The 61,124-nt window shown below is 43.3% G+C and overlaps 3 protein-coding genes across 4 annotated transcripts in view; 2 read left to right on the plus strand and 1 right to left on the minus strand.

Annotated features, from left to right (window-relative positions):
- Positions 1 to 12,549, plus strand: part of zdhhc5a (zinc finger DHHC-type palmitoyltransferase 5a) — a 26,931-nt gene extending 14,382 nt beyond the window's left edge. The window contains exons 4-12 of the mRNA XM_063475622.1: positions 938 to 1,095; positions 1,948 to 2,120; positions 2,520 to 2,622; positions 3,022 to 3,113; positions 3,517 to 3,643; positions 5,572 to 5,680; positions 6,671 to 6,780; positions 8,236 to 9,356; positions 10,435 to 12,549. Coding sequence (XP_063331692.1) covers positions 938 to 1,095; positions 1,948 to 2,120; positions 2,520 to 2,622; positions 3,022 to 3,113; positions 3,517 to 3,643; positions 5,572 to 5,680; positions 6,671 to 6,780; positions 8,236 to 9,356; positions 10,435 to 10,675 — 2,234 coding nt within the window. The 3' untranslated portion in view covers positions 10,676 to 12,549. The remainder of the gene's footprint in view (positions 1 to 937; positions 1,096 to 1,947; positions 2,121 to 2,519; positions 2,623 to 3,021; positions 3,114 to 3,516; positions 3,644 to 5,571; positions 5,681 to 6,670; positions 6,781 to 8,235; positions 9,357 to 10,434) is intronic.
- Positions 12,550 to 15,422: 2,873 nt separating this feature from the next.
- Positions 15,423 to 25,251, minus strand: tmx2b (thioredoxin-related transmembrane protein 2b). The gene is made up of 8 exons (XM_063475623.1): positions 24,942 to 25,251; positions 23,159 to 23,219; positions 21,501 to 21,614; positions 18,973 to 19,049; positions 18,762 to 18,868; positions 18,607 to 18,672; positions 18,402 to 18,531; positions 15,423 to 17,581 (listed from the first exon to the last, which is right to left on the minus strand). The coding sequence occupies exons 1-8, from the start codon at positions 25,128 to 25,130 to the stop codon at positions 17,402 to 17,404; spliced, it is 924 nt and encodes a 307-aa protein (XP_063331693.1). The 5' UTR covers positions 25,131 to 25,251; the 3' UTR covers positions 15,423 to 17,401.
- Positions 25,252 to 29,122: 3,871 nt separating this feature from the next.
- On the plus strand, positions 29,123 to 59,888 carry tesk1a (testis associated actin remodelling kinase 1a). 2 transcript variants are annotated; one of them, XM_063475624.1, is made up of 11 exons: positions 29,123 to 29,287; positions 29,653 to 30,317; positions 44,148 to 44,269; positions 46,310 to 46,358; positions 46,880 to 47,026; positions 47,214 to 47,296; positions 47,673 to 47,763; positions 51,523 to 51,606; positions 51,916 to 52,002; positions 52,116 to 52,209; positions 53,518 to 59,887. In XM_063475624.1, the coding sequence occupies exons 2-11, from the start codon at positions 30,111 to 30,113 to the stop codon at positions 54,753 to 54,755; spliced, it is 2,202 nt and encodes a 733-aa protein (XP_063331694.1). In that variant the 5' UTR covers positions 29,123 to 29,287; positions 29,653 to 30,110; the 3' UTR covers positions 54,756 to 59,887. The 2 variants fall into 2 exon arrangements, with proteins under 2 accessions (XP_063331694.1, XP_063331695.1); XM_063475625.1 differs by lacking the exons at positions 29,123 to 29,287; positions 44,148 to 44,269 and having other exon boundaries at positions 30,163 to 30,317; positions 53,518 to 59,888.
- Positions 59,889 to 61,124: the final 1,236 nt, after the last annotated feature.

A 61,124-nucleotide genomic window follows, 5' to 3' on the forward strand; every position in this document is an offset into this window, starting at 1 on the left:
TTTAGGTTTGTGATTAGTTGTTATCATTTAGATCATTTCATTATGGTAAACATTAAACAACAACAGCTAAAAGATAAAATAATGTAATTATTACGGAACATAAACATTATGAGTTTTGGATAACGTGTGTTGTTAGTTATGCTAAAATAAAATGTTTTTATACCATCTTTAAAACTGGCCTCACAGCTGGCTACAAAAACTGTTCATCTTATCCACATCTGCATCCGATCGCCTCGCCCTGTCGTCCACGCTGCTGTGTTCTGGATTTGACTCTTTATTTGGTGGGATTAGCTCTCCACACTGTGGATTCTCTGCTAGGATCCCCAACAGTTCAGAACGGCTGTCCCGCAGTTGTCCATGCGTTCAGTCACACGCTCTGCTCCGGCTCATTTCTTATTTAACTACAGTCCTCTGTGTTTTTAGCTAGCTATCTCTGGCTCATGTCAGAGCAGCCTCTTATCAAAATGTGTGTTCCTAGGCAACCCAGCATCAGTGAATTTACATCATATTTTACATTAATTTCTGTGGGGTCAAAACAACATCATAAACATGTTTTGTTTTTTATTTCTTTTGACCTGAGTCTGAGGTGAAAAGTCTGACATGAAATATGAGATGATGAGATTTCAGTTTAGTCACAGGATTGTTAAAATACCAAGGGGTCAGAGGGCCCTTTCTTTGAACGGCACTGACATGGAGAGGCGACCCGTGACCTTTTCCACACGACTGGCTTGTTTAAAACAACGTAAAAAACAGTTGCTATGAAAGAGTAAATTGTTTCTACAGACTGAAACCTTCTTTGTAGTCCATCATTTGAACATGGACGCCTACGGTCAAACTCAGGTGGACTGAGTGGACAGCTGCGAGCTTTGGCACTTTCACTGCCTCACTTTTGACCAATAGATCGTCAGTTTTAGGATTGTGTGTGTTCTTTGTGCAGCCGAGGAGGACGAGGACAAAGAAGACGATTTCCGTGCTCCGCTGTACAAGACGGTGGAGATCAGAGGGATCCAGGTCAGGATGAAGTGGTGTTCAACCTGCCGCTTCTACAGGCCGCCACGCTGCTCCCACTGTTCTGTCTGCGACAACTGTGTTGAGGTGTGTTTGACTTTTTACATTTAGTCATTTATTCTTCATATGAACAGTTTCTGAATGTTGCACGCTGAGTAAGCCTGCACTATAAAGTTCACTGGCCACACACAGCCCAGTTTGATCTGAAACAGTCTGGAAAGGTAAAATGATTGGCTAGAATCCAAAGTGTATGACATCTCAGGGGGAAAAAAAAGCACCGAAATGTGCGCTGCTTTTCAGTCTGGTTACTACCGTTTATGTCAGAACCATAATGGCACCGGATATGGGTACCCATCCCTTCTCCTTAGTGCTCTGTGCAAGTGTGTATGTGTAACCCCAGGACAGACAGTCAGTCTTTTACAGGGTTTCCATGATAGAACACTGGCAGACCGTCCCAGGCTCCGTTCTTCACTGTACATTTGTCTGATCCCTGGATGAAAGTGCTGTGTGACAAATAAGGAGGCGACATGTTTTATTTTAATGTTCCAGGTACAAAGGTAATCTACGTTGCTCATCTGCAGCAGTCCAGGTGTTGGATCCATGTCTGTATCAGCAGATGACCAAAGATCTCTGATCTCAGGACTAAACAGTTGTTGATATTGTGACCTTCCTCTAAACATGCAGCTGTAGAATATTTCAAGCCTCTTGTCTTGGGATCACATGGGAGAGTTGTAATCAGAGTATTCTGTTGAAAGTATGTCACATTCCCAACCTGCACCATGCTGCTGACTCAGACTGCAGATGACAGTTCTGTATATCTGTTGAGGACTTAATGAGGTTAGACTGGAAAGGTGGTGCATGGAAATAATGCTTCTTAATGGCTGCATTCATATTTCAGCCTCCTCTGACAGTATCTTAAATGTACCCCTGACTCTGCAGGACTTCGACCATCACTGTCCGTGGGTGAACAACTGCATCGGCAGGAGAAACTACCGCTACTTCTTTCTCTTCCTGCTGTCTCTGACAGCCCACATCATGGCTGTGTTTGGCTTTGGGCTGCTCTTCATCCTCTACCATCGGCAGAACATTGACCGCCTGCACGCCATTGTCACGTATCCTTTCATGTCCCGTGGATCTGGTACTCTAATCTGGTTTTACATTGCTGAGTTACTGTCAAGTTGTTTAAATGAGGCACTCTTCCCCCCCCCACTGTGGCGTGGGAAGATTTCACGTAGCTTTCTAAGAAAAGATGGGTCCAACCCCACCCAATCAAATCTTTGAATTGTAAGGGGTTGTTCGAGAATAAAAACACACGATATAAACGCATTCATCTGCATAAACTGGCCTAGGACAAGAGTACATTCTGGCTTTGCTCTCCCCACACACGCCACATGTTGTTTTGCACCACCTGCTGTCATGGTGTCATGTCCATCACTGCTCTCCATAGGCCTTGATCTGTTGAATGTAATGTTAAGATGCTAAGGTCCTTGACCCCCCACCCGTGCTCTCAGGCTCGCTGTAATGTGTGTCGCAGGCCTTTTCTTCATCCCTGTCGCTGGCCTCACTGGCTTCCACATAGTCCTTGTGGCTAGAGGCAGGACGACCAATGAACAAGTAAGTAGAAGTCAGTGTTCCACACATGTACACCAAGAACCCGGAGTTAGCTCATTCAGTTCAGGTCAGTGTTATTTATATAGTGCCAATTTGTAACAATGGTTGTTTAAAGACACTTTATATTAGGTAGAGATCACAGACAGAGAACCCCAAATATCAGACAACCCCACGGTGACAGTGGGAAGGACAAATGTCCTCTTTGGCCCTTCCACTGTGCACTGTGGCATAGGGAAGGATGTTTGTTTTCCTGGCAGAGAGACGGTGGTTATCCTTCAGATGGTCCTCACATCCTACTGAATGCATGAATTTGAAAGTGGATACAGGTTAACAACCATTTACACCCCCCCCCCCGCATTGTTATATTCTCCATGTAAGTTTTTGTGACGTGTCTGTCTCCAGGTAACGGGGAAGTTCAGAGGAGGTGTTAACCCTTTCACCAATGGCTGTTGGAAGAATGTCTCTCATGTCCTCTGCAGCTCACAGGCACCCAGGTCCGTTCTTTGTTTCCCCTTTTTATTTGACTCTCTTGTCGGGTGTCGTGAGCATTACATACCCTGTAACTCATCACACTTCCTGTTTTTAAAATTAATCTCTTAAAACTTGCCACTGAATAGTGTAATAACAGAAACAGCTGGTGAGAAACTAAACAATCTGTGAGTTATTGCTTTGGTGTTAGTGTTGAAAGCTAAAGTGATCAGATGAGGGATTAAGAAGAATTTGGATTTGATACTAATCATTAGCACTGTGCTGTATTTAAGAGAACGCACAAATAAATACACATACATATATATATGAATGAATGAAGTGTGCTGCTCACTTGATGTGTCACTGCATTGGAAATGGCTTGGACTATTTAATAGTGGGAGGAGTTACTGATGTGAATGCTCTCTGCAGGTATCTGGGCAGGAAAAAGTGTGCACAGAGTGTGAGTCTGCAGCCTCCTTTTCTTCGGCCACAGCTGACAGAGGCCCAGCTGGCTGCAAAGATACTGGACAATGGCATACAGGGAGATCTGCACAGGGTAAGAGGCGCAGGAAGGGTGCTCGTGAAGCTTTACTAAAGTGCCACAAACTGCGCTGTGCTGGCTGGCTGCTTCAGCCTGCCGGTAATAAACAAGTGTTATGCAAGGGTGCTGTGCTTCTCATTCAAATCTGCACTTGATAAGTTTGCATATAGGCAGGTCCAGATGGCAGCAAGAGCTTTAAAAGCTGTTTGAAATTCAACAGGCAGAAATCCTGTAAGGTCACAGCTGTAAAAACCCAACCACATCCATCAGGCTGCGTGCTGCGGAGCTAAGGATGCAAAAACGGGATCCTGTTTATTGAGTTTGGGTTTTTATTGTTTGCTACACCTTTTTCTTGGTGTCGTTTGTATTTTATCTTGTTTCTGTTTAGTTTTGTTTTTTTGTTGCTGTAAGAAACAGCTAAACACCTGCAAGTATTGTACTTGTTAGGAAATAGATGGAATAATTTGTTCTAGTCGCAGGTCGATGATTGATTTTGTAATCGTATGTAAACGTATATCAGAGCTGTGGCCATGGGTTGGACACAGAAACGCTGTCACTGCTGACAGACCTGGGAGACCAAAACGTACAGCGAGGGTGTGCTGGGGATGTCTGACAGACGCCCCAGTCAGCAAGATCTTCAACTTACACCTCAGGCAGAGGTTCACCTCAGGGAGGCTGGAGACACTGAGTCCGAGTGGACCATGCTCCACACCTCCATTGCTTAGGCTACTGAAAGGAATGGGGCCTGCACGATCCTCGGTGCTCCTCGTGGCGGCAGTCCCAGAACCAGATGGTGAATACTGGAGGTGAAGTGAGCCGTCAGGCTGAAGGAGGAATCTTATTGGGAGTCCACAGGCAGCTGACAGGTACTGGCAGGCCAAGTGGAGTGTGGCTCTGGCAGTGGCTGAAGCCATTCAACATTGTCACAGACTCTCTTCATAGTTTTTATAGAGTGTCTGGGCATAGTCAAGTGGTGGAGGGTCTCCACAATGTTGGCCGCAAGATTTTATCTTTGCTTTTTGCGGAGGATGAGGTTCTTTTGGCCGGTGGTGACCTCCAGTTTGCACTGGAGTAGTTTGTTGCTGAGTGTAAAGTGGAGGGAATGACAACAGGAACCTCCAAGTCCAAGTCCATGGTTCTCAGCCACAAAAGACTGGAATGCCCACTCCGGGTCAGGGATGAGTTACTGCCCCAAGTGGAGGAGTTCAAGTATCTCGAGTCCACGAGTGAGGGGAGAGTGCATGCAAGATTTACAGACAGATTGGGGCGGTGTCTTCAGTGATGGAGATGCTGTACAAATCTGTTGTGGTGAAGCGAGAGATGAGCATGAAAGGGAAGCTGTCAATTTACCACAGCCTCTGTTTAGTGACCGAAAGAAGGAGGTTGTGGATCAGAGTGTCAGGAATTAGTTTCCCTTCAAGAGTCGCTGCTCCTCTACCTGGAAAGGAGCCAGCTGAGGTTATTCGGACTTTTGACTAGGTTGCCTCCTAGGTGAGGTATTCCAGGCATGTCCTACTAAGAGGAGGCCTTGCTGTACAGAATATATCACTTGGCTGGCTTGGAAACATCTCAGTGTCCCCCTGGATGAGCTAGAGGAGGTGGCTGGTGAGGGAAGGCTGAGTTTCTCTGCTGCGACTGTTGCCCCGTGACCCAAACCCGGATAAGCAGCAGAGATGGATGGATAATTTGTTCTTTCACTTAGTCTTTGACCTTTGGCTCTGCCTGTGTTACAGTCAGGAACGTTTTCATTTAAGTTGCACATGGACAAACTTTATGTAAAGTTTCTTACAGCCTCACACCACCCAGCAAAAGTCCATCTGGGTCTGACCCCAGGCTTCTTTCTACTTTTCTTTTCGGATTTGGTTACAAAATGTCTATATTTCACCAACAGATGGGTAATTCTGTCACTTTCTATCTCTAATTCTCGCGTTTCTTCTTTCCAGTCAAAGTCCAGTCTGGAAATGATGGAGAGCCAGTCCTGTGACGCTGAGCCACCACCACCTCCTAAACCAGAGCTCCGCTACCCAGGAATTACCAGAGGAAACACAGAGGGTGATTTGCTCTTACTCTGTCTGCTGCAGTTTGTCTGCTTCCTGTTCAACATATAGTTGCATAGAAAGGTTTGAGAACCCATGCTCAAAGGATTTAATATTTATCCTCATCGGAAGGCTTGTGGTTAGTACTGTTGCCTCACACCACGAGGGTCCTGGGTTCGAATCCCCGTGGCTGCGTGGATACACTGTCATGCATGAGATTACTTTAATTCGTGATTTTGGATGTGGAGGTGAGTGGCTGTCTGTCTCTGACAGCTGGGATAGGCTCCAGTATTCCCAGCTCCCTGCCAGTACTGTGAACGTTTAGAGTCCCACAAGCAGCAGAGGGTTGTAAGATGGCATGTCTTACTTCATAGTATCATTAAAAACAGCAGCTGTGTTGCACTAATATGATGAAATCTCTAAATTCATTGTCAGAGGTTTGAGCTTTGAAACGAGCCCTGGTGACTGATGCAGTTAAAATGCTGAATAAGCAAAAATGCCCGACGAGTTTGATCCAAAGATCAAATCCAAAATCCATCAAACCTCATCAGGCTTTGTGTTGCACACTGATAGACGGAAGGTTCAGTTGAATCCTTGTGAACAGTGGAAGCAGACGTCACAGCATCTCTGTAAATGAACAGAAGGTTAAAAACAAGAGGAGAAGGATCCTAAACGCACCTCAAGAAGACCTCACACACCTCTGATCTAAGAATATTGGACAATGTTTGGCCAGACTTCAAAGCAGTGCATGCAGGACACCCCAAGACCTTTTGCAGAAGGATGGACTAAAGTCTCACAAAACCTGAATGACTCTTAGCTGTCAGAAGAAGCTGTGCTAGTATGAATCATGCAGGGTGTCCAAACATAAAACACTAATCTGTGAGCATGTTGGAAACATTGTATCTCTGCATTCACTCACCTACAGCTCTTCTATGCTAATGGTGCTCAGTGCACATGAAGGAGATTCTGTGCTCATTTTGTTTCTGTTTCTCTTCCCACCCTCCAGAGTGCAGTTTGCTGAATAAGGCCCCTCCCACTCCCACTATGTACAAATACAGGCCCACGTACAGCCCTGGCAAGAACCACACGGCGCTCACACATGCTTACGCCAACCAGGTAATGCACGCAGAATACAAGAGTATGTGCTACGTGTCAGGCTGGACTTCCACTCGTCCCTGCTTCTGCTTCTTTGATCATTTTTTAATCTAACATCTCCATTTCTGTTTTGGTTTTTATTTTTGTTTCTCCTTTTGATTTCCTGTCGGCCATCTTGGTTTGGTTTCTCAGTGGCTTTCTGTTGATCAGTAAGTGATTGTGCTGAAAGCAGCTTCCTCCTCTTATCTTCCTTTTAACTTGGTTTCCTGTCTCCTTCTGTTTGCACTGGACGTGGCTGAAATACTGTAATGAAACCACTGAAAACAGACTTCATGACTCAGTTTCAGCAGCGTTCTTTGAACACAGTGAGATATGAACGTGAAGCAATCAGGACTGCCATAAATACACTGGTTCTGCTCAGTATTTGTGCCCATGTCTGGTCCATATCACTCCACTCCTCAGTTTGTTTTCTTTGTTAGTTCTCCTTCCTGGTTAGATTTGTGCCTTGTAGCCCTTTTCCATTACCTGGGGTTCCAAGTGATCCGAAAATGTGATGTCAGCAGACCGCATGCCAACGATTGGCCAGTCAGGGACATCACTCGACACGTCATGAGAGAAACTCCCACCATTTTTAAAACACAGCAGTGGGGAAATGCAGAGTGTGACACAAAGCCACACATTGAGCCTTGACGTGTTCCTTTGTTGTGGTGTTCATGTCGCATACAAATGACATCACAAGATCTTTGGCTATACCGACCCCCCGCGCGTTGGGTGGCAGTCGTAATAGTTTGAGTCACATCGAGACGATCCAAGTAGGTACTAATGGAAAAGGGCTTTGAGTGACTGTGGTTGTAGCTCTGTACGATTCCTCTTTAGTGTTTAAACATCAGTGTACATACAGCGAACGCCATCATTTGACCGTCTCAGAGATGATTATGGAAGACATTCTGACTGACATGTTACTGAAACATGCAGAGTTTAAACCAAAGCACAGCACAGGAAGCTCCAAACATAGTGCACAATAGGAGGATCCAGAAAGTCTGATGAACACTGGCATCATTATAGTTAACATTATGATGATGGAGCTGTCGCCAAGTTCATCTGGAAATCAGGGTTGTACAAAGAGCAGTTTGGTAAATGGGCTGGTTCTTTTAATAACAGTGCTTTTTCACTCTATTTGAGCACTTAGAGCACTCTCCTATTAAGTGCTCTTAACCTAACATGCACACACACTCTGATGGATACACTGGGGGATACTTGTGAAAGCACAGTCCAACCACCGGCCTTCCGCTTAGATGACCCACCCCTGACTAATCACCATTAGTTAGGGGTGGCTGTTGTGTCAGGCTGTCACCACTAGAGTGCAGTATGACTTTAATCTTCCCTCATGTGCTCAGCTTCTTCTTGTTTCTTTTTCCTCCCTCTGCCTCCCTTCACCTTCCCTCTTCTCTCTCCTCTTCCCTCTGGCTCCTCCAGTTAAGTCGAGGGGAGAGCGTCGGCAGTGCCAGGGACTCTTCCTCCTCCACCTCTTCCCTCCTCCAGGCCAGCCAGCAGCCTGGTTTCCGCTCGCAGCCCAGCCTGGATCGGAGGGAAACGTCGTCTGAAAGAGTGGGAGGGGGAGGAGGAGGGGAGAGGAGGGAGGTGGGGCGAGAGGGGGGAGGAGGAGGAGGGGGCATTCCTGGCTATTCTCTGGGCGGGCGCTCCTACCCCTCCTTCTCCGACCCCACCGTCCTGTCTGGAGTGGCGTCGCGATCTTCCAGCTCCACGCACACCTCGGCGGGCACCGTCCACGTCTCAGAGGCCACCACCACCTCCGCCAGCTTCAAGAGCTTAGCCAATCAGACACCCCCGCCCCACCACCCGTCTCGCAACGGGAGCCTGTCTTACGACAGCTTGCTAGCAGGCGGCGATGAGTTTGACAAAGGAGTGGGCGTGAGCTCGGTGGCCCCCGACGTCTCCGGTGGGAGACCCTGCACGCCAGCGGCGGGTGGTGGCTACAGCTCCCCCTTCCTGTCCTCACAGCAGAGAGAGGCTGAGATGCAGTCCCAGTCCACCCAGTCACCCCACCACCACCACCGTTCTTCTCACCACCACCACCCCTTCCTCCATCACTCCTCATCCTCCACGTCTTCCTCCCCACCGCCTCCACCAGAGAGGGAGCGCCTGCTGGGCGAGCCCCACCTACCTGCAGCGCCTGCCGGTCAAACCTCCTCTGCTCCACCGCCCCCACACCACCACCACCACCATCACCATCACCACCACCATTCCCACCACCACCATCATCACTCCTCGTCCTCTTCCTCCACCTCTCGTCCTCCACGCTTTGCTGCCCCTCACGCAGGGCCCCACCACGCCTACCCCTATCGCACCCGTTCGACTGACACGCCTCTGGGCTCCTCCTCCACCACGCATCCTCCCCGCTCCCCACACCCCCCACCTCTGGGCAAGTCGCTCTCTTATTCAAGTGCAGCCGCCGCCGAAATGCAGTACCGGCTGGTCCGCAAGGCCTCGGCGTCGGCCGGAGCAAACGCAGCGGGGGTAGGAGGAGGTGGAGGAGGAGGCGGAGGGATGGGAGGAGGAGGAATCCAAGTGCCGAAGTGAGTATGAGTTTCAGCTTTTGTCGGGACGATTGGTTTGACACTGAAAAAGCGCCTGCTCGCCTGAAACCTGACTACCTGATTGACTGCTCCTCCTGCTCCTGCTCCTCCTCTTCCCTTCTCTCTTCCTCCTCCTCATCCTGCCAGACTTCCTGTGAGTTTCTCATTCTTCTCCCTTTGCTCGTCTTCCATCCATCTGTTGTGCGTTGTTTGTTGTCTTGTGCGTTATTGCCACCGTCTGTTTGGTCACCATGATTTGATGTGCAGTGATGATGATTTTAATCAAACTGAGGAGCCCAGTGTTTGTGGGAGAAGTGTGGCTCGAGCTTTTTACTGCTCCTCTCCTCGGTTTAACCACACAGGAAGTGAAAACTGAAGGAGAGGTGAAACTTTTCCTCCCACAGTCCTGAAGACTGAGCAGCAGCACAGTGTTGCTGTTAAACTGAGGCTCAGTCTGACCGTTGCATGATGACGTTTTCAGTTTGTCTGTCTCGTCTCTCATTCCTGTTCTTTTCCATCCTGCTCGCTGTGTTGTGTACACTGCCAAGGTGTTTCTGTAACTCTGTACGATTATTAAAGGAAAGTGAAAAGCATGATTCACCGTTCATAAACTACTGACCTCTGTGTACATACCAGCATACTAAAGCTAGCTTTTCTAGCAATGGTTTGGGTTGACCTGATGTGAACTGTAGCATCGACATGGCTGAGGGTAGCACCGCCCACCGCCAGTATTTCATACACAGGACCAATCAGCGTAAACACTTTTTATTGTCACCGTCGGTAACGCAACAGCCCAACTGTGTGTCCATGTTCACTGTGGAACAACGCACGCCGTAACTACGTCCACTTCCACTCTGACTTGCCAAATTCTTTCTCACCGATCAAAGCGATCCAATCATTCCTTCATCTCCAATGTTTAACATAAAATGTGCTCAAATCTAAATGTAGTAAATGGTGGCATCCATCCAAATGTAGCCGAGCTTCAGTGATAAAATTAGCAGGAGAGCTAACATGGCTAACACGCTGCAGCCCGCAGTTTTCAGTAAAATTGTTCTTTTCTGTCTTTTCCTAAAATCAGGGATGAGCTGATGCAGATGAAATCTCTGAGTCGGATTAATGGAGGTCAGCCCTTCTCCTCAACTTCCACCTCCTCCTGCTCCGCCCCTTCCTCTCCCTGTCACCCAGTCAAGACGTCCGCCCCGCCCAGAGCAGCCTGTCCCAGCCCAGCACTGATGCTGAGTCCTGCCCACAAGCCCCAAGGCAGCGGGGTGAAGAAGGTGACTGGTGTCGGGGGCACCACCTACGAGATTTCAGTCTGACTGGCAGTCAGCCTCCAGCTCCAGGACCAGTGGGACAAAGTGGACGTAGCACTACGTCTTTATGCCCGCTAAGGAACAAATTCAGATTTTACCCAACAAAACAGCTTCCTGCTGTGGACCTGGACCTTACTTCTCATTGGCTGTGTGACTGAGCAGCCCCTCCAATAGAAACCTGGACTAAAGTGAGGCAGAATCCGAGGCGCTGCACTAGAAAAGACTAGTTCTTGGTCCAAACAGACCCCACGTTGCTCTCTTCTGCTTAGGTCTGTGTGTGGCACTGTACAAGCATAGCAGCGAAAAGGCGTTAGCACTGCCAGGGATAGGGGCTGGATCCCCGCGGGGTCCACTCTGGAACAGGTCTGGACTCGAGCTGAGTTTACCTGATGTTTGTTGTCTCTCTCTTTTTTAGACCTCATCATTTTCACACTTGTATTTAGATCATGAAACTGTGGAACTCAGAGGGCTCCCCTTAGGACAGGTGATGAGTCACACCAGGGGGAGTGCAGGTAAAGCGTGCGTTTACCAGCAGCATCCACCTGATGGAGCACAGTCAGGTGGCACTGGACCACGTGTGTGTGTGTGTGTGTGTGTGTGTGTGTGTGTGTGTGTGTGTGAGAGAGAGAAATGCTGAAACCGGTCAAAGGGAGCTGTTAGCGCTCTGTACCTTTCTGCTTGGATGATGATGATGAACTCTGAGTTGATTCCTGATGGAGGAAAGAACAGTGTAAGATTTGAAGGGGAGGGGGAACGAGCAGACTTCTTTCTCTGCTTCATTTGTCGATTTATTCCTAGATGTGAATATGATTCCATGTTTGTACAGGATGATGTGATTTTTAAATGTGGTTTCCTGTTTTTTAAAAAAAATAAAAAGTGGACTGCAGCATGCACTACTCCAACACGCCCCTGTAGGCCGCCATGTTTGGCTGCAGACGCACAGGTCATTCCATCTGAAATCATCACATTTGATTGGCTTAAAAATGGTTTAAAATGGGACACGTGTACTGATTGTAAATGCAATCTGCAAATAATCATGTGGATAGTTCATTTAAAGCAAAGGCCCATCCGTTCACTTTCAGGCCCTTTCCTTTTTTTTACTCTCACTTTCAGATGTGAGTCAGTGTTTGGACGTGAATCTCTCTAAAGTGTCTAAAGAAAACAGGCTGACCATGAAACTGAATCAGGATCAGTCTTTACCTTCAGGTGACTGCTGTTGTGATTTGGTGCCGTATAAATAAAACTGGACTGAGCTGAAACACCAGGAAGCTCTCAGTGTGGGCTAGTTGGAAAAACTGCAGAAGACAAGTGACAGTTTGACAGTAATGCAAACATGTAGAATACTTTGAAGAAAAAGATCAGCAGACACGCTGATCCAAATGGACCCAGGTGCCATATGGTACTCTGATTATAACCTTTGTTTGTAATATCAGCAAGTTTCATGTCCTGAAGAGTCTCACAGCTGAAGAGAATTTTTCAAGCTACAGATAAATGTAGGAAAGGACGAGGAATGAAAACAGGATGTATACACATTAGAGAGTGTGTGTGTGTGTGTGTGTGTGTGTGTGGTGATTTCAGATGGAACGACCACATGTTGTGTTGTCTGAACAAACTAAAGTGAATCTGGAAACTGTTTTAACCTCTCGTTGTTAAGGGTGGGGCAGGATTTTGTGGAACATGAGCGAATGCCTTGAAAATGCAAGTGTTGTCCTTTTTTTATTTCACCTATTTAAATTGACATTGTTTTATATGAATTTCTATGGAAATCTAGCTATTGATAAATATTGCAGAGTTTTTAATATTGACCCAGAAGAGGTTGTGTTTGCCATTGTGTCAGTTTGAGCCTCTGGATAAAACCATTAAAGCAGCACCTCCCATTGCTTCAGGCTGATGCTTCACAAACATGTTCCAGTTCTCGCTGCAGCACGACTCTGTGAGATGACAAAGTACACACATTCTGTACTCAGGTAGAACAGTAGTACAGATACTTGCATTAAAAAATACTCCAGTAAAAGTAGAAGTACTGACTCAACGTCTTTGGTCGAGTACAAGTGAAAATGTACTCGGAGTAAGAAAGTATCTCCTTGAAGGACAATTTTGCTAACCGTTTTAATGCACAGATAAGTGGACCTGCTGCTATATTATGATAATAAAGTAATATTAGTCAAATTTAAATTCTAATTCTAATGAATGACCTCAGCTTGAATCTGTTGTTTGGGACACAAGCAGTAAATAATGAAACAGAAATATAAACATTTATATTTGTTTCTGGGTGACTTTGCGTAAACATTAACCCCTGACTGCACTCATTTTAAAGTGAGATCCAGGAGGTGCTCGGGGGGGAAATACTCATACCTCACAATAATTTAGTGGTCAAGCTGTGATCAGCTGACCTGCGGCTCGTTGTGGATTTACATAACCAGATGTGAGCAGATGTGTCCTGGCTGATGTCCATCCACTACACTGACACTATACTGTTTACAGTATACAGTTAGTATAAAGTCTTAACTCATCTTAAATGCAGGTTCACGTCTGCTACACTCGCTGTAACCTAACACTAACCAGTACACTGTGTCTCAGTCCAACACAGGGCTTTACTGGGAATTCACCAGTTTAATGCACAAAACTCCCTTAAATGTTTATAAAAGATTTGAATAACACATTAGAATACTGAGTTTTTCAGAACATTTCAGAATATAAAAACAAAATTTATCAAGACTGATCATATACAGATTAAATATGTGATTATTGCATTAAATGTAACCTCTACATCTGTTTTAGTGCAATTTGTCACTGGATGTGTTGCTAGCTAAAGCTCCAGCTGATGAATTTCCAGGGAGAGAAAAGAGTGCACGCTAACTTCATTTACAAAGATGTAAGAAAGGACAGGATTAGCACTGCTCAGTCACAGTAACTTGATAAACTGCAGTCTGTTTCTCTGTTGGTCCCGCCCACTTTACCCCTGAGCATAAAGGCTATAAAGATGCTGCTGAACCTAAAGTGATGAGCCTGTTTTAAAAACGTAAGGAGTACAAAGTGCAGATATTTGACTTAAATACAGGAACTAAGTATTTGTACTTTTGTACTTAAGATGCAGGAACCTCTGGATTTCTGGATCCACCAGCTGTGTTTTCATCATGCACACTCTGTTGTAATTAAGTACAAATACTTGAAAATACCAGTTCCCACCTCTGTGAATTATGTCCCGGTGATAATTGGTATTTTCTGCAGGTGCTTTATTGGAGCTGTTAGCTACTGTACGTAGGAAATGAGGTTAGTGAAATCTCATACCAGAATGTTAAAGTTGCAGAACAAACAGGTGAACATGGATCACTGCAAGTTCATCACTGAGACCAAGGTTCTCAGTCATCCAGCTCATTGTAGTCCAAGGAGCTGGGAAAGAAAAGCGTCTGGACTTTTTTAAGTGTCCTTGAAGACGTTTCATCCAAAAAGCTTCTTCAGCTCTAAGAGTAATTGGTGGGAGTGTCCCCAAGAGGGTCACGGACCCCCTATTGATCCTCTGCCTCATCACACGAGCCGAGATGTGAAAACAGGTGTGGGTCACAATCAGCTCAGGTTTCGAGTGAACCCAGGTTTTTAAACTACAAGCAGTGACATCCTCCTTGATCAAATCCAACAGTGTGGTCTGATAGAGGGAACGGAGGCAACCAAAGGAAGTAGCATATGAGCAGTAACTGTGTGAACATGTCTGACGTTTTTAGCTACATGGTGACTCTTCATTTGCTTTCTTGGAAGCAAAAACAAAACTGCTCTCTGCTCCTGGAAACTGGGTTTGGTGAGCCATCTGATCAAAGATGTGTTGCATTTAAGTCAGTAATGTTGAAACCGGATTTATTTTGAACACAGGAAAAGTACTATCAGATTTTGATCCATCATGCAGTCCCATATAGAAAGCATCTGACTGGTATGAGTTTGCTTTTGCAGCATGATAATGATCCCAAACACACTGCCCATGCAGCAGAAGTATATCTGGATAGAAAAACACACCATATTACAGCAAGACCTGGACATTATTGAAGCAGTGTGGGATCAGCTTGACAAAGAACAGAAGATTGCCATTCAAAGAGTTTTGAAGACCACTGAAAGAAATGACAGAGAGCTGCCTCAGAGAGTTTAGAGTTGAACAGTAAAAGTGGTAACATCATTTGAAGGCATAGCGTACATTTTCATTGCTCAATTCTAAAATCTACTCTAACCAGAATGTCAGCAGAATTCAGCTTATTGTGCAGCCCTCCAAAACAGTCCCATTTTCTCATTTTGCCCATTAGAAATTGTCCTCGCCTGATGTCGCCCACACTGTAGAGGTCACCCCACTAAAACATGATCCACTAGCTAATCGTTAGGAATGACACATTGTATATCCAAACCTTTATATCTTTGCAGGAAAATATGTATGTATACCTGCAACAAGCGTGGTTTGTGAACAGATTTTTTTAAAGCTAGGGAACTTATAAAATCAAAAAGAAGGCAACTCGGCCCAAAGTAGCTGAAAAAGTTCAATAAGAGTCTTTCTAATGGACATAGTTCATTGGTTTTTCTCATTCATCTTCATTTTCTACAAGCTTAATTGGCTATATTCATTTCACCACAGACGAAACGTCTGCAGATAATTGGGCTACACAAAGACACCCTGGCACAGAGTTGTCACATGTCACTGTGAGGGTGGTGACCAAAGTCTGAGCTAAAAGTCTGACTCGTGTTTACAGGAAAGAGGACGACAGCATCACAGCGCTTCATGTGCACGTTGTCTTTACTGCATGAACAGCAAACAGGCCAGACGTTTCTGAATGAAATGTAACACGCCACAGAGATTAGACATGGACAACATGAATAATAAACCAAACAGGTTTTGTAACAACAGGTTAAATCAGGACCAAACATCTGTGAAACTACAGTGTGCTTACTGAATGTAAAAAAGGAAAAACAAACGTGTCTAAAAATTGGTTCACTATGTAACAAATAACAGTTCTGATCATTAATATTCAAAAGGTTTGTAACAAAGACATGAATGCAGCAATGTCAGTAACCCAGATGATCCTCAGTCTGTGGAGACACGCTCATTTTATCACCATGGAGTCCAGGGGTCAGCCAATCAATGTGCAGGACACATCTGACATCACCTGGGTGAGGAGTGCAGAGGTTCTGTGTTTCCATCATGCACACTCTGTTAGTCACTGTGTGCAGTTTCTCAACCCGGGGCTCAACACCCCGGCTGGGACCCGTAGATGTGAAGTTTGTGGACAAGATGGATATAATCCACACTTTCCTCATGGATGAGACTGACCAAACAAGTGACTCTCCCTCCATGGAGCATCCCAATTATAGGATTATTATTATGAGATATACTTTTTTTAGAAAAGAAAATGTATTTGAGGGTCTCCACAGATTTATCACATGGCTCTTTATCGTTTATCAGAATGTTTAAGTCCTCAATTACATGTTAAGGCAGAAACCGAAGCCTTCTCTGTTTGAAAGTAAAATTAAATGATGGGTGGATAAAACACAGCAGGGTTTATAAACCTACATTCAATGGCAACTACACACAAATAACACAATGAAGGAGGAAGAAAGAAATGAAACTCCTGTTGAACGGAGCCCAAACTTCAGCCTGACTCACTGCTACTTAGTCTACAGCAGTGCTGAGATGGAAGCTCACTGCTCGGGTCAGTGTCAGCAGTGAGCTGTGTTCGTGTGCACCGCCCGGTGTCCTGGTGTTAGAGCAGCAAACAGTGCTGCCACACTGCTGCATGGTTCTTAGGGGGTTACTGCAGTTCACACAGGATTCTATATCAATGCCTCATTTTCATGTTTCTGCACAAACGGGAACCAAGCACAGCCGAGAAGGCTGGAACTACTTCACTGATCCCAAGTCAGCAATTATTTGATGTATTATTTAGTCTATTAGATTAAAATGTAAACTTACACATGCATTTAGTCAAGTTTAAGAAAAAAGTCCTTTGCATTTAGAGTTTTATGAAGTCAAACTAAAAACAAAGGTGGGCTCGTCAGGTAGGGAGTTACACCTGAACTACGACGTGTTTTACACCATCTGTTAAAGGCAACTGCAGAACACTGGTCATTCACAGCAGACTGGAGACCAGATGAGAAACTGGGGGGAGGATCACTGAATCACCGCTACTTTAAATCAACCTGACTACTAACTGCTTCCAGTCAGGGCCTGTAACGTGTGTCCAAAGAAAGAAACAGCTGACTGGGAGCTGCACACAGTCATGGTCAGCAGGTAAAAACACTCAAAGAAGAAAACACAACAGAAGCTGATGGAATGTGTGTGACGAAGCTGCTAAATGGTCCACATCAGTAACTAACTAACTGCATTTAAATTATTAAAGATTAAAATAAGTCATTAGTACCATAAAACTGTAACATGTACTGCTCCTGTGTTGGACGTCTCCATCATCAGCCCCCACCAGCCAAGCTCCTCCACCAAAGAGTGACCTCAGGTTCTCTTCACACAAAGGGAACTGGGGTGGTTTACTGCAGTGGCACCGCTGTGTGAGTGCAGTTTGCTTTGATACTCTGCTAAATTACATATTAGAGACATTCAGGGAAAGGGGCGGGGCCTGATTCACAAGTAAACAAACAGAACACTCTGAAGAGGAGCATGAAGACAAAGGTGGAGGAGGAGCTAGCTGACCCACAGTGGACTCACAGATTCCATTAACAAGTCCAGTGTGAGTAATACAAATGGTCCTATTTGTCCTTCTTGGATTCAGACTCCACCCCCTGGGCTTCAACTCCCTGCTGCTCTGGCTCCTCCTCCTCGGGCACTGGGGGGAACTGGGATTGGCTGACCTTGTCTCCTCTGGTCTTGCTGAGCTTCTTGGATTTCTGGTAGAGTTCGTTCAGGTTGAACTCTCGGATGATGTTCTCCTGATAGAAACAAACCAAGCATACAAAGTCTTAAATATAAAGACTCTTCTGTGGAACAAAGTATCAAGTATATGGATCATGAGGGGAACAGCTGACACTATATAACTGAACTGATGTGCACGTTTCTGGAGCTCACAGCTCTACCTAAGCTCTGCCTTTCCCCTCAGCCCCAACCAGTCAACCCTGACCCTGATTAGAATGAAGGGATCTTCCTGTTAAAGGGGAGTTTTTCCTCTCCACTGTGGCCAGGTGCTAACTCACAGAGGACTGTGTTAATATTGGGCTTCTGTCACTTATTGAAGATAATTACAACAACTCAATTTTTAATTTCAGTCTTAAGTTTTTAAAGAAACATGTTTCTTATCCCATGTCAACCCTGCAAAGAAGAAGATACAAAGTTACTTTTTCATGCACATATGTCAGATGTAAACATTTGTAATAAACAAACATAAATCTTCTGGTTAACACCACTTACCTTCAGCATTTCAGATATTTCCTTATTTTCTATAATTGGAGTAAATGTAAATAGGATTCTGAGTAACAGTCACACACTCTGATGGAACAAACGGTGACATCAGGGTCAGACGACGCACTGCGGGGCAATATGGCTTTTTCAGATAATGGATGAACTTGCTTTCTCTTTTTCAGATTACTTTGCACATCGTTCGCTCCACTGACCACGTTTTAACTGACAAACAGGATGCTACAGTGCCATGCGACCAAGTCCAGGTGTTACTGTGGTTGCCGTGGTTACTGAGAAAAAGAACATCTTTGATATTACAGGTATTCACCTTTAGCACACCAGCAGCAGTGGTCTCACCTCAGTGAAGCTCCATGACACAGCCCTGCCCTTCTTGTCCACCTGAGGGCGCCGCATAACTTCCTTCCCTCCTTGGAACAGCACCAACGATGGAAGCTGCTTGGAGAGTGGAGATGCTGACACCTTGTACCTGCAGAACAGGGAGTGCTCACATGTATGTGGGGAGCCAAACGTCACAGAGAAAACTGATTTAAAAGGGTCTTACTTTTTGGAAACCTCTCCATAGCGTCCAATGTCCACTTTGCCAAACTTTAGGCCAGCACAGTTATACCTATTCCACAGAACAGAAGGCACTGAAGTTACTCCTGAACGCAGATGAAGACACACCACAATTTCACCAGAGGATGGTCTCAGCCTTACTTGAGAGAGAGATCAGCGTACACAGAAGCGAAGGACTGGCACTCTGGAGACCAGTTGGCAAAAAACTCGACGATCCACGTTACACGGCTGTCTCTCGCCAGTTCATCCTGGACACACACGGTAAACACACAATTTAAAAAAACACAACTGGACATAACTGTGTTTCACCAACAACCAAACCTCTACCACCAACTCTTCCACTTGTACTCACATCAATAGTTTTGTCACTGAAGTATTTGATGTACTCGGGTCCCATGTACAGAGGAGGCTTACAGGTCATCAAAAACACTGAAACACACAGAAGATCATAGCAGATGGACCTCTCCCTCACACTCAGTCTGCTGGTTTTTCGGCTGACTCGAGGAAACTGTGCTGCTCTCAGCAGGATCTCACATATTAGTGAACTTACTGTGTCTTTGTATGTTAACATATTATTTCCCTTGTCTACTGAGGGAACGTCAGCCCAATAAGCATCAAATGAAACACACCTTATTTTCTTATATCTCCAGTTTTCAGCGTAACTCACTTCCAGCTTCTCGTTTCAGATTTTTATGACTGATCGTAGCACACTAAACATCAACTCATGACAACTCTAAAGGCCTTTGATCCGTTAATTCATCACAATCTTAGAATGGACAACTGGACAAGTAGATGACGTTCAAACTTCACACCAAATCCAAATCTCATTTCTTCCCCTGAGTCTGACCCCTCTGTCTCGATCCCTTGCTCTGCTGTTTTAACCAGTTTGAGCCTGTGACTCTTTCTTATTTAGAGGATGTGGTCGGCCACCTGAGGCCCTCTGGTTCCCCAAATGATCCTGTCCCACCACGATTTTTTAAGGAGATGTTTCCTAGCATAAGCCAGGCTGTTCTTGCTGTTATAAACAGCAGTTTAATATTTGGTGTAGTCCCTGCTAATTTCAAGCATGCATTAGTACAACCCCTGCTTAAGAAACCTGCTGTGGACCACACTGTATTGGCTAACTACAGGCCTATCTCCAAGTTGTCTTTAATGCCTAAAATCTTAGAGAAAATTGTACACTGCCAATTGGTGGATTTTTTAAATGAGAACGGTATCCTAGAGGTCTTCCAATCAGGTTTTAAAAACTTTCATAGCACTGAGTCAGCACTCTTAAAGGTTTTTAATGATATCCTCCTTTCCTGTGATTCTGGTAATCATGTTCTTCTTGTCCTTCTTGACCTAACAGCTGCTTTTGACACTGTAGACCACAACATTTTACTGACTCGCTTGCACCATCTTGCAGGCATTCGTGGTACTGCTTTGAAATGGTTTAGGTCTTATCTTTCTGACAGAACTTTTAGTGTTAACTTTTTAGGGTATGAGTCCTCCTCTGCCACTTTTCAGTTTGGGGTCCCGCAGGGCTCAATTTTAGGGCCTCTGCTTTTTTCATTATATTTACAGCCGCTGGGGACCATCCTCAGAAGGCATGGAATATGCTTCCACTGTTACGCTGATGACTGTCAGATTTATCTGCCTCTGAAGCAGAAAGATGCCTTCTCTATTAAACCACTTCTAGCATGTCTAGAAGACATCAAATCTTGGATGTCCCTAAACTTTCTAAGATGTAATTCAAGCAAAACTGAGGTGATTGTGTTTGGTCCCAGCGGACCTTGTGAACCCTCCGCTATTGACTTGGAACCCCTGGCAGAGTATTTTAAACCTGTCAAGTCCAGTTTCTATTATTTAAGGCGTTTGGCAAAGGTAAGACTATTTTATCTCAGCCGCATTTTGAAACAGTAATGCATGCTTTTATTTCATCTCCTTTGGATTACTGTAATGCTCTGTATTTTGGAGTTAGTCGGTATCTTCTCTCTCGTCTGCAGCTGGTCCAAAATGCTGCTGCACGACTTTTAACCAGAACTTGTAAAAGAGAGCACATAACTCCCATCCTGGCTTCACTCCATTGGCTGCCTGTATATCTTAGAGTTCATTTTAAAACTCTGTTTGTTTTCAAATGTTTAAACAGTCTTGCCCCACCTTACCTCTCTGAGCTTCTTCATCCTTACACCCCGCCCCCCCCAGGTCTCTCAGGTCAGCTGACCAGCTGCTCCTGGAGGTACCCAGGTCCAAGAGGAAGCTCAGAGGGGGCGGGGCCTTCTCTATTGCTGCTCCTAATCTGTGGAACAATCAGCCCCAGCACATTAGAGAGGCCCCTCCAATGTCCACTTTTAAAACACGTCTTAAAACCCATTTTTACTCCCTGGCATATGACAAGGAGTAAAAATGATTTTATTGTTTTAAATGTAATTCTAATTCTCATTTTATGCTATTTTACTTTTTGCTATTTGTACTAATTGTATTAATTTAAATGTCATTTTAATTATCATCTTATTTTTATCCTTATTTTTTTTTTTTAACTTATTGAATGTATCATTTCTGGCATGTCAAGTGTACAGCACTTTGTGTTCAGCTGGGGACTTGTTCTGAAAGTGCTATATAAATAAATTGCTTGCTTGCTTACTGTTGCATATATACATGTTTGCACTCTCTAAGGCCCGGGGCACTTGTACTTTTGATTATTTTGATTTTTTTTATCCTACTGCGGTAACAAACTCCCTTGCGGGATGAACAAATGATCTTTAGCCTTCTCTCTCCTGTAGTTTGTTTGGCCCTGTTCTTCCTGTTAACGTGGAGTTCTCCCCACCAACGGTCTCAGTGATCCTGTGGGACCTGACGGTTTCTGTGAGGTGCTACTGTTTAAACAATGAGCTGACAGACCTATGCAGAGCGTCAGGTAGAGCAGCCCCATCCTGATGTCCAGTCTGAAGAACAGGATCACATTGGCCACTTTGCTGAACAGGATGATGTTGCCCACATGTTGCTCCACAGTTACTGACACAAACGACACAGAGACACTTTCATGTTTTAGTCAATGCTATAAAACAGATTAGCAGCAGATAATAAACAGTCCTAATGAATGATGAACACGATGATGCAACATCTTTCAAATTCAATTTAAAAGCCTCCTCAGGGCTCGCAAAATCGCTAGCCCGACGTCCCGGGGCTAGCGATTTTTCCAGTCGGGCTACCAAAATCCATCTCCGCCCTGCCCGTCGGGCTATCATAGGAAGGAAAAATATGTGTCAATGCTTTTGCATTCTTTCGCAAATGTAGCTGGGTAATTATGTCATCGGCATGGATGAGTCACTGTCAATATGTGACATATTGAAATCGCGTTTGACTTTGTGCTTGTTTTTTGCTTTCACTTTCACTTTGCGATCGCGCGGACTGTGGATAGAGAGCGGCAGCACTGATTGGTGAGTGACAGATTAATTGCGCACCAATTCCTCCGACATCATCTTATCACTCATTAGCTTACTATTCAAACATGACAAGTGAAATCTCCCACAGCAAGCTTAAACATGTCATAGAGGTTGATTGCGCAGAGAATTGCTGACCGTTATGTAAGTACGTGTGTAAAAGCAGATGGATTTACGCCGGTATTTTAGTTCTGCAGAGCCAAATAAGACAGGTCAGGATGAAGAAGGGGCAGCCAAAGAAAAGCCTACCACAAAACGCAAAAGTTACGACAAATCAGACTATGAGGCAAAAAGAAAGCGCAGCTTTTTTGGTTTCATGGACAAAAGAATTTCTGTGGTTGGAATATGATAAGCTAAATAACATGATGTTCTGCCAGGTGTGTCGTGAGTTCCCTCGATTTCTGAGTCAACAAGCGCCTTTGTTACTGGGACCAGTCATTTTAAGAAAGACCCCATCAGAACCCATGAGAAATGCAAGAAATGCATTATTGCCCAGTCTGCAATATCTTTCCCAGAACAAACACCAATTGCAAAAAACATACTAAAAATAAACAAAGCACAACAAGAAGTCCTGAAAAATCTGTTTAGAACAGCGTGGTATGTTGCAAAGAGTGAACTACCACTGGCAAAATTTAGCAGTCTTTGCAAATTTCAAAAAGCAAATGTCCTAGATCTTGGTTCCACTTGCCTCTTACCCTTGACTTCAGTGGAAATGTCAGATTCAGGATCTGACACAGACTGATTCATGTTCTACGCAGTTCTTACAAGTTCATAGAAATTTCTGTTCAATTTGAACCAAATATTTGAGTTGATGATTGCAATTCTAGTTGTTGTAATTTGTGTTTTAACTATTTTTTGATTGGTGTTTTGTTTCCTTTACCATATTATACTTTAATGTATAATATGGTAAAGGAAACAAAACATCAATCAAAAAATTGTCCTCTTTTTTTAATTCGGGCTACTTAAATTTATTTTGGGCTACCAAAAACTGAAGAGTGCTGCCCGAAGGGCTACCAGGGATTTTGAAATTTAGCGAGCCCTGGTCCTGACAGAGAACATCACAGGGCGCTGGATAGCACACAACTCATCCACACTATGAAAAAGACATTTACTCACTCGCCCGGCGGTTCTTCATCATCACGATGGCACTGAGGAACATGAGGATCTCCACCTCTCTCTGAGAACACAAACATGGCCTTTGTTACTCTGCCGTCTCTGCTCCACTCTCACAGCCTCTACAGCTCTGACACGATTTGCTAACACTTCATTTTAACCCAGCATTTCCCATTTGACTGGTTGTTGTTTACACCTTTGTTACTCAGCTGATTTCAGAAACAAAAACAAAACTGTGAGATGAACAGAGAGAACACTAAGATGATTTTCATTTTAGCTCTGGACAGATTTTAAAGCCCTGTTCTGATACTTGCACAGGCGCTGTATCTCTTCTGTCAAAACAGCAACTGCAAATAAAGCACCACATCTGCCAAATAAGTCATTTACAGTGATGTACAACAGTCAGGTTGTGAGGAAACAAAGGCATGAACAGTTGTTTCTAATTCCAATTTGGACACATTGTTCTCATAGATGTAAAACACAGGATTGCATGAGGCTAGATCATCAGTACAAACAGTTGTGCCCAAGTACAAGTTACTCAGATATGTCACCACTTTGGCAGGATCTACAAGAAGACCAATCTGTCTCCCACAAATGAGAGGAAACAACCCCAGAAACCAGCAGGGCTCAAGCCTCATGACCTGGAAACTGCTAGAACACCAGTGTCTGTCTTTGCTGTGGAGGGGCTTCACCCTCTCCACAGCAAGCTCCACTCAATTTTGCAGCTTCCCATATGGACAAGCCGAAGGCTTCTTGAGAAAGGTTTTATGCCCGGACATGACGAAGATTGAGCTCTTTGGCTATAATAACAAGACTCATGTTTGGAGGAGTAAAGTTGAGGGAAACCTAAGAACACCGTACCAACTATCAGGCATGGCGGCAGTAGCATCATGCTCTAGGGCTGTTGCTGCCAGTGGTACTGGTACTGCACAATGTGGATGGAATAATGAAGATAGAGGAGAAGGACTACATGCAAATTCTTCAACTTCACCTCAGATCAGTGGCTAGATGGTTGAAACTTAGAAGCAATAGGATGTTCTACCAGGACGAGGATCCCAGGAACATCACAACTGGTTCTGCAGACTAATGTTAAGTTTCTGGACTGGCCCTGACCCCAATTTGTGGACTATGCCTGGGCTAAGAAACCAACCAATTTAAATGAACTCTTCCAGTTTGCAAAGAAAAGTGGTCAAATATCCAGACAAGATTGTGCCAGAAGCTTATTAATGACTACCAAGTGTCTGGTTGGGGTGCAACTTTGTAAGAGACATATATTCTTTTTCTTTCTTTTCTTTTTTTTTAAAGGTCACTACAGATTTATGCAGTACACCAAAGAACAGTTTAAAGAAACCATTAAAAGCCCAACTTTACCACAACATTCATGAGTGTATATAAACTGTAAGAGCTCTAACGGGACATTAAATTCGGTTCCATTTGGCTTTTCTTATTATTACTACTACAACCCTCATTCTCTGTGATACCCCGACTTTGCCTCCCCTCCTGCAACCTTCAGGACCAACACAGTAACACTGACACCCCGTGTTTATTCTTGTATTTTAACAGACCTTCATTTATATGCCGTAAGCAATAAAACACATTAATCAACAGCGGAAAACTACAAATGAGTCGTTTCCACTTGAGTTGCTTTTTGGTCGTTGTTTGGCCTGACAGCTAAAGTCATCTGGCCCTCGTTACCATAGCCTGTGCATTGGTCCAGCATTCACTGACCGGCTAGCTGCTAACACATTCGGGAAAACGACCAGACTTTCTGGCTTTTTCTACGGACCCAGTCGAAGTCGCAGGAGTTGCCGTCTTCTCGCTGTGTGGCCAGACGGTCACAGATGCCGGGCGTCTTGCGGACAGCTAGAAATGCTATAGACATGAAGAGAGATGCTACATAATATGGCTTCAGCAGCCACTTGTACACCTGTGGGAGATGGTACAGAAAAGCGAATAATGGCGTCAACAAAGCCATCTTGAAGCTAACTGTCGTACTACAACTAACCCGAGAAATAAACCCCGTAAAGACGGAGGTCAGCAGTGCTAAACCGTTAGCTTCGTATAAATGGCTCTGCGTTAGCAGAGCAACGTGAAGGGGTCGGAACCACAGCTTCCGACATAGACGTTAAAAATAAAGGCATTGAATTTTATATTGTGGGTCGTTACTTTTAAATTCAACCTTTTTTGTATATCTTTGAAGTCATTTAATGGGAAAAAAATAACAGTGCCATAGATATTTAAACGCACTGCCGCTGTTTCTAGGCCTAAAATGACTCATGTCGCCTTTTATTTTGAAGCTGGCAGGAGTAACGTCCTGTTTAAGTGTAAGCTGGAAGATGCTAACGTTCAGTTTTATGGAGCACGCGCAAAAATTGTGTTTCACGTTTTTGAGCGCGTGCGATTCTTTTGTTTACAGTTGTGAATTATCTAAGTTTTTTTGTTTATTTGTTTTTTTGTGTGAATTATCTAGGTTCTGTCCTCCGTCAGTAGATAGCGCTCACAGACTCAACGCATGCGCAACTCAGAAATAAATGCGCTCTGACCTGGGCACGATGATGTGTCTACACATGAAAGAAAAATAAACAAACAACCGATTTGAAATAGCATCTTCAGGCATTTTGTTACTAACAGCCTGTTGCAGCTATGTGTTAGGATTTCTTTTATTCAATCTATATTTTAAAAAAAGAAAAAGATAGTTTTTGCCCTAACAAAGGGGTTCCCAAAGTGCTGTCAGCACGCAGTGCATTGTGTCCTTAAAATATTTGAAGGAAACTGGAGAAAAAGAGAAGCGAAAGAATTGACAGGCCTCAGAAACTTCATCTACAAAAGATAAACTGTACCATGTCCAGGACCTGAAAGACCTCATCAGAAAGATTTGTATGCCACTCCATCACATGTATTGGCATGAGGTGAAAGTAAATGTTGCCCTGAGCTCCTGGTTAAAAGCCATGAATGAGACCCCACAAGGGAAACATCTAGAAAAACAAGGAACAGAAAATTTCACATAAAATTTCACAATATGTGAAGTTACAGCCCAATTTCTCCAAATGTATTAGAAAAACAGATAAGTCATAAACGCCTTGATATGCTGATGTTATGTCAGTAATTGATGCAGACATCAAATGTTAAGCCTGTACACACTTTGTCATGGATATAAGAGGACTGATAAAAAAAAAGGTGTACTAATAAATAAATCAAAAATGTTAAGCGATTCATTTGATTTATTCTAAACTGGAAAATAATTTTCTGTCCACCATTTGTGTGACTAACAGTCTCACCTCCAGGTGGCTGTTGTTGTAATTTGGTGACATATAGATAAAACTGGATTCTGCTGTACAGACACTAAGGAGTCCTGTCATGGCCAGTGTGCAATCACACAACCCTGACTGGAGAAAAGGCAGTTTAGAAATTTCAATGACATTACAATTGTTGTACATTACTGTAAAATCAGCGCTGTGAGAGTGACTTTAAGATCACAGCTTGATTTAAAACACAATCTAAACTAAAGGTTATTGCCCCTGGAAATAGCTCTAAGATATTAAGACAGTGAGATCAAAGGATGGCCAAAAATGTACTTTGAAATGAGATCTTCTTGTTTCATTGGAACAGTAAAGTACGATGACAAGAAAGAATAAGTAAGAACGAGTATCACTGCTAAGGAGTTTAATGTTTTACATGCAGACTCGGGGCTGCTTGTCTCCTCTTGGCATTTAAACGTTGGAAGCTGAAAATTTAGCTGAAAATTTCACAACACTGTGTTTCCTTTTCCCATCAAACATTTCTTTCAGTCATCTATCAGTGTGATATGTGACTAATGTTTTTTTTTAAGTAAAAACCAATAACCACAAAGTACACAAATACAAGATTAAATATTTTATTTATCAAAGATACATGATTACTCATACAAAAAAAACATTATAACATAGTCAAAAATGTTTTATGAAACTCTGACACTTTCAAAGCATAAGAACAAAGGTTCTTATGCACACGCACACACACACACACACACACGCACACACACACACACACACACACACACACACACACACACAAACATGCACAGGTGCCCTAAAAAAGTTGTCTAAAGGTAAACTTTTTGGCTTAAAATGACAAAAGCACACCATTATGAATTATTCCATAGTCATCATTCCATCCTAGTCATCATCCTAGTCCATCGCCATATTATTAGGATCATATTTTTTGGTGCTATGATTATGGATTTTTACCGAGTTATCATATATATCATCACTTTTACTTCAGTTTATGCCCTATCTTATCATAAGTCCTTCTTTACAATTCGCTACATATATTTGATTTTGTAATATAAACAATGAACAGTATTGGCTCCATTACAGACCACCCCTGGGGGACATCACAAGAAATGTCCAAGCATAATGAGGAATATTCTCTCAACTTCCTGTCATTTCCTGTCACAGTGTTTCGCTTAAATAATAATAATTTCACCCCCTCCCTCTAGAAATACTCATGCATACTGTACCTGTAATCTCATTGAGTCAGTTAATGCTGGTGATGTGTAACTGTGTGATCTGAATCTGTATTGATTGTCAGAGAGTAATTTATGTTTATCTCAGAACGTTTCAAATAACATATTTCTAGTTATGTATATCTGCAGTTTTATACAGCAGCACAACATGACTTATTTCCTATTGATGTGATGCAGATGTTGGTTAGTGGTTCTGAGATCTCTTCTATGACCTGCTCAATAATTAACAATTCTTATAGTGACATCATTACAATCAGTGGATATTTTCTATTCACACCTGTTTACAATACAGTTATTTCCATATTTATTATTATTTTTCCAAATATATCTGCTCACTCCATCATGTCATAGAAAGAGGGAAACATTGCCTCTGTTGATGAATCCAAACCCATGATGTCATCCTCGTAGCTGACATCATTTTTAACCCTTTGCTTGTTTTATTTAAAAAAATCTTTTATTATTATTTATTTTTTATTTTATTCCTATTTCACAGCCTTATAGCAAACATATGAGCTATATTTCAAGCATTGAATTTACACTGTAATGATGTGTTTGTTTGATGGTGCAGTAGCTGGTGTGCAGATAGTTCCCTCATCACTTCCGCCAACGTGAACAGGAAAAACATGTCAGTAGGACACAGAGGGAGGAGCGGGGGGGTCGTCACTCCTATGAATATGGTGGGGGTTGTTTTTTTTATGTTTAATTGAGAAATGATCCTCCAAAATAAATCATGTCATATTACAGCAGCTGCTGTGTTTCATTTTTATTTTATACTTATTTCATCTGTTCGTTTATCTTTCTTCATTGGTTTGTACATTTGTTTATTTTAATGTCAAAATGTGTGTCATTGCCACAGTGCTGCACTTCCGGCTCAACTGCTGGTTCGGGATCGGTTTCCTGCAGTAAGGCGCAAGTGTTCCCGCCACAGACTGACCTCAGATCAGCTGTTGGGGTTAGCCTCTGCCTCCCCATCCTCTCCAATCAGAGCTCCGTCCTGTCTGTGCCAAGTGTTGAACTCGACAGAGGTGGGAGGGGGTTTAAAGGAAGTTGTACTACTTGGTCTTCAAAATAAGAGTCTGGAACTGAACCCTCAGGGTAACCTTACAAAAATAGAGAAAAAATAAATACTTTACTTTAAAAGCACCAAATAAAGCATGATGATGTATCAACTCTTTCAATAATATTCTTGCTAATAAGCTGTTGTGTGATTTGTGCAACCGTTTAGGTTTATGCAGTCCTGTCCTGACTGTGAACTTGTTCCATACATGCATCACGTAGAAAGCATTTTCCCAGTAAACACTCTGTAGCGTTAGTTAGTACCTCTGTCTCTGCAAACCTTCCGTTTGTATTGTTGTAACTCAGCTCAGGCTTTGTTGCTGTATATTCAATCTAATCCATCACAAACAAACAAACAACCCTGAATAAATACTCGATTAAGAGTTTTGCTGTGAAGTTTCGAGCAGGAAGCAGTCCGAGTGCCTCTCGGGCGCTTGGTTCGGCCACTTTCGTTTGTGATATCCGTCCCAGCCTGCTCCCGGTGAAGCACGGAGACACACGGGATTAGGAGCAGCAGACGCTCCGGCCCTCGGAGCGCAGGACGTCCCCGGTCACACCGACGTGGAAAAGAGGTGAGCCGTCTATCTGTGCCTGTGGAAGCTCCCGTTATCAGCAGCGAGGGAGGCGCATTACAGGGAGGATCAGGACGCTGCATCAGCGGGACTCTTTATTCTAAAGCAGCAGGTTTAATGGGGCCTGTCAGTCTTAGTTAGTCAGGCAGTCTGGTGGAGCCAGCCCGATGTGATTGGGTGGAGGTGGTGGTCACTCTGGCTGCTGGTGCCATGGTTCCAGGCGGAGATGGGCCCGAGCTTCTGTTCTGCGGCGCAAACAGCGCAGTGATACGCAATAATGCGGATCGTGCTCTCTTGCTGTAAATCCACCTGCAGCCACAGTAAGGGGTGCTGTTCCTAATAATGTGCCTTTAATGCTTCTGCAGGGATCTGCGTGTATGGCCGGCTCCCGGTGCCGTGGAACTGCGGCATCCATCAAACTTGCGGGATGACGGAAGGAACCGAGCCTCCTCTCTCACCCACACGCTGAGGAGGCGTTCATGGGCAGCGGGAATTCCAAACACTGCGTGACTTGGAAGAGTTGAAACTTTGTCAGCCAGGAGCTGTTGGGGACTTGGCCGGGGGCAGCATGGGGGGATGATGAACAGATGAGACGTTTGACTCAGTAACGGAAGAAGGACATAAACTGAGCAGTAACCTACAGCACACATTGGGGTGATGCCTGCAACGAAGATGCGACCACAGCAGCGCCGTGGTTAAACAATACTGTCGGCTCATTGGTCTTTGTGACGCTATGATGGTGGGAGGCCCCATCACCTCGTACCCGAGGACTGCGGCGGTCTGAGAAACAGGGTTCCAGAGCATCTGGAGAACTGTCAGCACTATGGACTACCATTCCGAGTGCTGCTTCTGCGACCCTGAGGAGGGTCACGGCAGCCTAGATGAGCCAGCTCTTCATAGCATCCACGCACCCAACCGGATCCGGCCCTCCTCGTACCGAGCCTTGAGGAGTGCTGTGTCCAGCCTGGCCCGCATCGATGACTTCTTCTGTGAGAAGATCGGTTCAGGCTTCTTCTCTGAGGTCTTCAAGGTATGTGACCTCACCTTCTGAGTCAACTGCAGCGTCAGAGTAGTCCTCTGCTGGTGTGCTCCATAATCCTCCAGTGAAGAAGCCATGCTTCCTTCATCTTCCCACACATTCAGATAGACAGACAGTGGCTGGGGTCTGACACTTTATAGCAGGTGTGGGGAACTCCTCGAGGGTCAGTGTCCTGCAGGTTTTAGATGTGTTCCTGACCCAACACAGATGATCCACATGTCTAAATGACCTCCTCAACATGTCTTAAAGTTCTCCAGAGGCCTGATGATGAACTAATCATGTGATTCAGGTGATATCTAAAACCTGCAGGATGCCGGCCCTCCCTGCCCTGCTTTATAGCCTTTACAGATGATTTTCCTCTGCTGAGAAAATCAGTTTGTCCTGCTTTTGTTTTTGCTAGATTTCTGCTAGCTTTAGATGTTAGAGGTGAAAGGTGTGTGGGACAGTTGAACAGTCCCACACACCTAGTTGTGGTTAGTTGACAGTTTATTGTCAACTAATGCAGACTGACAGGAATTTGGAAAGTAGGATGGCATTTATTGTATTGTTGTAAATGTTTCTGAAGTAGAAATTTCCTGTTTTGTGGTCCTGGATGTGAATTTTTGATTCTCTGAGCACACGTTTTAATAAGATTTTGCAAAAAGACCACATTTGGAGAGTTGAGGGTTTAGCAGTGACACGAATCATTTTGTCACTCACACCGCAGACTTTATTCACAATAGAACACAGAAAAGAAATAAAACTTTTAAACTGAGAAAAAGTACCATTTAAGAAAAATATTAGCCCGTTTGTAATTTGATGGCAGCCGTACAGCTCAAACACTTGGGACAGGGCTGTGATTCCCACTGTGTAGCATCCCCCTCTATTCTCTGAGAGAAGGCTAAAGTCTGGGATCTGGGACCAGACTAGTACCTGGATGTTTGGGAGAGGAATATGGGCCCACTGTCTAATAGAGGATTCTAGCTGCTCAATAGTCCTGGGTCGTCTTTATTGTATTTTTCTGTTTTCCATTGCTCGGTGACAGTCTGGAGAGCAGACAGGTCAGTTCACCATCTTGACTCTTGTACTATGAAGCTGTGCTGTTGGAATAGATACAGTGTGTGATCTGAGCTGCAGCCAGTTGCTCCCCCTGGATCATTTTTAGCCTTTTAGTTTTGTTGTTTCGGTTTGTTTGTTTTAGGTGTTTTTCAGTCACATACTTTAAGTTATATTCGTTTGTTAGACATCAGACAGTTAAAATGTTCTACCTGCTGTGAGTTTGTAGTTGTTATTAATAATACTTTGTTGTCAGCTAATAAGCTATTGATTTATTACTTATGCCATGATCCACAACCTGAAAAGAATATGTGACGGCACATAAAGCCACCACTGGTGACAGTCATGTATCCCTGCACTGTAGTGTTTGTGAGACTAAATGAAATATGAACTCGTGCAGGTTAACCCTCTATACCTGATTAGTATTCCCATAGAGCGCTCCAGATTCCCGAGAACTTTGAAGGAAACACTTGAATATGTCGAATAAACCACTGAAAAGTGTTAATTTATATTTTCCATGACCGTATGATGGGATTTTAGGTGGGTGTGGTGTAGGCGTAGGAGAAGTGTTCACCCCAGCTGGTCGCAGCAGATGGCCCCGCCCCTCCCTGAGCCTGGTTCTGCCGGAGGTTTCTTCCTGTTAAAAGGGAGTTTTTCCTTTCCACTGTCACCAAAGTGCTTGCTCATAGGGGGTCATATGATTGTTGGGTTTTTCTCTGTATGTATTATTATTCCTTGTGATAAAGGGTCTGATTACATTGGTACATCATCTGAGACGTCAGAGTGATGATGCTCCACCTCAAAGCTTCAGTAAGACCAGCACAAGTTTAGGATATCCTCGTCACCCCTTGGTTATGGTTGCAGCAGACACTCTCTGACCTGTTTCTGGCTCCTTTCACAACATTTCGCAGCCTCCTCTGGAGCACACAGACATGGATGCTTCACACTGGGCATGTTGACAGCGGAGCTAAACAGCCTTCTGACAGGATACAAACTACAGCCAGTGTGTTTTGATTTGTCAGGGAAACATGGAAACTATTTGATGCGCATATATCTGTTTTTAATCCTAATTTATGATTAAGTGTCTCTAGTCTGTGGTATACACTTGCCGGCCAGTGGCAGTTGTTATTAGTCAACAGTGGGATACAGAAGGTTAAACAGAGCATATGTGTGTGGGCGGAGTCACAGGCCCATTATGGCAGTTTGGTTTTGATTGATCAAAGTGTTCCTGAGAGGATTTCATTTCCTGTTGGGGAGTTTTTCCAACTTGTCCAACTCTGAGTTATTAGTGGCACCAACTGTGCTTGAGGCACAAGCTTGGACCCGTTTTACGGCTCCAGTACCCACTCAAGTACCAGATTTACATCAACTGGTGCCAGTTGATCTGTGGCTATGGGAAGGGCTACCCCAATAAATTCACTGATGACTGCAGGACACTTTCCCCAGTTTTTGCCAGCGCTATCACAATATCACTGCACTTCACTCACGATACTATATTATGGCAATTTTCACCTTTTTTTTAATTACAAATGATGTCGTCAAAGTTTAACTTTGACAGTATCGGTTTGATCCAACATGACAAAGTTGTGGTATTGTGAAGCGCTGTCACTGAAACCTGGCGTAAATGTTGCCATAAGAAAGAGTCGTCCTGCTGTCGGTCTGATATCAGTCTAACTGAATGGGCTCAAGTTAGCAATTACATGGAATCTGTTTCAGACAGGACGAGCACTGACTACCATCAGAGACTCTCTGACTTTTAAAAAGGGAGTTCTTCCTCCCCACAGTCAATGTAGGAGATCATCTGATTTCAGTGCTATATGAGTGAACCATTATGAACCATTATGAACCATTATGAACTGGTGATATACAAATGAGATTGTATTGAACTGAGAAGAGGAGACAAAGGAAAACCAAACATGTGCAAAGCTTTTAAGACTTGTTTTCTTCTTCCTTTCCAGGAATAGAAAACATTATCACCAAGCTGTTCAGCAAACCACTCACAGCAGGGTCTTCACTCCAGTGTCTTTATGTTTGTGTTAATGCTCAGAATGAAAACGATGTTGGAACAAAAACAGCACAGATGAATGATTCCTCACTGACACTCACTCCTCTCTTTTTTTAATCAACGGGGAAAGTTTTCGTTTAAAGCCTTCATTCAGTGTAACAGTGGACACTTAAATTAGCATGTTTCTTCATTTGGCATCATTCATTGGAAATATCTCATTAACTACTTGAGTTTTCAAATCGGTCACCATTTTCCAAGATGGCCACCACTTCCTGTACAGGAAACAGCTGTTCTCCTACAGAATTCCAGCTACTCAGTCAGTTTTAGAGCTTTTACTCTTATTTCTTTTTGACTGTACAGAAGTCAGACTGATATCTTAACAAACATCTCCATGGCTCCTTTTCAACAAAGACACAGTTTAACAATTTCCCAAAAGAAAAAATCTTATTCAGAAATACACAAGTCAGCTTGTAAAAACATTGATTTGAATCCACATTTTACATTTCTGATTTTAGCCTCATATAGAAACAGAAACTTTCCTGTGGTCAGATTTAGTGAATCATATGTGTGCAATTTAAAACTCCATGGGGCGGAGCAACAAATACCTGCAGTCCTGGATGTTGTCTCATCCATGGATTCAGGTTTGCATGTACACTTCATCAGCTGCTGACAGCTCTCAGTACACATCCACACTCAGCATTAGAGGCTGACGCGACTGCCTCGGTTAGTGCCTGAGGATGTAGCTCCCTTAAACCTTGCATAGCAGTTACACTGCAGTAGGTAAGCAAGTGCAAGGTCTGTCACTGATTTACCAAACATCAAGTAATATTTGATACTGGACCTACAGTACTGATGCATTCATTCGTCAAAGGGCCCATGAAATATTAACTATGATGGCTCAGCAGTCTGAGGTCAAGCTGAAGGCTGCCAGCATCCTTTTTCATTTTTCCAAAGACTGTTTCAGTTCTCATCCAAACAGCTTCATAATTTGTAAACTGCTGATGTGAAGTTCCAGATATTTTACCCCCTAGTGAGGTTGTCACCTTGTCCTAATGGTAGTCGATCCACCCTGTCAAAACGCCAAATCACAACAACAGTTACCCCAGGGCCTTCACACTGTAAGGTAGAGGTCCTAAAATGACTGAGAGAACCCCAGCTGCCTCCTGTGAGCGAGCACAGTGAACCTGTGACCTTAATGACCTCATGTGACCACGTGCATTCGCTCTTTTTTTTTTTGTCTCGTGTAGACTTTTATTTTATGCTCAGCAGGAAAGAAGAAGCCGCTGTTGTCGTCTGTTGTGTGGTTGAAGATAACCACTCGGATGCTCCTGGGCCTTGGTCCCTCTCAGCATTTCTTATACTCCAACTCCATCCAGTCATGCATCCAGAGCAATGTGCATGTTGGCAAGAGTGTGAAATAGAGCAGCATATGTTGCAGCCACGGTGGAGCCGTGCAGCAGTGTCAGTACCAACAGTTACACAACTCTTCTGGTTCAGGTTTAATTATCGCTGTACATTAGTGGTCTCTTATCATTACCATAACACAATAATAAAACAATAATGCTAATGTGGGAGCTAGGCAGCAAATGCTATCAGTCCTATCCATCTGTATTAATGGACAGTGTTCATTTACAGTTTTTCTCCATTGGTTTGGCTCATTTCTTGAAACAGAAATTACATTCTCAAAACTCTAAGATCATTTGGCAAAACACTCTTACAGTTTAGCACAACACTATAGCTCACCTGCAAAAGCTCATATCTCTTCCAAGACTGTTCACTCAGGCTTCAATCTAAATCCCTTTCTCATCTAAACAGTCAGTGTCTCCAAAATGGCAAAGATCCTTCTCAATAGCTTTGGCTCATTTCTCGACACAGATCGGACATTCACATCATTCTTGGTGCTTTTGTCAAAATAAACCTGGATGGTTGATCACAACAACATGGTCCACCTGCAAAAGCTCATATCTCTCCTACAACAGTTCACTCATGTGTCAAAACTACATTTCTTGCTAATCTGAATAGTCAGTGCCCCCAAAATGCATCGTCCCTTTGGCATTGTGTGAGTACTGCCATACAGAATGTTTAGATGTTTTGTCACTATGGCAGAGGACCAACAATATACAACAGAAAAGAGTAGCCTCCAAGGTTTGACATCAGATTGCACTCACACTACCAAGGAAATTATAACCATTTTATATTCACACGTAAAGAAAGTTTCATACATATGTAAAAAAAAAATGTACATTACAGTAGTAAATTGTATGAACACAAAATCAAAAAACAAGGACTTATTCAGTGGTCGCTGTACTCATTCTCCCGCTCTTGTCCACTGTCTTCACCCTCCTGATTATTTACACGCTGTTGTCCATCTGGCCACAGATTCTCGTCCACATCACAGCAGATACTTTCTCTTGCGATGCAACGAGGGAAGAAACGGCGTGCATGCCGCAACCATCCCCTGCATTGATCTCCTGTAATGTCGTCACACGCTGCGTCCATAGCATGGAGCAGGGACGGCTGATCCTGAGCATGATGCTCATACACTCTCCACCTCCAAGCAGAGAAAAACTCCTCTATCGGATTGAGGAAAGGAGAGTAAGGTGGTAGGAACCCCATGACCATCCTTGGATGCGTTGCAAACCAGCCCCTAATGAGTGGGCTATGGTGGAAATTGACATTGTCCCACACAATTACATAAATGGGTAGGTGAGACCCTATGAGACCTCTCATTTTCAGGGATAAAATCGGTATAAAGGCGATCCAAGAAGATGAGGAGCTTGTGTGTGTTGTATGGGCCAAGACTGGGGATGTGAGTGGCCACACCATTTTCAGAAATGGCAGCACACATAGTTATATTGCCCCCTTGCTGACCTGGGACATCCACTGTGGCCCGGTGGCCAATAATATTACGGCCACGTATTCGACCCTTGGCCAGGTTGAAGCCAGCTTCATCCACGAACACCAGGATGTGAGGGGTCTCATGTCCTTCCAATGCCATTATTCTCTAAAATAGAGTAAAGAACATAAAATCAGTCATACAGAAGAGTCATATACTACAGTTAGACAATTACATGTTCTCCCCCACAGGTTCAATATACTACAGGCCACTACTCCAGTGGTTCTAAACTAGTGATGAGGAAGTACTGCAGGGGCATGTGATAGAAAGGGGAGTGGGAAATACTGATGACTCACTGAGATGTTACAGTAAAACCTACAGTATTAGACAGATTTGATTGGGAGACAACAAAATAAGGATTATAATGAGAATTGTATCATACAGTAAACTGCAGTTTTCTGTTGAAATTGTTGAAGTCAGATGCAGCAAATACTGATTCTGAAATCAGGTAAAGGAGGTATTGAAACCAAATAAGTGAACTACTGCTTACTGTGATTACAGGTAAGGTTATAATGAGAGACAACCAGTAACTGACTTACATTTACATACTGGTAGCGCAGCTCCTTCACTCTGTCAGAGTTCCTCTCAAATGGTACCCTGTAGATTTGTTTCATTGTCATCTGATGCTCCTTCAAACCCGTTCTATTGTGGAGATGCTTATTGTGTTTATATTCTGGAATATATGATTGTCCTGAAGGATGGCATCACGGATCTGTCTCAATGTGATGGCATTATTTGCCATCACCATGTTACAAATCTCTCTTTCCTGTTGTTCATTGAGCAGTTTTCCTCTGCCACCCACGCGAGGTTGTCGTCCAATCCTACACATAGAACAGAATACAGTAAGTTACCAGTGTAATTGTATTATTGTTTTACTCACAGTAACTTCACCACAATCCTAATGCAACATTGCACAGTGACTGGAATACTACTCTAAACTGTATGAATTATGTAATTCCATAGTTTACGGTAATTTGGTCAATATATTTCTTGTCATATTTAGTATCACAACATTCCACTAGTCCTCTCCACCTGCTAGTATAGACCTACTACTGTAGGCAGATGCACACAAAATCTCTACAGTAAGTTATACATTTTTTGCCTCACGCACAGTGCCCTGTCCTATACAACATATAATTCCATCATAGATTACATAGAGTACATACCTGTTTTCCCTGCGAAAGGTTTGGATGATGGAGGAGACTGTAGAGCGAGGCACATTAGGCTGCACTCGACGACCTGCCTCTGCCATTGTGAGGCCATGGTTTATGACATGGTCTATAATTGTTGCCCGAATTTCATTCGGGACAGCACAGTGTCTTCGCGCACCTCGGCCTCTTCCCCCTATTCCTCCACCACGCATTCTCAGTCCTCCTCTTCTTCTTCTTCTTCCTCCTCTTCCTTGGGGGAGAACATCCCCTTGTCCGTTTGCTTGGCCTTGTCTATCCATGTTCAGAGATCGGACTGGCTCTGGTCAAGCTCTATATATCTGTGTTTGGCAGCACACAATCATGGAACACACCTGTGTGTGACACTCCCCCTTCGTTAGTCTAGTTTCACCTGACTGTCAACGACTGTCATCAATTTATCAAATATTCAAAGAAATTCATATATGGTATTCATGGTATTATGTTCTTGACCAATTTTGACAATTGAACAGACAGTTGTGCATGTGAGTACTTATACAATGAAATCATGCTGACATGTTTTGGAGAGAATGATCATTAGACTGGGAATCAACTAATCAGTTTAGATCTACAAGATCTATTCATTTGGAAAATGTGCTAAATGTGGGCTAACTGTATAACTGTATAACTGTAGGCTACTTGTACTTAACCATTTGCAAAGATGCACTGAGACAATTGAGACATGTACTAAGGCATTTGCCATTTGATAAAATGAATGAGAAATGCCATTCTGTTGTGAACATTTGCCAAGAGGTTTGGAGGTTTGTCCATGTTATTTTGAGAATGTAATTTCTGTTTCAAGAAATGAGCCAAACCAATGGAGAAAAACTGTAACAGGCTAATGCATCTGTGTATCGTTTCAGTTTGTAGAAACAGTAGCAGCATAAAAAAACAGCTTTACCTAAAAAAGTGTTCATTATTATTTATACCTTTAAAGTTATGTTACTCCCATTTTCAGAATTGTCACTGTTGGTATTGTTTGTATTACATGTGTTGCCATACAGGTGCATCACCCTGTTGGTGGGTTACCCTGCTGTTACCTTGAGTTAGCCATATGTAGAAGTATGTTCATGTGTGAGCTACAACCACCTTCCAACATCAACCATTTCCCCATATTCATGTTATCACATTATGTATGCGTATAAGACATTTGCCTTACATGCAAAAGAGCACTGGTTAGAGAGGAGACACAAGCCCAGCCGAGGGTGGTCACAAGCTGCTGTAGTCCTAGCCTGGGTAAATGGGACGGTTGCAACCCAACAAGTCTGAAGTTCCTTTATATGTGGTACAAAGACTTCTGTGGTCAACTTTCACACATGTGGTTTGATACCAGGATTATTCAAAAAGTCGTGTTAACTCTGTCTCAGATGTGGTTGGGTTTCCAGAGCTGGTGCTCATCAAGCAGCTCCCAATTTTAAATGTAAACTGGCTAAAGACACAATAGTTACGAGTATGTGTGTCATTATTGTAAACAGCTGCACCTGTAGTGTGAAGTTTTCTGCTGCACTGCATCACTTCCCCCAAAGTAGAGCAGCTCAATCGCATTAAGTAAAGCTGCTGTGTGACTACAGTGTAGAGCTTTGTGTCTGCTGCTCATTGCCTGCAAACTTGGTGCTGTTACACAAAAAGCCGAGTGTAAAACCTTCTTTCTTTATTTACTTCCTTTTTTTAATACCTCTTTTTGTAAGAAGTAACAAATATGCAGAAGATGGATGGAAGCACATTTAGGGGCATTTTGCACCACAGTCCACTTTTCTTCCAGGTAACCGTGTGTGTACAGCCTGCATGTGCAGCGCTCGAGAAGATGTGAAGCCATGCAAAGCAGCACGCCTTATTATTAGCTCAGGGAGAGGTTTATACAAAGTGGAGATTTTTCTTCTTATAAGCCAAAGGTTCACCCCCCCCACAGCCAAAGAAAGAGCAAAAGCTTTTATTGTCAGTGTGAAAGTGCAGACGTGAGTGTGGAAACGTCACCTTATTTCTGACCATTTTAATTGTCTCAGACATAAATGAATGAATGCTTTTGGTGTTTTCCACACTTAAACTTGGATATTTTGCAGCTTGTTCTTAGAATTGTCTTGTTTGCTCACCAGAAAAATCCGTTTGCACATGGTTTCATTCTCTAAAATGGAAAAAATTCAAGATTCAAGATTTTTATTTGCCATTTGTGCACAGGACCAACAGTCCATGCACATTTCAATTCTTATGCAGAGCTCTCTAGGACAAGTCACATTTTTAAAAGGTAAAAGCAAAGCAATGGCTGCTGTGCAGGTCTTCTTAGGTTTGCCCTCACATGCTGCCAGAGACATTACAGTGTTGGACACGGGGACCAGCGGGGACAGACTGGATGGACCGTAGGGTCAAATGCATCGTGTCCACTTCTTTTATTCCATTTATTTGTTTTGAAATGAGACTGTGTGTTTTAAGTTTTAACAAATGCATGTTTGTTAAAGTAATTAATAATTGGGATTACAATTACTGATCAAAAGAATTAATGCACATTTTACCATATTCTGGGAGCACTTCTTCCATGTTTATTGTTTGGTTTGTTTTGTAGCTAAAGACAGCATATTTAAGATTGCATATTCAGCAACACGGCTGAGCTCTAAATAATCAAATAATGCTAGCAAGCATGATGAGTCAGCTACATCTATAAACTGTGTAGATGCTACACACAGATGAGATCTGCTGCACTGCTGTGTTTGGCCCTTCCTGATTTCCTATTTTTTGTATGTTTGTTACTTAAATGTTTCAGACCGTCAAACAAATTTAAATATTAGACAAAGATAACACAACTAAATAGAAAATGCAGTTTGTTATTGAAGGTGTTAATTATAAAGGGGAACAAGAATCCAAACCCAGGCCTGATTACCTGTTCTAAATCAAGAAATCACTTAAATAGGACGTGCCTGACAAAGCAGACCAAAAGATCCTCAAAAGCCGGACGACATGCCGCGATCCGAGGAAATGCAGGAACAGCTGAGAAACAAAGTAACTGAGATCTCTCAGTCTGGAAAGGGTTATAAGGCCATTTCTAAAGCTGTGTGAGAGCCATCATCCACCAATGGTGAAAACATGGAACAGCTGAAAGAGCGGCCGGCTGACTAAGTTACCCCAAGAGTGCAGCGACGACTCATCCAACGGGTCACAAAAGAGCCCAGCATCCAAAGAACTGCAGGCCTCACTTGCCTTAAATCAAAGCAAAATCAAAGCAAATCAAATCAGTTTTATTGTCACATCACATGTGCAGGTACACTGGTACAGCACTGCGAGGGAAATCCTTGTGTGCGAGCTTCACAAGCAACACAGGTGCAAAATGCAATAACAGAAGAACAAGCAAAATATAAGAATGGGAATCTGAGAATTATAAGAATAAATATATGTGCATTACTGAATATGTATATCTACCTGTGTGTGTGTGTGTGTGTGTGTGTGTGTGTGTGTGTGTGTGTGTGTGTGTGTGTATACATATATATACATCTATATAAAAAAAAAATAAAAATAAAATCTACAGAGGTTAGCAGTTGAAAATGTGCAGAACAAGTGGCATTTATCTACAGTATGGAGTGCATAATGTTGAAGTTCCAGTAGTGAAGATGAGGTGTCTGTGAAGTGTTCAGCAGTCTGATGGCCTGATGGAAAAAGCTGTCTCTCAGTCTGCTGGTACGGGACCAGATACTGCAGAACCTCCTGATGCTGCAGAACCTCCTTCCTGATGAAAGTAGTCTGAACAGTTTATGGCTGGGGTGACTGGAGTCCTTGATGATCCTCCCCACTTTCCTCAGGCACCGCTTCCTGTAGATGTCCTGGAGGGAGGGAAGCTCACCTCCAATTATCCGTTCAGCACACCGCACTACTCTCTGGAGAGGTTTGCGGTTGTAAGCGGTGCTGTTGCTGTACCAGGTGGTGATGCGTCCAGTGAGGATGCTCTCAATGGCACAGCGATAGAAGGTCCTGAGGATGCGGGGGCTCATGCCGAATCTTTTCAGTCTCCTGAGAAAGAAGAGGCGCTGCTGCGCCTTCTTCACTGTTTTTTTTATGTGTACTGACCACGTAAGATCCTCCGCCACATGTACACCTAGGAAACAGAAGCTGCTCACTCTCTCCACAGCAGCGCCGTTGATGGTGATGGGGGTGTGTGCTTCTCTGCACCTCCTCCCTGTCCACTATCAACTCCTTTGTCTTTGCGACGTTGAGGGTGAGATGGTTCTCTCAGCATCAGTGGGGCGCTGACCTCCTCCCTGTCAGCTGTCTCATCACCTTTGGTGATAAGACCCACCACTGTAGTGTCCTCTGCATACTTCACAGTGATGTTGGAGTTGCTAGTGGCCGTGCAGCCGTAGGTGTAGAGTGAGTACAGGAGAGAGTTAAGGTCAGTGTTCATGACTCCGCCATGCAGGCCATTGTTGCCCAGAGTCTTTCTTATGGCAGAGTTCAAAGACGAAACCCACTGCTGAGCAAAAGAACCATAAAGGCTCGATAACCAGAAAACATCTTGATGATCCCCCAGACTTTTGGAAAAACACTCTGTGGACTGACGAGACAAATGTTGACCTTTGAAGCTGTGTGTCCTGTTACATCTGGAGTAAAAGTAACAGCATTTCAGAAAAGGAACATCATACCACAGTAACATATGTTGGTGTTAGTGTGATGGTCTGGGGCTGTTTTGCTGCATCAGCACCTGGAAGACTTGCTGTGGTAAATGGAAGCATGAATTCTGCTGTTTACCAAAACATCCTGATGGAGAATGTCCGCACATCTGTTCATGACCTCAAGCTGAAGCTCACTTGACAATAATCCGAAACACACCAGCAAGTCTACCTCTGCATGGCTTAGGAAAAACAAGATGAAGACTTTGGAGTGGCCAAAGTCCTGACCTGCATCCGATTGAGATGCTGTGGCACGACCTTTGAAAGGTGGTTCGTCCTTGAAAACCCTCCAATGTGCCTGAATTACAGCAAATCTGCAAAGATGAGTGGGCCAGCAGTGCTGTAAGAGACTCATTAACAGTTACTGCAAACGCTTGATTGCAGTTTTTTCTGCTAAGGATGGCCCAACCAGTTATTAGGTTTGGAAGGCAACCGCTCTTTAACACAGGGTTAAATACCTTCATCTGGAAACTGCATTTTGTGTTTACTTGTGTTATCTTTGTCTAATATTTAAATTTGTCTGATGGTCTGAAGCATTTAAGTGTGACAAACATACAAAAAAGTAAATTAGGAAAGTGGCAAACACAGTAATAACATGTTTACTAATTTCACCCACTTCTTGGATTTTCTGTGTCACACAGCAGAGCATATTATATTCGTGTAATAATTCCATTACAGTGCACAATAAGCAACAACAGCACAAAGACCACATAAAATGCAACCAGAGAAGCAGAGACAGCTTCTGCAGTGTTAGTCTTTAACAGTTTTTATTTCAAATGTTATCACTTTTACTTTACAATAAACACGTTCTATCAATATCAGGACTTAAGTCTCCTTCTTGTCAGTTTGAAGGTCCAATCACAACACAACAGTAGCCCTCCATCTCTGATGGAGATGAGCTGGCATACAGGGTGGAGGTAGAGAACAACCTGTAGCTGAACATCCTTAAAACCAAAGAACTCATAATGGACTTCAGGAGGCACAGACAGGTCCACTCCCCTCTCATTATAAGTGGGGAACTGGTGGAATCAGGGTTCTGGGCACCCACATCTCTGCTGATCTCAGCTGGACCCACAACACTATCGCAGTAAAGAAGGCCTTACAGTGACTGCACCTCCCCCGAGGAAGAATAACCTGGACCAGGAGCTGCTGCTGGCCTTCTATAGCTCCTCAGTGGTGTTTGGTACTCAGGAGCCACGACTGGGAACAGGAAGGCTGCGCAGAGGGTCATTAGCACCGCCTAAAAAGTCATTGGCTGCCCTCTGCCCCCCCTGGAGGCCATCACCAGATCCTCCTGTCTCAGGTAAACCAGGGCCATCACAGGTGAACCCTACACCCCGCCCACCACCTGTTTGACCCGCTGCCCCCTGGTTGGCTTTAGGTCAATCAGGTCCCACACCTCCAGACTCCTGGGCCATTCAGACTGTTAACAAGCACTGGTTGTGTGTGTGTGTGTGTGTGTGTGTGTGTGTGTGTGTGTGTGTGTGTGTGTGTGTGTGTGTGTGTGTGTGTGTGTGTGTGTGTGTGTGCGCACATGCGCTCTGCTCAGTAACAGCCCAGTGGATTTGTGCAGATCAGGAGGAGTGATGGGAAATCCAGAAAGCCTATTAGCTGTACTATTAATATACACACACACACACACAAACACAAATGCATGCAAGTGCTTGGAGGTGCAGACACTGCATCAACTTTGCAAGCACCAGTCAGTGACCCTGGTGACCACATGACCTACTGTAGCTGCAGCTCAAACTGTACGTATCAAAATAAGGCGAGGGAGACGGAGTTTATGGCCTCGTCAGGCCATCGTGTTAAAATGTGCAGCTGTGACGAGTCACTTGGACAAACATTTCTCCCAATGAAACATTCAGATGAACAGAATCAGCGTTCTCGGGGTCCAACGTTACAGGATTGTGTTACATGCTGGTCTTAAATTTCACAACTTGAGGTTTTGTGACAGACTTTGTTGAAGCAGAGGTGGAGAGAAGTTCACACTGTGTTAGTCTGTGAACAATCATTCTCTGCCTTTGGCCTTCTCCTTCTCTGTACCAGGTGCAGCACAGGATCACAGGGCAGGTGATGGCACTGAAAATGAACACGCTGGCTAGCAACAAAGCTAACATGCTACGAGAAGTCCAGCTTATGAACAGGCTGTGTCATCCCAACATTCTTAGGTAGGTGTAAGTGTGTTGATTAAAAACTCACCGTTCAATGTTCGATTTTGATTACAGTGAGATTTGAAGAACATTTTTCCCTTTAATAAATAAAATCATCCTTTAAAAACTGCTTTTTGTATTTACTCTGCTGATCTTTGTCTAATATTAAATCTGTTCGATAATCTGAAATATGTAAGTGTGACATATACCAAAAAGATACAAATGAGCAAGGGGGCAAATAGCTTTTAAAAGCACTGTGTATATGTTATACATTAATGTTTGTTCTATATTTATTGCATGAATAAGACCTTTGCCAGAGTTAACTTCAGCACATTTTAACAGGTTCACTCAAACAAAAAAAAAATCCAAAAAAGGTTTTTTACACTTTATTTTTTGTAGACTTTAAAATGGAAATCCCATTTCCCCTCATAAAAGTACGATCAAAAACATACTGAAGCTTAAAATGTGTAATAATAACAATTTACAAAGTCTAAAGTTTTAAAGTTGTGACACAAATGTTCTATTCAATTCAATTCAATTCAATTTTATTTATATAGCGCCAAATCACAACAAAAGTCGCCTCAAGGCGCTTTATATTGTACAGTAGATAGCACAATATTAAATACAGAGAAAAACCCAACAATCATATCATATGACCCCCTATGAGCAAGCACTTTGGCGACAGTGGGAGGGAAAAACTCCCTTTTAACAGGAAGAAACCTCCGGCAGAACCAGGCTCAGGGAGGGGCGGGGCCATCTGCTGTGATTGGTTGGGGTGAAAGAAGGAAAACAGGATAAAGACATGCTGTGGAAGAGAGACAGAGATTAATAACAGATATGATTCGATGCAGAGAGGTCTATTAACACATAGTGAGTGAGAAGGTGACTGGAAAGGAAAAACTCGATGCATCATGGGAATCCCCGGCAGCCTACGTCTATTGCAGCATAACTAAGGGAGGATTCAGGGTCACCTGGTCCAGCCCTAACTATATGCTTTAGCAAAAAGGAAAGTTTGAAGCCTAATCTTGAAAGTAGAGATAGTGTCTGTCTCCCGAATCCAAACTGGAAGCTGGTTCCACAGAAGAGGGGCCTGAAAACTGAAGGCTCTGCCTCCCATTCTGCTTTTAAATACCCTAGGGACAACAAGTAGGCCTGCAGTGTGAGAGCGAAGTGCTCTAATAGGGTGATATGGTACTGCAAGGTCATTAAGATAAGATGGGGCCTCATTATTTAAGACCTTGTATGTGAGGAGCAGGATTTTGAATTCAATTCTGGATTTAACAGGAAGCCAATGAAGGGAAGCCAAAACAGGAGAAATCTGCTCTCTCTTTCTAGTCCCTGTCAGGACTCTTGCTGCAGCATTTTGGATTAACTGAAGGCTTTTCAGCGAGTTTTTAGGACTTCCTGATAATAATGAATTACAGTAGTCCAGCCTGGAAGTAATGAAGGCATGAACTAGTTTTTCAGCATCACTCTGAGACAGGATATTTCTAACTTTAGAGATGTTGCACAAATGGAAGAAAGCAGTCTTACATATTTGTTTAATATGTGGATTGAAGGACATGTCCTGGTCAAAAATGACTCCAAGGTTCCTCACAGCGTTACTGGAGGCCAAGTTAATGCCATCCAGAGTAAGAATCTGGTTAGATACCATATTTCTAAGATTTTTCAGGGCCGAGTACAATAACCTCAGTTTTATCTGAATTAAGAAGCAGAAAGTTAGCGGCCATCCAGGTCTTTATGTCTTTAAGACATTCCTGCAGTTTAACTAATTGGTGTGTGTTACCTGGCTTCATGGATAGATAGAGCTGCGTATCATCTGCATAGCAGTGAAAATTTATGCTATGTCTTCTAATGATGCTGCCTAGGGGAAGCATGTATAATGTAAATAGAATTGGTCCTAGCACTGAACCCTGAGGAACACCAGGGTTTTGTCGTTCCTCTGAGGGACACAAGGGGGTGCCATATCAACACATTCCAAGCTGTCCATCGATGGATGGGCGTCATGGTTACTGACATGTAGAAGTGATTAAATCGTGTTTCTTGACTTCCTGTCAGGTTTCTCGGGGTTTGTGTGCATGAAGGTCAGCTGCACGCTTTGACTGAGGTAAGACTTTTATTTTGTCCTCTTCATGCTGACAACATTTCCAGGTTTCCACAGCTACTCCTTATTCTCATTTGTCTCTCCTCCTATATTCATTTAGAAGTAGTGCAAAGACAACATTCAAAAGCAAGAAATGTTAAGTCCCATTTAGTGTGGCTCATCAGGGTCCCCGAGGACCAGGGGATTAAACCATCAGACTTCAAATTAGTGAGCAATCTGTTCAAACGTCTGAGTCCCACGTTTAACAGCTCTGTATGTGTTTGGGCAGCTTTCCTGCTTCATATATTTTCCTTAATGCAGTGAATGCTTACACTGGGTAACAGGTCTGAGGTTGGGCCACATGTTTTAAACTGTGTGCTGGGAAGAATCCCCTGACTGGTTTAGAGTGGGAGACATGGCACCTGTGATTTGAATTGGTCAGACCACAGGACAGTTTCCCTCTTGAGATAAATGAGCTTGCAGCATTTCTGGATCTTGCTTGTATCTGTTTGTGTTGGCTCACCCTATCGTCTCTTTCTGTGCAGTACATAAACGGGGGTAACCTTGAGCAGCTGTTGGACAGTGACCTGTATCTGTCGTGGGGAGTCAGGATGGCTCTGTCTCTGGATATCGCCCGAGGGCTGCAGTACCTGCACAGTAAGGGCATATTCCACAGGGACCTCACATCCAAGGTACAGCACACGAGTCGCATACCTGCACTGATGAAAGCAAAGACAAAAATGAAACTTTTTAAATTGTACTTCTGTCTCTCTCATTGTTCTTTGTAGTTGTTAGAATGAGACTCTTTGAGGTGGTTTAAACTGTTTTTACCAGCTGTTGTTTGCATATATTCATTTCTCGACTGTTTTGCTGTTGCAGAATTGTCTGGTTCGCTGTGAAAATGCCACGTTCACTGCTGTGGTGGGAGACTTTGGCCTGGCAGAGAAGATCCCTGATTACAGGTGCAGGATGAATCTTTTCTCTCCTGAGCTTCTATAAATTTGATCAAAACAGCTGTTTTGTCTGTGTTAGAGAGCGTGGTCTGTTTGTGCACAGGTACCTGAATGTGTCCCAGACATTAAAAGGAAAATGGAAACATTGTAACCTGACAGCTGAATAACTTCTATTAAAAAGTCAAATCCAGTGATTCTCCACTCCAGCTCTGATCGTTCCCACATTAAAATAAATGGGACTTAATATTCAAACGTTATATTAATTTTTTTCATGTATGATCTACAAAGTGATTATTGGCAGGATTTTTTTAAGTGTGATTAGATAGATCATTAAGAGCATTCACATTAGGCTCCTAATGACGGACCGGCCCTGGTTTCTTTACAGTGATGGTTCAGAGAAACAGCCTCTGGCCATTGTGGGCTCTCCGTACTGGATGGCCCCTGAGGTTCTGAGAGGAGAACTTTACAACGAGAAGGTGAGCGTCTTTGGTTCTGTAAAACTGGAGTACAGTATTAGAGTGTAATCTTTGACACATATTGTGACCCTTCTTCCTTTTATTTAATTATAAGCATGAACTCTTTACTCGGTACGGGCCAGTGGCTAATATTAGCTGAACTGTCTGGATTCCTCGTGTTTGTCTTATCCTCTGTTTTCTCTTCTTTTTTATTTTAACTTGTTATTTTGAATATGTTGGTATTTGTGTTGTCTTTGTGCGTTTGTAGAATTGACAAACACAGGATACTGAGTGACCAGTATCCTTTCACACAGTTGCATATGATGGGATGGGGCTAGCTTACAATTGTGCTAACTGTGTGCTGTTACTAGCAGCTGCTACAACAATGTGTAACAATAGGAACATTTCTCAGTATAAGCAGCCAAGAAAAGCCACATAATGTTGTGGCAAATCCACTTAGCCAAGAAAAATGGACCAGACATCAGTTATAGAAGCGATAGTCTTTATACAGTGGCTTGCAAAAGTATTCGGCCCCCTTGAACTTTTCCACATTTTGTCACATTACAGCCACAAACATGAATCAATGTTATTGGAATTCCACGTGAAAGACCAATACAAAGTGGTGTACACGTGAGAAGTGGAACGAAGATCATACATGATTCCAAACATTTTTTACAAATAAATAACTGCAAAGTGGGGTGTGCGTAATTATTCAGCCCCCTGAGTCAATACTTTGTAGAACCACCTTTTGCTGCAGTTACAGCTGCCAGTCTTTTAGGGTATGTCTCTACCAGCTTTGCACATCTACAGACTGAAACCTTGCCCATTCTTCTTTGTAAAACAGCTCCAGCTCAGTCAGATTAGATGGGCAGCGTTTGTGAACAGCAGTTTTCAGATCTTGCCACAGATTCTCGATTGGATTTAGATCTGGACTTTGACTGGGCCATTCTAACACATGGATATGTTTTGTTTGAAACCATTCCATTGTTGCCCTGGCTTTATGTTTAGGGTCGTTGTCCTGCTGGAAGGTGAACCTCCGCCCCAGTCTCAAGTCTTTTGCAGACTCCAAGAGTTTTTCTTCCAAGATTGCCCTGTATTTGGCTCCATCCAGCTTCCCATCAACTCTGACCAGCTTCCCTGTCCCTGCTGAAGAGAAGCACCCCCAGAGCATGATGCTGCCACCACCATATTTGACAGTGGGGATGGTGTGTTCAGAGTGATGTGCAGTGTTAGTTTTCCGCCACACATAGCGTTTTGCATTTTGGTCTCATCTGACCAGAGCACCTTCTTCCACATGTTTGCTGTGTCCCCCACATGGTTTGTGGCAAACTGCAAACGGGACTTCTTATGGTTTTCTGTTAACAATGGCTTTCTTCTTGCCACTCTTCCATAAAGGCCAACTTTGTGCAGTGCACGACTAATAGTTGTCCTATGGACAGATTCCCCCACCTGAGCTGTAGATCTCTGCAGCTCGTCCAGAGTCACCATGGGCCTCTTGGCTGCATTTCTGATCAGCGCTCTCCTTGTTCGGCCTGTGAGTTTAGGTGCACGGCCTTGTCTTGGTAGGTTTACAGTTGTGCCATACTCCTTCCATTTCTGAATGATCGCTTGAACAGTGCTCCGTGGGATGTTCAAGGCTTGGGAAATCTTTTTGTAGCCTAAGCCTGCTTTAAATTTCTCAATAACTTTATCCCTGACCTGTCTGGTGTGTTCTTTGGACTTCATGGTGTTGTTGCTCCCAATATTCTCTTAGACAACCTCTGAGGCCGTCACAGAGCAGCTGTATTTGTACTGACATTAGATTACACACAGGTGCACTCTATTTAGTCATTAGCACTCATCAGGCAATGTCTATGGGCAACTGACTGCACTCAGACCAAAGGGGGCTGAATAATTACGCACACCCCACTTTGCAGTTATTTATTTGTAAAAAATGTTTGGAATCATGTGTGATTTTCGTTCCACTTCTCACGTGTACACCACTTTGTATTGGTCTTTCACGTGGAATTCCAATAAAACTGATTCATGTTTGTGGCTGTAATGTGACAAAATGTGGGAAAGTTCAAGGGGGCCGAATACTTTTGCAAGCCACTGTATAAGACTTCGAAAAAGGGGTGTACAACACAAAAACTGACCAACATCAGAGCAACATATCATAATGGCTTCCCGCAAAACTTTTAGTTAAATATGAGTAGCTTCCGTCTCTACAACAAAGGATTCTGGGAAATGAAGTCTTCTAATGAAAATAAGTATTAAATGCTCTTTTTTGGCAGAAAATGAAATCTATAATTAACAGCTCTCACTAAATATGTGGATGGCAGTAAATCATTTACCACATAACCAAAATGCTGTTATCAAAACAATAAACTGCAACAAAGTTACAACAAGTAATGGATTCAGAATTCAGTTCTGATTCCCCCTGAAACCATAAAAGCATGTGTGAAGTTTGAACTGTTTCTACAGTCTGTGGCTGAGCGTTCTTCCAACAGATGACCAAAAATAAAGGTCATTCCTTTCTCTTAGTTTGAAATGTTCCTTCTCTGAGTGCGACACCGTTCACCTAGTGCATGTGGAGTTGAGCTGGCAGGGACCCCAGTCAGAGCCAGACGCTGATAGGAAACGTATCGTTGCTGTTTCCTCTTTCAGCCACGTCGAGTTTGCAGTTAAGATGAAATGTATTGCAGACATTATTGTAAACATACAAAGCAGCTAACAGATCCCTTTGTATGTTTGTCCTATCCCCACCCACCCAGTCACAGCAGATTGCCACCAGAGCGTTGTTCTGTTGTAGGTTTCTTCCTGTTAAAAAGGAGGGTTTTTCCCCACTGTTGCCAAAGCACTGTTGCTCATAGAGGTCATATGATTATTGGGGGTTTCTCTCTATCATTGTAGGGTCTCTCCCTTATAATATAAAGCACCCTGAGGCAGTTGTTGTTCTGATTTGACGCTGTATAAATAACATTTTTGCAGCCCTTTGCCGTTGTGCCATCTTAGCTCTCCATGTCAGAATCAATGCACACATCATAGCACGTCATCAAAGACCTGATCAGTTCGTTTAAGTCAGGATCACAGATATCGATCCAAACGTGAGACTGGGGAAACCTTAATAAGGGCGACATTGAATGGATACTTCTACTTAACATTAACTGTACCAAACCAGCCTAACAACTTTCCCAGACAAACCTACTGTAAAATGAAATCTACCACAGTGTAACTCTGTCAATCGTAATGTCATGTTTGTGTAATTGCATTTAAAGTTACCAACCATTAGACTCTGCCCCCAAATTCTCCAGGTTGGGGTTTTATTATGTTAGTTTTTGGTCTTGGCAGACTTCATAGAGCTCATTTAAATGAGTTGGTTTCCTGGCTTTTAAGCTTAGTCCACACGTTTCCAATAAGGTTGATCTCAGGGCTTTGGGAATGCTGTTCCAGAAGCTTAATCTCCTATTTTATCAATTCCAAAAGTAGCTTTGGTGTATGTTTGTTATCCATGTTTCAACTGGTGAAGTTGAACAATTTGTTATTAGCAGGTTGTTTACAGTACAACTGGCAGCAAACTAGCTCCAGGGCATGATGCTGCCACCTCGACCTGTATGAGTGAACCCCTGCCTGTGTGGAAACATCACCTGTTTCAGAGCATATGGAACTGATCAAAGACATCATGTTCATCTGATGATGTTAAGAGTTAGTTTCATCTGTCTGGGTTTGAATTGTACTTCTGTATGAAATCTAGTTGGAGCCCTAACACACAGCCAGAACTAACGGGACCTCCTCTCTTAGGTGGATGTGTTTGCTTATGGCATCATCCTGTGTGAGATCATTGGCCGGATTGAAGCTGATCCTGATTTTTTACCGAGGACAGAGGTAGGAAATAAATCTGTCCACGCAGTCACACACATTCATACAGCACTTTGCTCTGTACCTTATCTGACATTCACACTCTGAGGAATGCAGTCGAGGAACTGGAGGTTCAGTGTCCTGTGATATGCAGGCTGAACACCAACCTGCCAATTAGTAGTCGGCCCACCTGAGATAGAGATACACAGGGTTAGCTCACGTATACCCAAAACCAGTCATATGGCGTGGGACATGTAAGACCTAATCCAGGCTAAAGATTTGACCTGAAACATTTTGAAACTGTGCTAACTCTCCCAGCTGTGTGTTTGTCTGTAGGACTTTGGTTTGGATGTGGATGCATTCGAGAACATGGTCGGGGACTGCCCACCAGCGTTCTTTAATCTCGCCGTGACCTGCTGTAACGTAAGTATACACACACTCAGTGTCTCATTGGTCACAAGCCAAACACGACCGGGAGCTAATGAAGCTTTGTCTGCATCCTAAAACTGTGGCTCTGTTCCTCTGTGTCGTCTCAGATGAATGCAGAGAGTCGACCCTCGTTCTCTGACATCGTCTTCACGTTGGAGACCCTGGAGAGAGAGGAGCAGGGAGAGACGCCTGTTGCACTTGGTAAAAAGATCCTTTTTATCTACTTATTTCTAAAGTTCTACTGTTCTGAATGTTTCACTCTCTCTGGGTCCTAGAGCAGGTTAAAGCCCGACCCACTGATGTGTCCCTGCAATGCTTTGAAGCATGTTCAGACACAGGCCGGCTACAGCTGCCATCACTGCCACAGCTAACCGTGTTTCATCCTCTTGCTGCGTTGTTGTTCTCATGTTTTAATCAACAAAGATGTATAATACAGAACTGCACATGCTTTCACCACTTGAGCCCAGCTGCCATGCTGCTGCTGAAAACTGCACTGCATTGGAGCGAGGCTGCTGATGATGTTAGGGATGCTAACATGTGCTAGCAAAAACTCGAAAAGTAAAAATCAAAAGTGAAAACTGAGCTTCTACTTAGTTTTATTTACTACAGCTGGATTCTGAACAAGGAGACAAAACTTCACCTGCTGCCTTTGATTAACCGTAAAGCTTTAACATGCGTATCGTTAGGCCTAAAGGATGTTTGTAGCACATAAATAAGTCACAGCTATATTTGTTGAGTTCTGGCTGTCTGAAACATACATGAAACTATGAAATTATAGCTCATATTTTTTTTCACATTGAGGAAAGACATTACAGAATAATAAACATCATAATTTGTACCTCGGTGTGCCTCCTCAAACCTTTATGATGGTCTGAATACTTTGAGACACGGATTAAAACAAACAGACCTCAGGGTGTTCTGACCAATGAAGCTGATGGATCAGCTTTGCAGGATGGAGCCTTGTCAGGTCTTTACACTGCAGACTGTTTTTCATACTCATGTATTTTTCATTTGCATGTACTTTACTGTACTTTTTGCCTCACTTTTGGGGCCGGCTCATTGGCCATCACTGGAGCTGCAGCTTTGGGCACTGTAGAAGAGGCAGGTAAAGAGCAGTTACAGTGAGATGATAACAGAAGACAACACACTCTTTTATTTGGAAGTATTATTTTCCGTTTTATCTATCTCTTGTCAAAAATAAAAAAAGAACCCAACGATGTGACGTTACCCTGTGAGTGACAGGAGGGATAATGATACCAGCGTAATAATAATGAGCTCCAGCAGAACGAGGCTGAGGACAGAGCAGCCATTCGCTGCAGCTGGTAGGAGGTGAGGGCAAAGAGAAGACGGAGGAGCATAGCGAGACCTTTTCACGAGGTGATGCCGCCTTGCCGCCAGTGAAAAAAAGAATGTTCTTACATGTTATGTTCTCTTTGTATTTTCTGTGGTTTGTGGCCTATCGTGCTCTCTGACTCTTGTTCCGTCTTCCGCCTTGTTTCCCTTGGTTAGAGCCTGTGGCAGCAGACGTCAGCCCGTACCGATGCCGGAGCTCTCCCTATCACCCTGCGGACCACACTCAGCTATGGCAAGGCTTGGCCAGGAGCCAGTCAGACACGATACCTCCAGGAAGCCTGCCTTCTCCTTTACTCGGGACCCCAGCAAGAGTCAACCCGTTCTCTCTCAGACAGGACTTAAACGGAGGACGGTGCAAACTGTTGGACACTCCCAGCAAGTCCGTCATCTCGCTGACCTTTACCCTACCTGCACTTCCTGACATGTGCACCTCCCCCCACCTTCTTAAAAAAGCGTCAGGGATGAGAGTGCCTCCAAGAAGGTGCCAGTCTCTGCCCTGCACCCCAGAGCTCAGCCGGACTGTGGCTCTGCCCAGACATGCAGCGGGAGAGGAAGAAAAAAAGGATGAGGACGCTCGAGAGGCGGCCATGAAGCATAGGACATGGGAGGATACGAAGGATGACACAATGAAGGGGACGAAGGTTTCAGAGAGAATACAAAGAAGGCTGCAGGTTGACCATGCAGACATGAGACATGAGCCAAGTGTGAGGAGAGAGTCTTTTGGAAAGGAAATACGGGTGGCAGAGGATCCTGGTTTTCCTGTAGAATTGGAAATGGTGTCTCTGGAGCGATTGGAAGAGGAAGATGACGAAGAAGAGGAGGAGAGCACAAGTTTTACAGAACCCATGGACTGCACCAAATCTCCTGAGGCAACAGACAGTATCCTGAACGCTACACCTGAAAGATCATTGCTCACCTCTACCTCCTGCAACTCCATACGGACCAAGGGCTGGCGGCTTCCCTTCTCGGCGCCTGCCTTGCCTCCTCTGCCACGACTGAACAACAACAACGGCTCAGGCCTGGTAATCAGTCAGCAAGTGCAGTGGGGTCGAGGAGGCCGCTCAAGTGACTACAGTGGAGCCCTGTCCTCGGACCCAAGGGGGCCCTCTGAGCAGGAGGAGGCAATTTCCTGTCCAGGCTGCTGCCTGGTAGGCCTGAGTTTCCCTTCTGTGTGCCTCCGTGGTTCAGCTGCCATACCTGCCCCCCACAGAAGGGCTTCGTTACCACGGCAGCGGCCCTACCGGAACCTCAACGGTACCATAACTGGTGGCAGCGCTTCCTCGTCAGCAGTCGCAACCAAAACATTGCTGTGTCACAACACAAATGGATTAGTGGGGGCGGGCCCCTCTGTGTCGTGTGAGCCCGGCCGCTCCCTGCCAGAAGCCCAGTCGTAAGAATCCTCGAAGGTGCTTGTTTTGAACTCGTGGCAAAGTGAAGTGGACAAAAGCATAAACAATAAATGTAGTGGGTACTCAATGCTTAATACTGACTCTAGCAGCTGTGCCACTGTAGCCTGTGCTAACATACTACTGATTAGAGCGCCATCTATTGGGCTGGAGGATTAAACACAACAATCTGTCACAGTGAGAAGCATGGTGGCATAAAGGAAGAGGTGACCAGGGTTCAGCTGCTTACTTTATTGCTTCCAACATTGTATGCTGAGCAGATCTATACATCTAATCAGTCAGGGTTAACATTACTGCCTCTGGGATGGTGCTCATTCAGACAGAGCAGCTAGTCTGGCTTACACTGAACTCCCATCTCCACTGAAGCAAACACGCTGTATGTGGAACTGGTTTCCAGACACATGTGACAAAGAGGGGCAGGCCTGACTGAATCCACTTGCCAACTGGGCAGTCATTGACCAATGAGCTAATCCTCCTTTTTGAAACGTGGCATAATCATCTTACAAAATCGATTCCATTTTTTATTCAGTATGACGTAAAATCGAGTGACTGAACTCGGCAGCAAAGTGCCTCCAGAGGACTGGAAATCTTTTTGCAACCACAGCTATCATCATCGGGTCCCTTGAGATGAATGCAGGTTTACAGGCACTTCCACATTGGCTTCATTTTTCCTAACAGGAAGCTACATCCATATTTTATACTGTGTCCTCAGTGATGAGTGACGAGAGCTAAATGGCTAAATTATTTAAATTATTTATTTACATCTCTGTATAGACAATTTCTAGATGTTTTAGTTTTCACAAAGATTGTGTCAATAATACATTTGAATTGGGAAAAATCAGAATTTCCTAATAAAATAAGTGTAAATTAGCTAACTGTGTTTATGAGTAGTAATTAATCAGTAAATGATTTATAACTTGGCATACTCCCTTGATGACACGTGTATCCTAACATTAATTAGAAACTTGAAATTTTCATGTGCAAGCAGCTGATGTCACACCTTGTAGGACTGTAACGTCTCAAATGCAAAAAGTTAGATGTTGGTTATCCATCCATCCTCTTATACTTGTCAGGGTCGCTGGAGCCTATCACAGCTGTCTTAGGGCAAAGGGCAGGGTACACCCTGGACAGGTCGCCAGTCTGTCACAGGACAAACACATAGAGACAGACAACCATTCACATTCACACCTATGGGCAATTTAGAGTTACCAGTTAACCCAACCCCACAAACTGCATGTGTTTGAAATGTGGGAGGAAGCTGGAGTATCCGGGGAGAACCCACGTAGGAAGACCCCGGCCTGATGGTGGAATTGAACTCAGGACCTTCTTGCTGTGAGGCAACAGTGCTGCCAATTTTGATAATAATATTATTAAAATTACCACCTTCTTTTTTTTTTTAATCCAGACCTCCATTTTCTGCAGAAGTCCAAAAGATGAGATGCTTATGCTCCCAAGTGCCTTGCTTGTTTTCCCTTCCTAGTGCCAACACTAGCTAAGGGTAGCTTTGAAGAAACGGCTCCTTTTTGCTGCTCCCTTATTAACCAGGGGTCGTCACAGCAGATGGCTCTGTGTTTCTGATTTGGCAGAATTTTATACCCTTTATGAGGCAGAGATAGACTGTACTCTTGGTCTCATACCAACAACCATTCACGTGTTAGGCAAATGTGTAAACCACTACCTATAGAGCTGCTGGTGCTAGCTTAGAAGTCAAATCCAGGAATGTCAACAAACATCAAGGTCTTCACAAACTTCACATAAAGACAAAAAAACCATTGATGTAACTTCACATAGTATTTTGCTAGTGACAACAGCAAATTAGCTGAGGCTAAACAACTAGCTTTTATACTTAGTAACAAGAAATTTGGCAGGCACGCTAACGTGAGCTAACATTAGCTAGATGAATCTTAGTTCTGTCTCACAAATGTAAACTCTGAAACTACTGTCAGTATTCTACTGCCAGGGCATTCAGTTTATAGTAGGAACATTTGTTTTTTCTGTCTTTCCTCTGGTTAATGTTAATCAGTACTAGCATTCCTGCTAACATGTGCGAATTGCAAGCTAACCCATGTAACAAAATGCTGGTTTGATTTGGATAAGGATGAATGATGCATTCAAACTCCCAGGGCTGATGGTAACTTAGCTGAACTTAACTTAAAATTACTTTATCAGCTTTAGTAACTAAAGCATTTGTTACAGCTGGTTAGTTTTTCAAATTACTTTACCAAGGAATGTGATTCATAATCCTAACCTTACTACTAAGTTATGTAGCCCATTTCTAGCATTGGTTGCCCCAAATGTAGTTTTCATGATGCTGATACTCAGGTATAGAATATATACTAGCCTCTATTAGTTAGTGTGATGCTGGAGGATTATTTGTATATCCAGACCTACATCCCTAGCACTGTGCACCACTGGAGTATGGTCAGCTGCAACCATTATCGTTCAGTGTAGGGCAAAAATTCATGTTTGCATTTCTTCAAACTATTCTCACTAACTTGGACAGCACTAATCCCTGCAAAAGAGTGTTGGAAGGGATTGGTTTTCTGCAATTTATACACACCGATCTTTACTTTATATTGTATATAAAAGATGGATGAAGCAACTGTGATGTCAACCATTGGTTTGTGGATTCTTCATTTTAAAGCCTTTAGCTATAGTGCTTTGGCTGGTGCCATGTTGATCCTTTGGAGCCAGACGTTAGCATATTTAGACCTGAGACTTTTGTAATAAGATATCAGCTAAAATGCATAGATGCGGTGCATTGATACACATACTTGCTAATTAAGAGGCTATAAAATATTAGAATTCCAGTCACTAAAGCTGGAGGATGAACTTGTGATACAGTCTGTACCGCATGATCATTTTATTAGCACGCTCACAGCTGAGAGGTCCAGTGTTAGTGACTCAGCTGGGGGAAGTAAGGTCGAACAGACAGATACCAGCTACAGCCGGTTGTGTCAGCACATAGTGAAAGCGACCTTACTCCTAACATTAAGCCTTAATAAAACTGGAGTTATTCGGAAATTCACTTGCAATATGGGTAGGAGGGTAGGAACGATCCATAGAGACCAAAATATTTGTTTGCTTTTATGAATAGTTTCCAAACCATTGTCAAAAAACATTTGATGTGTGGTTGGTAGATTTTGAGTGTGGTGACAAGCAGATGGTATAAAGAATGAAATGTCCACATGCTGTGAGTCAGACGACTGTAAGAGATTTAGACGACGTATATTATTACAGAAAAGACTTAAACCAGGATGCTCTTTTAAACTGTGTTGTAGTTTTTGGTGTGGTAGGGAGGAGCTGTATTTGTACACCTCATTTTGCTGACATGTAAAGAGGAAGTTGAACTTGCGTTGCAGCTCTGATGCAGCATCCCTGATGGAAACAGTACAGCGCTGCTACGGAGTGGACACAAACTGAAAGATGTGATGAGCCTTACTGCTCCCAGCAGTCTGGACGCAGGAAGATAACCACATGCTTTTGATTTTGTGTGACAGTAGCTGACGGGGGAGTATTTATAAAGTTAATAAAGATGACCTGCTTCCTACGTTTTTTTTTTTTGTTGTTGTTGTTGTTTTTTTTTTTATAGAAGTACCCGTTTGTGTGTATGTGTGATTGAGATGGAGAGACTGGTATTTGTTGAAGGAAGAAGCTCTTCATTTAGATTCTTTATTTTTGCACTTGAGCGTGGAGCACTTTGCAGTAAGACACCAGGCTTCTGTTAGATGGGGCTTTATTTAAATCTGTGCTACAGCTGATTTTTTTTATGTTTATCTGTGTGTGCATGTATTTCTGGCTCAACAAACTACCCAGCTTTCATCAGATATCCTCCAGTGTATGTTACTTATCTACATGTTCATTTTGATTACACTGTTGTAACTGGAAAACATGAAACCGGTATGCATATTTATTATACAAATCATTTCACACACTGTGTGTGTATGTGCTTTGGAGCGAAAGGTAGAGTGATGTATACTCACAGGATAATCTTTTATCCCTTAATTTCTTATCTTATTTCCAAGTTCTGTTCCTGCTGTACAGCTAGAAACGTGTGTGCAATCATCTGGTAATAAACAAATATAACTGTGGATTCTTTGAGTGCTGCTTTTTAACCTTTGCTTTGGGGAGATGACATAGTGACTCCTGGAGGTCTTTAAGGGAAAAATAAGGTCTTAAGATGTTTTGGAGCCTATACAAATGTTATATGTCGATATGATCTGCTGGAGGCATGGGAGGTTTTGCATCCAGCAACATTCACTCTGGTTGTTTTTAGGTAATAAACCAAAAACCGGAAGAGTTCAAATTTCTTGGAAAGCCTTTTTTTGTTGGTCTCATAGGCTACGTTCACACTGCAGGCGAAAGTGCATCAAATCCGACTTTTTTGACCCTATGCGACCCATATCCGATCATGGTATGACAGTGTGAACGGCACAAATCCGATATTTTCAAATCCGATCTGGGTCACTTTCGTATGTGGTTCTGAATCCGATACATATCTGATGTTTTAGAAAGCGACTGCTGTTTGAATGGTCAGGTCTCATTAAACCCGTTTTTTACATCACTGACACAAGACAGACGCCAATTATCAGCGCCAGAGAAGACATCGTGAACGCTTCCTGGCCATCCACTGTAGATGTTAGTGAAACTGTTGGGAAGACAACTTTGGAGAAACGTGAACATTTTATTTGTACTGTATAATCTGCAGATTCTGACAGAAATCTGCAACTATCCTTTGAAGCACCGCTCCTCTAAAACAGCAATAAGGATCATTATTAGGCCAAATGTAAATAACACAATAACTTTATAACTTAAAGCAAAATTGGGAAACGTAAAGTCCGAAACAAGTCTTTATATTAAGGCCGTCAGTCAAACAATACTGTTGGTCTGGGTCTAAACAGAGCGCGTTGTGTGGGACGTCTTCTTTTGCGCATGCGGGCCGCTTTGAGGGTTCACACTAGAGCGCGTTTGCTGTCGCATTTTATTTGTAGTGTGAACAAGCAGACAAAAAAAATCGGATTTGATCAAAAAATCGGAATTGAGCATTAAGACCTGCAGTGTGAACGTAGCCAAAGTGCCTCATACTCACATTTTCTTTTTCCTGTATTCTCAGTTCATATAAAGTAATTAGTTAAATCACCCAGTATAATTAACCAATAAATATATTTACTTTTCAGTAATCATTCACATAATACTTTGTTTTGGTCTTTGAAGTCTGTGCTGCTGATCTTGATAGCCGCACCTCCTGGTAGGGTCGCCCAAGGCCAGTGATGGACCAGACAAGGAAACACCAGGAAACAGTTTCACTTGTTAAAATTAGTAGTTGATGCCGGGAAGAAGATTGTTGGAGAAATCAAACAACTGGGAAGAGCAGCCTGTTCAAATAAAAGCAGGAATGTCACAGATTTAAAGACCGAGGCTCACTTATAGCTAATGACATCCAGTCATTGTCCCACACTGCCACCTAGTGTTCACAGTGCATATCTTAAAATAAATTCCAAGGAAATGTTTACTGTATGCCTCGTTAAAAACCTAGTTATGAGTCACTTTGATGTGTTCATGTGCTGACCTGAACTTAAAATAAAGATATGCTGACAAGACTAAAGCCTTGTTACACTAATCATTGTTGCCCATTTAAAGGTTTACAGATTACATTCTGTTAAAGTAAGCTAAGCCTGGAGTCTGAATAAACTTTGGAACCCGAAACTTACAAATTCATATTTCATTTTTTGTTTATTTATTTATTTACTGCTGTTATTGTAAGCTACTGTGTATGTTTACGTTATCCACAGGACATAAGCTACTTTCTCCTGATTTCATAATAAAATATCGAGGAGCTGCCTTTTCTTTTCTGCTTGGTAGTTGATGGACTCTGATATCCAGCAGTATATGTTCTGTGCACGGTATACATTACACTGTGGTTTCATATAAATGTGACGATCTGTGAAAGTGTTAGTATAAAATGATAACGATGATAATTCATTAATAATCATGATCAAAGGGAGAGAATAAGTTTCTAGTTTTGGCTACAGTGTGTTATCTGTTAATTGTTCTCCCTCCTGTATCAGTCCTGTTTTATGTTTCCCAGTCTAGTTATTCCCTATTTTATTTTGATAGTCATATTTCCTTTGTATTCTTGCTGTATGCTCCTTATCTCTTTACCTTGCTTGTGTTCAGGTGTGTTTTGCCTATTGTACCTGGGCCTAAGGAGCTATGAGAAATACATTTTTAGTTTTTATTTTCAATTCAACAGTAAATAAAAGATTAAATCTTTTTTTTTCTAGTTCCTGGTTCTTGTTTTATTACCTTAGTTCCCTTTTGTGTCCAGTCTGTCTCTAGTCTTGTCTCTGTGTTTTG

The sequence above is a fragment of the Pelmatolapia mariae genome, linkage group LG6, assembly GCF_036321145.2.
Source record: "Pelmatolapia mariae isolate MD_Pm_ZW linkage group LG6, Pm_UMD_F_2, whole genome shotgun sequence".
NCBI classification, from domain to species: domain Eukaryota; kingdom Metazoa; phylum Chordata; class Actinopteri; order Cichliformes; family Cichlidae; genus Pelmatolapia; species Pelmatolapia mariae.

Bases quoted from the DNA above. Each gene is read 5' to 3' on its own strand.
- tmx2b (XM_063475623.1), bottom strand. From the start codon at position 25,130: ATGGCTTTGTTGACGCCATTATTCGCTTTTCTGTACCATCTCCCACAG. The intron at 19,050-21,500 runs GTCTGTCAGCTC...TGTGTGTTTCAG, and splicing joins CTACCTGACGCTCTGCATAG to TGTTTTTGATGACCTGTAAG. The intron at 18,869-18,972 runs GTGAGTACAAGT...GTGTGTGTCCAG, and splicing joins TCAGTGACAAAACTATTGAT to GATGAACTGGCGAGAGACAG.
- tesk1a (XM_063475624.1), top strand. From the start codon at position 30,111: ATGGACTACCATTCCGAGTGCTGCTTCTGCGACCCTGAGGAGGGTCAC. The intron at 47,297-47,672 runs GTGCAGGATGAA...GTTTCTTTACAG, and splicing joins GAGAAGATCCCTGATTACAG to TGATGGTTCAGAGAAACAGC. The intron at 51,607-51,915 runs GTAGGAAATAAA...GTTTGTCTGTAG, and splicing joins ATTTTTTACCGAGGACAGAG to GACTTTGGTTTGGATGTGGA.